Raw genomic sequence first — 72,089 nt, 5'->3', positions numbered from 1 at the left:
ATAAAATATATATATATTACACATACATACATGTTAATACTTATTGTCGATTTCACACACAGGAGTCAAAGCTCTGGACAATGATTGTGAAGGAGACTTTAGCTGGAGTAACTGAGGTGTGAAGATCCACCCTTACCTGGGCAGTACCATTCCATGGCCTGGATTCCAAACAGAATAAAAGAGAGAATGCCAGCTGAGCATCGTTGTTTGTTTTTCTCTGCTTCATACTGTGACTACAATGTGACCAACTTCCTCTTGCTCTTATGCTTTCCTTGCAAAAACAAAAACAACAACAAAAACATATTTTAAAAAACCCCAGTGCATTCAGAGTGTAAAGCAAAGGAAACCATCCTTTTCTTGTGTGTGTATGTGTGTGTGTGGTGTGGTGGGAGAATGTAAACATGTATGTTAGGGTCAGAGGTCAGCTCTTCAAGAGTTATATACCTTGATATTTTTGGGGCAGAGCCCCTGGGATTTGAGGACCACTGACTGTGCTAAGCTGGTGGGCCAGTGAGCCCGTGGGATCCAATTGTGTCTGCCTTCCTGGTATTTGGGTTACAAGAGGCATCACCACATCTGGCCCTTTAAGTGGGTGCTGAGGACTGAACATGGGTGGTCTTTGTTCTTGCATAGCGGGAAGCTTGCTGCTTGAGCTATCCCCCTCCCCTGGTTAAACTGCTTTAGTCTGACATTTGCCGCATTAACGAGACAACTAACACCCTGTATATATTGAAGCTATTTACAAATGATACTTTAAAATTAATTAATTTTAAGATACCTAGTAACTGGGTGTATATCTCAAAGTTTCCCATCCTTCTTAGGAGCATATTCACCCAAGGAAGCACATGCCTGCATCTTGTTTCCCTAAAATGCAAGCTAACGGCAGCATAAGGGCACTGGTCTAGGAGCCCCACAGTACTGAAAACCCTTCCCTTCGTTTGAGGACCAGCCAGTTTTCTTTTCTGGTAGTGCAGCCAGATCTTAAAGCTCGCAGCTTTGTGTATTAGAAGCTACTGGTGGGTGAAATCCCTTTCTGCTTGTCCTTCCTTCCTTTAGACAGAAAACAAAACGAGGTGTCCGAGCAAGCCGAACAGAGCCCAGATAAGCGTAAGAAAGCCTGTCTTATCATCGTTATGGAAGACTGACTGTGAAGTAACTGGGGTGGACCATCCTACCCTGAGTTTCTAGTCTGCAGCCAAAAGTCTTCCACTGAGAAGAGTCATCTCAGATTTTCAAGTCTATCTGGCATCTGCTCTGGCGTGTGGGGCTGAACCTAAGACTGTCAGCATTTTACAGTGTGGACACCACCTACACAGAGAGGCACTGGCAAAGCTTCACCCATATGTCTGGGAGTTTGAGGCCCTTTAGAACTGGGAATTCATGAAAGAGTTTTAAAATATTTATTCCATGATTCTTTAGCACAGAAAGATAATACCAGGTTTGTCTTCCAGTGAAGAAGAGGCTAAGTAAGCCGGTTAGTTGGAGAAGGGATACCCTTGTACAATCAGTATACCTTTTCCGAACACAAAGAAGGTTTTCAGAAACATCATTACAATTACAAATACACTACAGGGAATTTTCTTATACCTATTTCTTATCCCATTTACATTTCTCCAATGTTAAAACTGTGTGATTCTGGAAAGCAGTGGTACAGTGATGGACATTAAGAAATGACATTACCATGATATGTTCAATTCAGCTGCAGGGTTTACTGGAATTGTTCCTATTTCACCATCAGTCTTTCTTTTGGTCCAGGGTCTAAGCGGCCATCCCACTTTGCTATTAGTCACATGGTCCTGCTCTCTCCCCATCTTTGATAATTGTTCTCTCTCTTTTAAGGCTAGCAGGAAAGTTTTTGAAATGTGTGGATCTGTTACTTTGTGCAGCCCCTTTTTGATTTGGATCTGCCTGATGTTTCTATCACAGTTAGAGTGAGGCAAAGCATTTTAAGGGGTGAATTGCGCTCCTCTTGCTGAGCCCTTATAATGCAATTCTAACCCTCAACCTGATAGTTTGAGGAGGTTGAATATTGTGTTGAGTGAATCTGGATGAGTTGGAAATCTGTGAATGCAGTCAGTACCTTTACAAGAAGACTCTCAGGAGCAAGCTTCCTACCTCCTCACATGTCACCATGTAAGGACATGACAGACAGCTGGCCATGTGCAGGCTAAGCAGGAACCACAACCTCACCAGCCACCAGATCAGCTGGTTCTTGACCTTGACATCCCAGGATACAGAACTGGGAAAAGGAAATGCCTTCATTTTAATCCTCCCAGTCTATGGTAATGTGTTATGACAGGAACGCCAAGGAAATGGCAGTGTGCCCTTTCAGTGCATCCTATCAAGGACGATTGCTTGCCACTTGCAAGCCCACATCAGGTCTGTGAGGCTCTTCCTCAGGAAGGTGATGGCCACAGGGCGCCTTCACTTTTGTTGCTACTTCTTTTCAATAGCATGTTATAGGAAAATATTTGTGACCATGCAAATGCTCCGTTTAGCATAAGTTTTTGCACTAACTTTGCACCTCATCAAAGCTTCTTGGTGTCAACCAGTGTCACAGGGATGTCTACCTAACGGTGACATCTTATTTCTATTTCTTCTACATTTCCCATGTCCCTGTTTCTGTGAGGAAGGATAAATTCATAAAAATATTTCTTAGCTGTCTGTGTTATGAGAGAAGTGGGTCAGGAGAGCAGCCTCCTTTCTCTTCTCTGAGGGGTTGGTGCTGGGCGGGAGATGTCCAGCTGGCTGCAGCTGTGAGGGAGGGGGCCATGTGCTGTTCCTGTAGACCCTAGCTGCCACTCTATTCTGGCTCCTGGTGTTTCCTTCTGGGGATTGTCTCCCCCCTAACTAGCTACTTACTTTCTCTTTGGGCCTCAGCTCCTGCCATCCTTAGTTCCTTCACAACAGGAGCCTTTCTCCCAAGCCCGCCTTTACCGCCCCAAACAGATGTGTTTCTTTCCAAGCCTCCCATGATGCGAGTGAGGATCACAGTATTTTCTCTACATTTCTGAGCTAATATACAACATCTAGGATATAGGATCTTCTCAAGAGGGGTCTGACAGAGGGAAATGAGTATAAAATGGAGTATTTGTCACAAACTCCATCCTGTTTATAATTTAAAGGTGTCTGGCACACCATGGTTCATATATTAAAATTTATTCTTTTGAGAAAGTTTGCAGATGTGTAAATCTTGACAAGTGTATATAGTTTCATTATCCATAGCAATTTGCAATATATAAAATTTTTGTCACTCCAAAACATCCATTGTACCCTTTTTTAGTCACCTACCCCAACTCTTGCAGTTATTGCCTTCTTTCTGTGCCTTTAGTTTTGCCCTTTGCAGAATGTGATATGAATGACATTAGAAAATACGTAGCCTTTAGAGTTGGACTCCTTTCACTTACCATGATGCTACAGCTGACATTCCTGCACACTGCCCTTGTTGTTAACACCTTCGTCCATTGTGTCACTGGCTAGTTTGTCTATCAGTCATGGGAAGTGGATTGTTTCCACTTTTGAGGATCATAAATAAAGTCATAACTAGCATTTATTCTGTCTGTGTCTGTGTCTGTCTGTCTGTCTGTCTGTCTGTCTGTCGGTCTGTGTCTCCAAAAGTAACAAAAGGAGAAGGAGTCAGACAGAGAAAGCACAGAGAGAAAGAAACACACAGAGAGAATGTTTTCTTTTCTTTAAATATCAATGTCAGCTTTTTTATTAAAGTGATATACTATCAAATTAGAAAATAGAATTTCAAACTGACATGTTTCAAAATGGCTTCAACCCTGAATACAATAGCTTCAATAATGTAAATGGAAAGACTTAGGATGAGTAGAAGAGACCACCTCATGCCCTGAGGTGCCATACCCTACTGTAGTAAAGTTGATCCATCATTTAAAATTTTTATTTATTCATTCACTTTACATTCCAATCAAGCTCCCTCCCACCCTCCTCTCCTCTTGGTCCCTCCTTCCCTCCCTGCCTCTTCCCCTGCATTCTCCCTCCCCAACCACTCAGAAAGGGGAACCTCCCAACCTATCCATCCCAGCGTGTCAAGTCACATTAGGACTGAGAACATCCTCTACCCAAGGTGGCCTGACAAGGAAGCCCTGCCAGGGGGAAGTGATCAAAAAGCATGCAAGAAAAACCCTTGTCAGAGACAGCCCGCCCTCTCCTTACTAAGGGACCCACATATAGACCAAGCTGTCCTTTGGGTACATATGTGTAGGGGGCCTAGGTCCAGTCCATACATGCTCCTTGGTTGGTGTTTCAGTCTCCACAAGCCCCTCTGGGCCTAGATTGGTTGGCTCTGTTGGTTTCAAGGAGCTTCTGTTCTCTCCAGGTCCTTCTATCCTTCCTACCACTTTTCTACAAGGTTCTCAGAGCTCCACCTAATGTTTGGGTGTGAATCTCAGCATGTTTGAGTCAACTACTGGCTGGAGCCTCTCAGAGGACAGCTATGCTAGGCTCGCATATGCAAGGATAGCAGAGTGTCATTCACAGTCTCAGGGGTTGGCCCTCTCCCATGGTCTTAGGTTGGTCAGGCATTGGTTGGACATTTCCTCTATCTCTGCTCTTTCTTTATCCCTGCATGCATTGTAGGAAAGGTAAATTCTGGGTTTAAGTTTTTGTGGGTGGGTTGGTGTTCCCCTCACTCTACTCTCTAGTTAGAGAAAGGCCTTGTCAGCCTCCATGTCTGGCTGCTAGTGGGGGTTTCAGCTGGAGTCACCCCCATTTCTCCCCACATCAGATCCCCACCCACATTTCCCTCATCACTCCCTCTCCTATCCTGTTTCTTCTCTTCAAGAACTTCCTCTGTCTATTCTATTTCCCCTTTTCCATGAGATTCATCCATCCTCCCTTGGTTATTGAACATATACCTAGGTATGGAATTGCCAGTTTGAATGGCAGCTTTAGAAGTTATCCAACAATGTTCCTGAGTAGGGAGACTTTTTTTTTCTAACCAGCAGTGTAGAGGGTTGTTCATCCTCATACTTCGGGATCAATCACTTTGATGACATTAAATTTCTTTTCATGTGACTCCTTGCCATCTGGATGCTTCTCTGCTGAGGAGTTCATCAACAATTCTTCTCATTTTTTATTGGACGGCTTCTCTCTACAAGCTATATTAATATTCTGGATGGAACAAACATTTTGAATGTGGGTCAAGTCCAATTTATTATTTTCCCTGTTGTGGCTGGCGCTAACACGTGTTTGCTTTGCTTGAGTCACTTTTTTCAAGACCCCCTGTCAGAGTTCTCTTTATGTCAGTCTGTTTTCAGCAGAAAGCATGAGCTGGCTTTCCTTCCCAAGGCTGTACCTTGAACACACCGCTTAGTCTTCACTTCAACTGGGAACAAGCCAAGATAATAGCCAGATGAACATGAAGCTGACCGAGCTGCCACCATGTTGTTAGCAGTAGCAGGAAGAAGACGCAAAGGGAGTTAAGGGGCTGTAGCCAGGCAGCTGGCTAGACAGAGTGCGTCTGTGGGATCCTCACCAGCAAGAAAGCATTAGATGCATGAGTAGAGAGAATTCAGAGGAGGGGGGAGTGCTTTACTACAAACACCAACAGACCCCAAAACAGGAAGGGGGAACATTTGGGGAGCAGATATAAAAATGATCAGTATTCAATACATGTAATGGTGTGCCCAGCTACTGAGAAAAAAAGAAAAAGAAAAAGAAAAAAAGATCAGGTGTGTTCATTCAGGGATGGTGTTATTACTACTTTTTATGTAAAGTGATTTTCTTCGAAAGTGCTGTTTGGCCTCAGTCCCCCTATGATCTTGGTTATTAAAAAGGGAGAGAAGAGAAAGCATACACAGAGCCCAAGGACTGTCTGTCAGGAGGCCTTTCCCATGTGCTGGGCCCCATGTCTGCAACACTGCATGACCTGTTTCTTTGGAGCGCACACTCCTGACGAGAGTGGAGCCTGTAAGGAGGTCCTGCGATGACACCTGCACCATAGGACAGATAGCAAAGGATCCTGTAGTGCAGTAAAATTGGCCATTGGAGTGACATCTTCACCATGCCAGGCTTCTCTGTGTAATCACGGAACAATCCAGAGAGAAACAGAGCTCTCAATGCTGTGAAGGAAGGACTCTGCGGGGCTCCTCACCAGCCTGCCTTGCAGTGCATTCTCAAAGAGAAATGCCCGTCTTTGGCAGCCCTCGACTGTGTTATTATAGAGCTCCTGACTCTGGCAACAGTTGTAGTTCTCAGGACGGGCCCTCTCACCACAGCCCTCTGTCACAACCTGCCGCTAGGGTCATTTTTCACTACCCAACTTGCAAGCAAATTGTGCATCCTTGTTCAAGTAGGATGGAATAAGAACTTATCAGACAGGACTTACCAGCTGGAACCAGAAAAAAAATATGTCCATCTGGCCTGGGCAATGTGCCCTCCTGGAAAATTACTGAACAGTGCCAACTTTTGTAAAAATACATTCCTTAAAATGCCAGCAGAAGGCAGAGACTTATGGAGAAATGAAGAAATTATGCAGCCTGTGCAAAGCCCCATCTATCACCAGCCTTGGGTAATGGGAATAAATGCCCACCCAGCCTCAGAGCCAAGAACATTAATAATTAGTTCATGGGAGCTGCCACTCAGGAATGTTCTGGCTGTGGCTCAGATTCCAGGCACAAGAGAACGTGATTCAAATGCATGGAGCCCACAGAGCAAGGAGGCGTTTTGTCGAGTGTGGGTGGGCAGTCAGAACCCTCCTTCCTTCTACAGGAAGGCAGTGAGAAGTGACTTGGGGTCTGGAGAGCTTGCTGAGTTAAGCCTTTCTTTTGTTCTCCTGAGGAGTAAAGACAGCCTCTCAATGATCACTGTAGGCCTTCCTTGCCTCTACCCCAGGCCACTACCTGCCATGGTTTCTGGAAAGCCCCTTAAGTGCTCACCCAGGTTTCTCCTCATGCCCTTCTTACCCTGCGATACGGGCTGAAGCATGTCCCCTGAAAAATGTATGTGTTCTGTCTCCAATGTTTCAGACCATAACTGAGTTTGGGAATAGATTCTGTAAGGAAGTAAGTGGGTTAAAATGATAGCAACAAAAATGGCAACTAATTTGTATCTTTTTAGGAAAAAGATATCTGGACAGACAGAGGGCAAAGGCTACGGGAGGACAGAAGACACCTGCTGTCTCAGCTCAGAAGAGAAGCCTCAGAGAAAAACATTCCACTCAATACCATCTTCTTGGAATTCCAGCTTGCAGAACTGTTATAAATCAATTTTTGTTGTTTAAGCTCCTCCGCCCACGTTTGTGGACTTTTATTATGGTGTCCTAACAAACTGAGACACACTGATACACTGAAAAATCTCTGTGCTCACTCCTCAGGCACTGGACTGGACTGCCCTGCAGATGTCTTTGTAATGAACTGCTGATCCCAGGAATGCAGTTATTATCATAATATGATCCGTGGACACTGTGTCCTGTCCTGGTCTGTGTAGTTTTGAATTAACCTTTCTGGGTTTTGCGTTCCTATGCAGTGCTAAGGTTTGCATTTACGGTTTTGAATATGTTAAGCCAGTGAGCTACACACTCAGTCTCTTTCCATCCATCCTCCTCCCTGACTTTGTTGTTTGCTTCTGATTTTTTTTTAAAATTTTGACTTTTAATTGAGATTGTTTCACCAAGATACCAGGCTGACCTAAAACTCAAGATTCTCCATGTCCCTGGAACCTGACCTCCCGGGTTTGTCCCACTTTCTGATCCCATGCTTTTCTCCCTAACAACACTTCATCAAGTCAAATGCAGCTCCCTTTCTCCACCAGGCCTTCCTTATTTTCCAAACCGATGGTCCATGATTATCAAACTTTGGGAGGACTGGCTTTTGTATTGCTTGCTTTGTCTGTTGCTAGCTCCTTACTCATATCTGTTATATCACTAAGAGAAAAACAAAGAGAACGGGTAGGGGGAAGAATGCATGATGCCCGGCCCACGGATGTTTACCTTTTAAGAGGTGACATGGGGTAATAATCTTAGCCAGGCTTCTGTGGCTTCTCCACGGGAGACATTTCTACCTCCATTATGGGATTTCTGTGTGGATTAGCGAGGGTCACATGTGCAAATCATATGCCATTGCCTTATCTAGAAAAACAAAGTAACAGGTAAGACTCAGAAGCCACAGGGTGACACTGCCATCTTTGCAGGAAGATCTCTCTACCCGAGGAGCCCATGAAATGTCTGACATCACATTTGGGTGAAAAATAATGCTTCCATCTCTCCCTAAATTATAAGAACTAAGAAGCAAGGTGGCAAGAGGAGATTCTCAGGCACTCAGGCTCTCACGTCTGATAAGGAAGTGCTACCTCTTACATAACTGCTTCACTGTGTGTGGTCAAAGGAGTGACCACATTACAGACTGAATTAGTGGACAGACTAGTACCTGGCTGGCTGGCATATAGCACAAGGTTGAGGACACAACACATAGGGAGGTGGGGTCATTTCAACAGAAACACGACAGGTGCTTGCTGTTAGTGTACCTAGGGTGCACTTCTCACCTTCAGATACCCTCACCCCCACGTGGCCTCAGACAGACAGGTAGACTGCTGTGAGCCAGAGAGCAAGCAGTTACAGAAACAACTGTTCCTTGTTATTATTGGAATCTGTATCTGCAAAATCACCTATTTGCTAAAATACAGTTGTAAACCACAAACCAGTGTTTATGGCCTTCACAGCCATTTTCAGAGAGATATACACCCAGCAGAAAAAGCCTTAGCCACACAACATTAACTTTCCAAGCTCAGTGACACCAAGATAGATGTTCTTTCTTCCTGTCTCCAGTTGCATGCTTCTCAGGAGTCCTTCTCATGGCTTGTGCCACTTGCCACTTTCTTTGCTTTTTGTTGTCAATTCACTGTTTGAAACATTCTTTGCATAGAGCTGAAGTGTTTTCTAATATTACCAGCCCTAGTAGTGAAAAGGCTGTGTATGTCTTATGGAGAAAACACAGGTGTAAGGGGAACTCCACTTATGCCTGAGTTATATACTGCAACTGACTAAAGTTCAATGTAAATGACTCAATAATGTGTATCAAATAAGCTGTTTGAAACACACACACACACACACACACACACACATGACATCTTCTGGTGAAGATGTATGATTGGAAAGGCTGTTAGGAACATAACTCTGAGTTTGACTTATCAGGAATAGTTCAGTGTCACCTGATTCATCCTTCTCAGTGACTTTATTCAGTATTGCTACAGCAGACAGCATCAGGTATAAAATATACTTCAAGTTTAGAAGTAGCGAGACTAGAGAGAGGCAGGCAAAGGAGGGTCTTAAATAGCAGGGCTGGTCATTACCTTGCCGAGGGAGGGTCCCTAGCCATGGAAAAGAACTTGTTTTTCGCCTTTACACTCTGATGGCCGTGAGAAGAATAGGTTTAAGGTGAGCTTCAGCAACGGGGAGGATGCAGTAAAACAGCTGCAGAGATCTGAACTGCACCAGCCACTGGATGTGCCTTATAGATACACATCTGCTTGTGGAAATAAGACTCAGTATGGCCCAGCCTGAGAAGATGGACAGCTCACCGAGAAGAGATGGGATAAGCCATCCACAGCTGCGCTGCGGGTGTGCTGCAGGTGTGCTCCAGGTGCGCTGCAGGTGTGCTGCAGTAGCAATCATCTGATAAAGAGTGCCCTGGGTTATATGAACAGGAACACTGCCAGTGTGAATTGAAGAGAATGATGAGGAAGGAAGGAAGAAAGGGAGGGAGGGAAGGAGGGAGGGAGGGAGGAAGACCAGCAAGGCTACCAAGAGTTCTTGACTGTGACATGCTGTAAACATGGCCTACTTTCAGAAGGAAGGGGAAGGATGCCAGCAGTGACTAACATTTTATAGTGGCCCCCATCTTGGTTCTTATAAGATAGATAGGTTCTAACTAGAGCCTCGGGGTGGAGCCAGGAGGATGGGAGATCCTCTGGAGCTATGAGTATGATACTGCCACTGCAGTAGGTCTGGGAGACAGGACACAGAGCCAGAGAAGGTCACACTTAAGACTGGAGACTCATGATCTAATGGAATTTGTGTTTTGAACTTGCTTGGGACTCGTTATGTATCACTTCCTTCTAGTAGCTGCTTTGGTATGGGGGGGGGGTTATCCAAACCTGTCCCACCACTGTGTTTCAGACTCCGGTCACTCATTTGGCTTTCCGAGCCCACAGCTGAAGAGCTCAAACCCTTTGGCTCTGCCTCGTCCATATCTGGTTTAGACAATGGTTAGCTGTGACTTGAGCCCTTCAGAGTTGATGCTGGAATGAGTTACAGTCTTGGCGGAGACTGAGATAGAGTAAACATATTTTGCATGTGAGAACAACATAGACTCCTGGGCAACAGATGTGAAATGCTACATACACTGCCATGTTTCTCAAAAATTCTTATGCTGAGGTTCTAATCCCCAGTGAGACAGTATCTGGTTCCTGGACCTCTGAGAAATAATTAGATTTAGTGAATGCAAGAGGCTGAGTGGTCAGTGCCTCTTCCTTATGTGCTTATAGGAAGAGACACCACAGAGCTTGCCTCACCTCGTCCTTACCCATAAAGGTAACCATGTGTAATCCAGGAAGACCCCCCACCTTCCCTATGACTCTCTGCCCCCTGAATCCGCACATCTGAAATTAAAGCTGATGCTTTGATCTTGGATTTCTAGTCCCTGTGACTGTGAGGCAGTGCTATTTTCATTTGAGTCATGCAGCCTGTGGCATTTTGCATGGCATCTGTGCAGACTAAGAGTGTGCTGGCTCTGACGTTCTGAATGGCACCTTTGGAGGCAAAGCAAAGAGACAGTGTACGAGCTTGCGTGCATGCATGCATGTGTGGGTGTGTGTACAGGTAGCAGTCAACCTAGGTGTTGAATACATGGGTATATTTTCATTAGAAAACTCCTTAGAAGAAGAAGACGCTTTCTAAATCAAATGCCGCCCTTCATCTGATTAAACACACATACATATGGAGCTCACATTCTGCACTATTCAGATTATAGTAGAGTCTCCTGCATTGGTGGGAAGGAGACTTGGGTCAAAGTTTCAGTTTTGCAGTCAACTAGCTAACTGTGTTTCAGCTTTCTGAATGGTTTAATGCAGATAATTGCATTGTGCTTGCCCCGCGCAGATCACAGGGTCATTGCAGGAGATGAATAGGCCATGCATGTAAAGAGATGCTTAAAGCTTATAAAAATGCAAATCATGGTCCCAGTAGAAACAGAAACGGCCTCAGAATTGCTGGGAATCCGAGCCTGAAATAATTTTTGGAAGGAGGAAAGTCACTTAGGACTTCCTACATGTCACATCTCTCTTCATGGCTTAAGAGCACGAGGCAACCTAGGAAAGGTTACATGAGGAAAATAATCTCTATAGCGTGGTGACAGTCATTTTGAGGGGGGCTCCTGTTTCTCCTCGCATCTGGGAACGAGCATTCTTGCACATCAACTGGGTCCTGCCTTAATTAAAATTCTGTAAACAAAATCACCAACCGCAATCACCGCTACCACAGTAAGAGTAAACCCACAGACTGGAATCAAAGTGGCCAGAGAATCTATGGATGAGGCTGCAGGTATCCGTGCTCCCATTAGAGCTTGCTATGACTGCGAACAGTTAGGAAAGTCCCCATAACATAAAATCCAGTCTCCCTAGGAGAAGACAGAGACGCAGTTAGGGGATGCATGGGAAGATAGCAGTTAGAGTGATAACTAAAGTGGGCAGATAGCACCAGAGATGTCAGTCAGTTCTCCGACAAGTGCTAACAATGTGTCAAGACTTCAGAGGAGGCAGAAAGGAGGAAGCTGAACTAATCATGGAAATTCCTCCTGAAAACAAGCTCCCAGTTGTCCTGGGCATTGATGGCAGATCATGAGTGTATAAGAGAAAAATATATGATTTTATTAGTGCAAACGGAGGTGCAGGAAGCCCTAAGCAAGCTTGCTGTTTGGCACTGTGCAGGCAGGACAATGCCCATCTTGAATCAGTATATAGGTCTAGTCTGGAGTCATTGGCGTAAGGGTCACACAAGCTAGGGGCATTACTTGCACCTCGTAAGGAACATGGCATTTCAAATGCATGAGTCAAAGAGATTTAAGTTTAAAAATTGAGGAGAATGAGACAGTGACTCGGTTCGTAATGTGCTGGCTGTACAAGCATAAGAATGGTGTTCAAAATGACTTCGGTGGCCACACCCGTTGCTAAGTATTAATGACTTGCACTATAAAGATGCCATGCACCCAATAGTCGCTGGAACATTTCTATACATGCTAGTGGATGCACACGCTGATTTGGTTAGCTCAGACCTGTTCTTGCCCCTGATTTATAAGATTTAAAAATTCACTGGGGAAAGACTACAATGTAATGACTCTTACTCTGGTGACAGTCAGAACTGTGTCACCCAAAGCTCTGAGGGGAAAGGCTTCTCTGCAGGGCTCTGCATAGCAGCTCACCTGGGGACAGACAGGGTAACAACAAACTGCAGAGGCAGTCACATGCCCACTTGCACATTAGGAATGGGCTGTTGTGAATAATTTTGCAGGAAGGAGGGGGTGGAGGGGCAGGAAGTTTCAAGGCCAAAGTTCAGAGAGGAGTGCTGTGCAATCCTGTCTTCTGGGTACAACACAATCCTTGGGGTCATAAACACACAGTTGCTGTGGCTGCCTGCTTAAGACCTGTACCCCAACACACACGTGTAAGTAGGAGGGGGTGAGGAGTGGAAACAGGGTAATGGGGAATATAATTATAATACTTTATAGACATGTAGGAAATTGTCAAAATTAAAGCAGAATTAGATGTGAGCTGAAAGACAGGAAGTTGCTAGGCACTAAAGAAAGCAGGCAGAATTGGGAAGTTGAGGCCAGCTTTTGCGGTTGAGATTCTTCTGTTTGGTCACCTTTGTGTGGGGACGCTTTGCTCTTTGCTCTAGTTCAAGTGAGCCTGGGAAAACAGCCCTGCCCTTAGGCTTTTGCTGTGGACACAAAGCAACCCACCTGCCCCTTGCAGCCTTATTCTTGCACCGTCAGCCCTTACAGGCAGCAGTGAGAACCCTACCCAAGCAAAGTTCTCTCTGGGAGGAGCTGCAGAACTCAAGCTGCTGTGTCCTATGACTCCAGGGCTGCGTTGCTCTGAGGGCAAGCTGGGGTTCCTTTGCAGAGGCCTTTTTGCTTCCCCAGAGCATCAGACAGTGGATTCTGAGGCCCACGTCTTTCTTCTATCAAACACCTGCCTTTATTATCCAAATGCTCTTGAGAAGGGGAAAATAACAAAATTTACCACAAATCAGAGCCCTTGGCTGCAGTTCAAATCAGGAGGTACTCAGGCAATGAGTGACATGTAGGTAAACGCAGGAGTGGAAAGCCTTGGAATATTAACCTTGGATGATATAATGTGATGACATAATTCTAAATGAACAGTCCAGTGAGATTTGGTAAAGAAAGAGCATTGATTTCAACAAATGGTAAGGAAACAACTGAGTGTTCATCATAGAACAGGCTTTCATTCTGACCTCACACTTGACCCATAGACTAATTTGGAATTTATGATAGAAGTAAATGTAAAAACTAAGCAATGGCATTTCTCGAAAGAAAAACGAGAGATTATTTCCTATCTTGGAATTGCCCAAAGGATTTTGTAAAAGGTATTAAGCATAAAAAACATTGTAAGTTGAACTTCATGAAATGAAAAACTTTTTGACAGAGGCAATACTTAAAGCATGAATAGGCAACCCTCAAAGTGTGGGAAAGATACAGGACTTACCATAGAACATTTACAAATCAACAGAAATGGAAGTAATCTTTTAAAATGTGCTCCCAGGCTTAAGTGGGCACTTTGGAGAGGGATACTGGAACGGCCAATAAGCCTATGAAAGGGGCTACCCAAGGAAACAGAAGCTGGAGCCCCACTGGATTAACTGAGAGCTGGAGACGCACACTGGTCATTGGCTGAGTGTGTAAGATGAGTGAGGTTTCCAAGAGCACCTTCTCAGATGAACAGCCAAACAGGAAATAAGAAGAGATTTTTATGGGAGTTTTAATAAAATCAGAGGTCAGGAAATGTTAAAAGACCCTGCAAAGAATAAAAACCAGTGAAAAACAAAGACCTAGTGGCCTCAAATCTTTGATTAAGGCATCAAGAAAACTGAATTCTGACCAGGATGCTGTGAGTGCTAAAGAGTAAAACAACACACTATATCCTCAGGCAATCAAGGATTAAATAACTATATTTAATTATTAAAAATGTGTTTTTACACTTAAATGTTGAACATCCTTAGCCATCAGGGAAATGCAACCCAAAACGACTTTGAGATTCCATATAATACTGTCGGAGTGACTAAGATCAATAACACAAGTTTCAGCTCACGATGGAATTGGGGGCCATTTGTAAGGGAAAGTGTGGAAACCCAGTGCAGTGCAAATATGTAGAGCAAGGGGAATACTCCTCCATTGCCCGTGAGAGTGAAAACTTGTACAATCACTATGGAAATCAGTATGGCAGTTCTATAGAAAGTTTGGAATCAATCTACTTCAAGACCCAGCTATACCAATGTTGGACATATACCCAAAGGATCCTCCATATCACCACAAGGATACTTGCACAACTATATTCATTGTGGCTTTATTCATAACAGCAAGAAACTGGAAACAACCTAGATGTCCCTCAACTTTGAATGGATAAAGAAAAATGTAGTACACTTACACAATGGAGTATTGCTCAGCTGTTAAGAAATGACGTCATGAAATTTGCAGGCAAATGGATGGAACTTGAAACCAATCATCCTGAGTGAGGCAACCTAGACCCAGAAAGACAAATGGTATATATGGTATATATTCATTTATAAGTGGATATTAGCTGTTAAAACTATGGCAATCAAGCTACAGTCCCTAGACCGAAAGAGATTATACAAAGAGGAGGGCTGTAGGTACGACACATGGTCTCCCTGGGAATAAGAAATAAAATAGATTTTGTGGGTGGAATGGGAGCAAATGGGGATGGAAGCAGGAGGGATCAGGTCGGGGGTGTGTGGAAAAGTGGACGGAGAAGGAGAATTTGTGGAGAGACAGCTGGAATTGGTGGCCATTTGTGAGGGACAGTGTAGAAACTTCCTGGAATCTGTGGAGATGATCTTAGTGAGGACTTCTAGGGGTGGAGGACAGAGAGTCTGAACTGGCCATCTTTTGTAGTAACACAGTGGTTCTGGTGGTGGAACTGGGTTGCATTCGGTTCTGTTGTTGTCCAAGAGGGTTCCATGGAGATCCCTAAACAACCTAGGCTTGTGTTAGGATAGAGGTTCTCCCTCCTAAAACTGACAATGGGGACCCATTGTTGACAGCCCCACGCAGATTACTGAATGTAGAGAGATTGAGCTAGTGCCTCAATGGAGCCTTCATCCCTACATTGTAGTCTCTTTGTGCTGGAAGATGTTCTGAAGGCTACAGAAAGAGAAACATGGACAACAACACAGCCACAAACCCCTCAACCTAGAATCTGTCCTGCCTGTGAGATGTGCTCAGGCAGAATTTGTGGAAGTGGCCAACCAATGTCTGGTTTAACTTAAGGCCCATACAATGAGAGAGATCCTATGCCCTACATGGGCCAAGCATGTCCTACATGCCTGAATGGCAAGGAGCTAGAGACTGGCTAGCCAAGAGGCCTAGGGTAGAACTAAAAATTACTGGAAAAAAATTAATGAAATGATTCTCAGTGATATTCTGCTATACTCATAGGTTGGTGGCTTGTCCAGTTGTCATCAGAGAGGCTTCCTCCAGGGACAGACATTATATGGAGAGAGAGAGTCTAAATTTAGGTCCACATTGGGTCCCTTTTCTCAGAGAGCCAGCATGGGTCTGCACTACATCCTCTGCATATATGCTATGGCTATTAGCTTGGTGTTTTTGTAGGGCTCCTAGCAGTGGGAACGGGGGTGTATCTAGCTCTTTTGCCTTCTCTTGGGACCCTTTTCCTCCAATGGGTTGCCTTTTTCAGTCTCAGTATTAGGGTTTTTACTTTGTCTTATGCTTGGCTGTTGTCTCTTGGAGGCCTGCTCTTTGCTGAAGGGAAATGGTGGAAGGGGTGTGCATCTGGGGAAGAGGGAAAATGGGGAAGAGCTTGTAGGAGTGGAGGGAGGGGAAACTGCTCAGGATATATTGAATGAGAGAAGAATCCATTTCAAACATGTGTTTTTAAAGTAATATTTTCCTGGAACAGTATAAAATTCGAAAGGAGTAGCAGGGTGAAGCAGAGGTCCATGGGACCGGGTAGGAGCCCCACACTTTCCTCCTCTCCTCCTCTCTGTTACTGGCCCTTAGGCTCCTACGGAGCTGAAAACACATTGAAATCCTTGGATGGGAGGGACTGTTGAGTTGTGTTTGCCACCCTGACATGCACTCATGTACTGTGTAACCACAGTGATGCTGTTACAGCCTCAACCCTCTTGAAACCCCTCATTTCTCAGCTGGTGACTGCTAAAACAGCAGTCAGGATGCCCCAGCTGGTTGTCATAGTTACTTTTCTATTGCGGTGTAAAGGTACCATGACCAAGGATGTTTATAAAAGACAGTGTTTAATTCAGGGCCCACAGATCCAGAGGGTTAGAGTCTGTGCTCATCATGGCCACGAGCATGGAGGCAGATAGGCAGGCACAACACTGGAGCAGTAGTTAAGAGCTGACATCTCCTACCACAGGAGTCAGGGAAAGAGCTAGGTGTCGACGGCATAGGCCTTTAGAATCCCAGAACCTACTCTCAGTACCACACCTCGCCCAAGGAGGCCACACCTCCTAATTGTTCCCAAACAGTTCCATCAACTAGGTACCAAGCATTTCAATTCAAGAGCCTACGGAGGCCGGGGTCATTCAAACCACCACCCTGGCCCTCTTCATTGCTTCATTGCTAGCATACCTCCTTTCATGGTTCACAGGGGACCCAAAGCCCAGTGTTGATGCTTCTACTTCCCAAATCCAGCGTGAACATCACAACCTGCTCTTGGCTCCTGGCACACAGTGTTGAACCAACACTATCAAATCTACTCCAGCTCTTTCCTTTCTTCCCTCCCTCCATCCCTTTCTTTCTTTTTTTTTTTTATTAATTTATTCTTGTTACGTCTCAATGGTTATCCCATCCCTTGTATCCTCCCATTCTTCCCTCCCTCCCATTTTCCCCTTATTCCCCTCCCCTATGACTGTTCCTGAGGGGGATTACCTCCCCCTGTATATGCTCATAGGGTATCAAGTCTCTTCTTGGTAACCTGCTGTCCTTCCTCTGAGTGCCACCAGATCTCCAACTCCAGGGGACATGGTCAAATGTGAGGCACCAGAGTACGTGAGAAAGTCATATCCCACTCTCCAGTCAACTGTGGAGAATGTTCTGACCATTGTCTAGATCTGGGTAGGGGTTTAAACTTTACCGCCTGTATTGTCCTTGGATGATGCCTTAGTTTGAGCAGGACCCCTGGGCCCAAATCTGCCTACCATAATGTTCTACTTGTAGGTTTCTAGGACCCTCTGGATCCTTCTACTTTGCTATTCTCCCATGCTTCTCTCATCCAGAGTCTCAATGGGATGTCCTCCCTCTTCTTTCAATTTCTTTCCTTTTCCCTAGCGTTTTCATGGATTTGTTTTGATTTCCTTTCCACCTACTGCCCACTATTCCCACACACACCATTCTCTCCACTTCAGATAAAAAAAAAAGGTATTTACAACCACAAGTCTTTTTTATCTCCCTGGGAATCGATTGCACTGTAATTTTCTAAGAGTCTAATAATGGGCAGAGATTTCAGGGGAAAAGACTACCAGCAAGAACACGACTGAGTGCACACCTAGTGGCTGTGCCTGCTGCCTGCTTTAGAAGACGCAGCCCCGTGCTTCCACAAATAACACGGTGAATTGCTAAGGAACACCTTGCTTGCACCATCTCAAGGAGAGTTTCAAGTGTTAATTAATGAGTGATTAGTTCAGCCTCATAAGTTGTCACTCTGATAAGATGGAAATTGGAGCAAGAACCACAGCTAGTGTGCTATTGCTATTTTAGCAGGACCTCTTTCATCCAATAATGAGGAAGCATAAAGTGTAGTTTAATGGACATAATTCGATGGTAGAATATTGTTCACCTGGTATAAGCCATTCGTCCCTGTTTATCCATCCCACATTACACGAAAAATGGCTCTTCAGTGAGACCTATAGAGGATGTTTGATTTTTCTTTCTTGTACTCTAAGCTACCTTTACAAAGAAAAGTAACAGGTTAACTGATGTGCACACTGTGGCCTGAGCTGATCCACACTGCCCTAGTCAAGCTGAGTGACTTGGGTGATATGTGCATCTTGAAAGCACTTTAAAAGCTAGCTCTGCAGTAAAACCATTCGCTTTGTCTCTCACATGTATCCCTTTCATGTCTAGGAATTGTGGCGAATAAATATTTTAAACAAATTACAATTGAATTACAGGTGTTGATTCAAAATAAAGAATGAGATTGGAATATCTCCATGCAAAATCAAATGGGCCTACGGAAGCTGTAGACAATTTTTTAAATATTATTAATTTCTCTATGCAGTCATTCTCATTTTACTTATTGCCTTAGAGTTAAGAGTCTCAAAACTGCCTTCACGGACTCTCAGTGAACTTCCTCATTCTGCCACCCAGCCCCGACCGGCTCCTGCCTCATTCACCTGCGGATGCGCTTCCATTGCCATCTTAGCCAACACAAAACCCTACTCAAGCTTCTCTTTAGTTTACCTTCCAATCTCTAGGTTAACTATGCATGATCCTTTTGGAATTGCTTCTCAGGAAAAAAAATTGATAATTCAGTTTAAGACCTTTCTATTTTCTTGTTTTGAAGAACGTGAGGGTTTAGATAATTATTCTATCTGTCCCTTGAGGACTTATGTTATTCCTTCTTTTGCACTGTGTATCTTCCAAGTCAGGAAGAATTTATAGTATTCTGCACCCCAACTTAAAAGGAGGACAACATAACAAAGATGAAAATTAAAATCAATTAATAAAGAAATGACGGTGTTGGTTACATGGCTCAATGGGTAAAGCTACATGCTATCAAACCTGGTGACTTATATTCAATCCGCAGGACACACAAGATGGAGGGAGAAGGGAGAGAACTGACTCCTGCAGGTTGTACACACACACACACACACACACACACACACACACACACACACACACACACTTCTTGCTCTCTTGCACACAAATATATTTTTTAATAGGAAATGTTCCAGGCTCTTCTGCTTGCTCTACTGAACGGGCTCTTTATGTAACTGTGGACAACTTTCCTAGTCTTTCAAAACCTCACTTTACTTATCTGTAAATTGAAGATAATTATACCTCCCAGGGTCGCTATTAAAATCAAATAGGGATAATTGATGTGAAATGCTTTGAAAAATAAGAGTTCTATGCTAAGCCAAGATTAGCAGTGCAGCGGAGTATGACAAAGCCTAAGGGCTGGCCTTTCCCCTTTATAGCTACCCCCTATAAAACTTTTTTTCAGCTCCCACTTGTATCTCTAATTAGGTCAGTGACCATTAGTGATTCAGTTCCCAGTGTCTCAAACCAAAGCCTGTACCTTCCTGCAGAAACTGAACCTCCATTTGGTATATAATGTGGCTAATTGTGTCACCGTCTTATCCACCCACTCCTGACTTGGATGACAGTGTCCCAGCACTGAGAGCTTCATGTTGGTTTACAGCTAGCTTCCATTCTAAAACAACTGGGTTAGAAGTTTAGAAGGTTGGATTGGTTTCTTTGGATGACTACAGGACTGCCTCACGTCTCTGTCCACACTGGGAGACCAACAACAATAATAACAGAAGGAAGAAGGGGGAGGGGGAGGAGGAGAAGCAGGACAATTGGCTGGAGATCAGACATTTGCAAGTTAAGTGTCTGGATTTGGGGAAATGGTACATGCAGTCTACATGTGGAATGCTTCCCTCCCCTCCTGTGTAGACTCCACATTGCTTGCTTTGTCTTTCTACAACCTGGTGGGAATCACGTGGGAGGCTATTTTGGAGGCTGAGTGGGTTTTGAGCCACAGACGGTGGGAGGCACACACACATGACATCTGTCTCCTTTCTCTGCTTCCTCACAAAACTGTAGTACTTCTGACAGATTTCTCCCAGGGATGGAAGCAAATTGGAGTGCTTTCTAAACTGCCAAGTGTGGCCTGAATTCAGCGACACAAGTGGGTAACAGATTACCATGAGGGGGGGACAAGAGAGTTGACAGCTCTGGGAATCTACGAGAGGTGGGGACTTTCTTTTATTTAGAACTTCAGACAGAATGCCTATCCAACAAGCTCCGTGTGAAATGCTTCCCATTTGAAAGTCTTAAAACACCACATGGAAAAAGAAAGCAGAGAAACCAAACCTTTAGGAAAAGGTTTAGAAAGGGCTAACTCAGTCTTTGACATCAAAGCAACTTGATCAGTATCTACCTTAAAGAACCCAAAGCAGAGGACGCTGAAGCATCCAGGGTGGTTTTCTTTGAGTTCCAGACAGATCACTTAAAGAAAGGAGATTTTTTTCTTTTTAACAAGGTGGTAAGAGATGGGACCAGTTCTGGGACGGCCAGACTGAAATACAAATAAGATGCATCGAAACGTCCTTAGTTAAAGTAGAGACAAACAAGTTTATGTTACTAAGGACACAACTAATGGCTGAGTTGCAAAGAAAAGGGATTTTCGTTGGCTCAAATTTCTGGTGTAAGGTCAAAGGACTGCATCAGGTGATGAAGTCTTTGCTAGCAGAGCATCAAGGTGATACTGTGGACCACATGGCAGAAGTAGGGAGTAAGAAAGAGAGAGAGAGAGAGAGAGAGAGAGAGAGAGAGAGAGAGAGAGAGAGATGTGAACGTGTACCCATGCGCACATGTGTGTCAGTTGTCTCTGATTTTTTCTTAAGCCAGCAGGATTTAGTTACTGGAGCTCCAATGTGATATCCAATGTGATAGATGACATTATCTAATTCTGATCTTTCACCATAGCTTAAAATTTCACTTTCTTAATAACCCACAGTGGGGATTATTTCATTATAAAAACCCTCAGAGGAACTAAATCAGTATTTGTGTGTGTTTAAAGCAATGGTTCTCAACCTTCCTAATGCTGTGACCCTTTAATACAGTTCCCATTTTGTGGTGACCCCCCCAAACCATAAAATTATTTTTGTTGCTACTTCGTAACTGTAATATTGCTTTTGTTGTGAACCACAATGTAAATATCTGTGTTTTCTGATGGTTTTAGGTGACCTCGGCAAAGGGGTTGCAACCCACAGGTTGAGAACCACGGGTATAGAGGTGGGAAGTCAACCCCAGGTGTTATTCCTCAGAATGGTCATCCACCGTTTCTTCTCTTCCTGAGACTTGGACTCATCGTTATAGCTCACCTGGGATCTACTCTTTCGTGACTTGCTGGGATAACCCTTTCTCTGTCCCTCCAGCATGTAATAAAAATAAGCATCACTATATCCATCTTCTTATGTGGGTCTGGGGATCAAATCAGAATCCTGATGCTTGTAGGGCAGCTGGGTTTCTCTGTGGAGCCCTGAGCATCCTGAAGTCATTTGTAGACCAGGCTGGCCTTGAACTCACAACGATCCACCTGCTTCTGCCTCCTGAGTGCTGGGATCACAGGAGTGCACCAGCATGCCTTACCCTTTTCTCTTAATGAAACTTTTAGGTACTTTTAAATGCAGAACTGTAGAGATGCAAAGAAAAAAATTACAATAAAAATAGCAACAGTGGGAGATAACTTCCTGGAAAACATTTTTTTAAAAAACCCAAAATTTATTACTTTTGTTTTCATTTGTAGGAAAGAGGTTATAAAAATATTTTTGCATTCTGGAGACACAAGAAGCAAACAGCCCTGTTGAAAATCACAACTCTCCACACTCAAGATGGTTCACTTAACCTGGCTCAAGATCCTCTTAGTCACTGCTGGTAGTGTTTCAGGGAAGGTGACAGCTGTGGACTCTGAAATTCTGGAACCAAGTTGTCCCTGGCTCTGTGTCTTTCCTCTCTTAATCCCTCCCTTAGGTGTATAGTGTCTTGATAAGACAGTTGACAGTGACAGAGGGCAGGACTCCACAGAAGAATGGAAGGAATTCAAGGCAGTGGGTACATTACTAGGCTTTAAAAAGGCCACCTAGACCAAGACAGTGAGTGAGGCAATAGCATCAGCTCACCGAGGAAACACCAACACTTTCTAGGGAGGATTTCTACTGGGTTAGCTCTGTGGTGCTCACGGGCCTCCTCCTCTTGAGACCCAGTCCTGCCCTTTCTCATAGAGCTGCGCCCATTCCGGCTGACTGACCTCTGCACGATAGTGCAGCCCTGAAAGCTACACACTGCTCTGCTCTAACTCTCCCAAACCAAGGACCTAATACCCCAGAATGTTCCAAAGGGACTAGAAATAGAGATGACAACTCTCAGTGCTGCTCTTCAGCGGACATTGTCCTAACAGGGAGCTGGATCAAACTGAGCCGAGTGTCCCTGTTGTCCCAGGACAGAACTGTGCTGAACCTGACAAGATTCTGATGATTGTCTAAACAAAATCTACTCCAAACTTCATAACGCAGAGAGTGTGCGCTTGCACATCTGAATATAGCCTCTGTTCTTTTTTGGCTGTTAAGCAAATAACCTTCATCATTGTTGTCTGCAGTGTGAGTTCACTCATCGTCTGTTTTTGGCTATTAAGAAGTTTTTTTTTATTTCTTTCTGATGTGATATTATAGTAAATGACTTTAGAGGTTTATATTTACTTTGTGTAAAATTTAAAGGTTGATGGCTGTGAATTAGTCCATAAATGATAACAAGGCTATGAAATTGAAACATGAGACTATCTAGAGATGTTAATTTCACAAACTCATTCATTGGATTTTTATCGAGTGTCAACTTATTTGTGGATTTTCTGAGGCAGCACCACCTAAGAGAAATATAATGTAAACCATCCAAATAATCATAAAGTTCCCAACAGCCACATTCATTAAAGTTTAAAATAAAATATTATTATGACTTATAGTAAGTATATAAAGAAATTAATGAGAGTTTTGTTATGAGAAGTCACTAAAATCCAGTTTGCTTTAATTATGGAGGTCATTTCCATTTGGATTAGCTGCACTTTAAGTTCTCAGGAAATAGTTGTTTTTACTTTTTTAGAGACATAAACATACAGTATTATCATCACTTAAGGCAGTAAAAAGGAATGTGTGTATAAGAATATGGACTAAACTTTGGTCTGTGGAGAATATGGCAGCTTCTATGCAGGAAGGGGGCCTTGGGATAGACCTTGAAGATGAGTGATGAGATGGGGCATGGAAGAGATCTGGGCAGGAAGACTAACTAGGGCAATGTTATAATTTGGGACTGAAATGTCTTCCACAAGCTCATGTTTGAAGACTTACTCTCCAGCTGATGGTGCTGAATGATGCTAATGATGCTGATGATGCAGGATGATGCTGACGATGCGGGACGATGTTGATGGTGCTGGATGATGCTGATGTGGCTGCTGCTGATATTTGGAGGCTGTGAGACCATTGAAAGATGAGGCTTAGCTGTTGCAAGTAGGCCTTTGGAGGCTGTAAGCTGTCCCCATGTCACAGCTTTTTGGTATAAACAACCTCCATCTATGCTCCCACCACCATGAGCTGTGTAAGATGTCTGCCCAGACTTTCCTTCCCTTCAAGTTTTTTTTCTGTCAGGTACTTTGATTGCAGCAGTGGAAAAAAAAAAGCTAACACAAGCAAAACAAGCGTGACTACGCTGGAACCCAATACACAGAAGAGAGAGACTCTGTCTTATTGTGATTTGATCACTTCTTTGTATTTAATGGTCTCCTAGGGAAACTTCACATATTAAATATATAGGAAAAATGCTAGAAAGGGACACATTTTGAGATTTCTTAATTTTTTATGGGAAATAATTTAAAAAAGAGGTCTCAGGGAAAACTCAAGAAATAGTATTATTGACAATTGAGACAGAAAACAATGGGCATGAAAACCAGAGTTTTAAAGAGGAAGGCGATGAGGGAAAGCAGAGCTCTCTGAGTTAGAGTTAATAGAACAGGAAGGCTCAGCAGAGGAGCTGCATGGGGGAGGGAGGTGTCTTCAAAGAAATAGCGAGGAGGAATGCCCTGAGGACAGTGGTAGGCAGGTTTAGGGTTTGGGCCAGTGGGCAGAAAAAAGGAGATCTTAAGAGAAAAAGCCACAGTTTCCAAGGTTTAATTCAGAATTCAGAAAGCAGCCAATCTCACAGTGGGACCGGAGGCATCTACATCGTGGGACAGGCTCTGCGGACTGCTTAGGAACATAGAGAAATCTACAAGAACATTATGATGGGAAGATCTGGGCCCAGGGGTCCTGCTCAAACTATGGCACCAGCCAAGGACAATATGTGAAGTAAACTTCGAACCCCTACCCAGATCTAGCCAATAGACAGGACATTCTTCACAGTTGAGTGGAGAGTGAGGTATGACTTTCACATGAATGCTGGTGCCCCATATTTGACCATGTCCCCTGGAGGGGGAGACCTGGTGGCACTCAGAGGAAGGATAGCAGGCTACCAAGAAGAGACTTGATACCCTATGAGCATATACAGGGGGAGGAGGTCCCCCTCAGTGACAGTCATAGGGGAGGGGAGTAAGGGGAAAGTGGGAGGGAGGGAGGAATGGCAGGATACAAGGAATGGGATAACAATTGAGATGTAATATGAATAAATTAATAAAATATATTTTAAAAAAGAACATATTTCATTAGGGGACAGCTGTTCTTCTTGGCACGTCTTCAAAGGTATCGTACATTTTCCCTACCTATGGCCTCAGACAGGTCTTCCCTACGTTGTAAAACAGGAATTTTCTTCTTGCGGCAAGAAGTTTCCTGGTCTGGGCAAGGGCAGCTCATGCTGTCAACATTAAAATGGTATTGTCAACTTCTGACCAAACCATTTGAAAATTGACCACCACCATGCTATTTGTGTCAGAGGTCATCACTGGGTTGGTGTTCGAGTGTTTCACATAAGGACTCCAAGCTTGGGTATTCGTGCTGCCCACTTCCAGACACACATCAAATCCCATGCAACAGAGGAAGCCAATAGATATCTCAAACAATGTTTAGGAAGCAACTTTGGTTCCATTTCTCCCTGTTGACTGTTCCTATCAAAGCCAGTGATTTCTCTGCTGTTCCCTCATACTTGGTGCAGTATATAAAGCTTCTAAGAGCATAAGCATATGTGTGGAAATTCACCGAGAAATTCTTCAGTGGCACCCAGTGGTTGTGCCCCATTCTGGCACCATCTTCCTAGTGACAGTATTTGATCTCTGATGTCTTCACATCCTTGCACTACAAAATTTCCTCCCATTTCAGGTGCGGTTCACAAACAGTGGACTGGAGCCCATACTGTGACCAGCTGGCTGTAAACTGGGTGTTTTCATAATTCACCCAATTCCCTTCCTTGAGTTAGAATTATTTCTAGCCTGGATAACAAAACTTAGAGAAAACTTTATTCATGTTTACTCAGTTATTAATAAAATTTATAGTAAAGGATATTAATGAGAGGCCTGATGGGGGGACGGATATATAAATCAAGGTATGTGGGAGGAACATACCACTCTCCAACAACCCCTGCACCTTCCACTGCCCAGCTGCTTCTCAAACCCAGTTTTCTGTGGTGGGAGGTGGTTAATAAAAGCTTTATTATGACTGATTAAATTAAATCATTGGCCATTGGTGGTCAGCATGCCTGTCATCACAGTCCCTTGAGGATGATAAGGCCGGGAGTCTTAATTCTCTAATTAGGTCTTAGTCTTTCTAGTGACCAGCCTGATTGTGAAGTTACCTAAGGGTCATTAAGCATCACTTGGCTCATTAGCAAATAAGGGCATTCATTATTCTGGTGTATCCAAAGAAGCTCTGTGCTGGAAAAACAGTAAAATAAGACACACACACAGACACACACACACATACACACACACACACACACATCTCTCTAAGATTATATATGTGTGTATATAAAAGATTGTATATATGTATATAAAATTAGGGGCATATAATATTATATTAATTATATTATATTGTGTGATATCGCATGTATTACAGATGCACACATATGTTTCTCATAGATGGTATGATATTTCTTGAGTCTCTGCCTTGGGGAAGGAACATCTCTCATCCTTAGTTTCTTTATTGCTTTTTTAGCCACTTGCCCTTAGCCTAGATAATAGCTTAGTTTTGTATTTGGTTTTTTAACTCCTTAGAAGATTTAAAAATGGCATATGTTAACTGTTTTATACTAGTTAGGAACCCATTAGGTGTTCAAACCCTAGAGTTGCTTCTATCTCCTGACTGAATAAGGGTTGATACATCCATCACCTTGTTCCTTTTTCTGTTTTCCTTGCCAGTTTTAATTGATTTAAGACCATGAGGTCGGATAAACAGGACTCTGTATTACCTTACGGCAACTTGGCTATGGTGTTCGAAAGTATGTACAGTCAACCGAGCTGTGCTCTGCTCCAGTTCCTTCGGCTTCAGCATGTTAGAACAGCTGACAGCCTACTCTGAACCACATGCACCTCAATCTCCTCCCTGAGGACTTTCTCTAAAACTGCAGAAAACTGTTCTATCCGAGCACAAAGCAAAACCAAAAAGTGCTAAGAGACACTTAAAGAATGTGTATCAGCCATGATACACAGAATCCAAATATAAATATGCCAGCTCCCTTGCTCCTTAGATGGGGTAACCCTGGAGTGTGCACCCAACATTGTTTCCATAGTTGTGCATTGGGAAAAACTTCTGGATCAACAGTGTGCCCTGACTGGCACATCTCTCCCATTTCCCATAGTGTTTCTTGAGAATCATTTTCTCTGTCTCCATCTACTCCCTCTCCTCAGGGTTCAGGGAACGCTGTGAAAGGGGAGGCAGCAAGAGGGAAGACCCAGAGAGGATGCAGGGCACGAAGCAACCAAAGCTTCTGGACAGCACAGCTGCCACGCTTATACAAACTCACGGAGATTGTGGCAACACACACAAGCCTGCACAGCCTGCACAGCTCTGCACCATCTGGGGCCCTGGAGCTGAAAGGAGGAGTAGACACAAGCCCCATCTCCAACCCAGAAGCTTCTTCCAACTGATAACCATTTGCAAATGAAAAATTAATTTTCTTCAAGGGATTCTCACTGTGGAGAGTCTCACTCTTAAGGGCAAGCCCCATGCCCAGCAGTGGATGGTAAACAGAAAATGAACTCCATAGCATCTTTGGCTGTTCTCTGTTTCATAATGTGTGTCAGGACATTTTTCTTTTCTACCTTTCAAGTCATTTGCATATATATTATGGCTTTTGGTTTTGTTTTTATGGGGTTCCTGTGTGTATGAATGTGTGTTTCTCTGGGTCTGTGTGTGTTTCTTTTGTTTTTTCTTGGATTTTCTTTTCTTATTAGCTTGTTTTGTAATATTACAATGTTTGTTTTTGTTTATCTTGTTAATTTAGTTTTATTATTATTTACTATTAAATAGACATCTGTTTGCTTTCTAAAGAGACAAAAATGATGTGAATCCTGATATGAGGGGAAATGAGAAAAAACTGAGAGTGTTAAAGAAGGAGAAACTATAACCCAAATGTATTGTATAAAAATGTATTTTCAATTGAAGAAAAGAAAAAGACAATTGTCCTCTAAATACACTATGGTCAATGGGGCATCTCAAGATCATATTCTGGATGAACCTGAGAGAGTATGCTACCCAGAAATCTCTGGGGTTGTGTATTTTAGGCTATATCATGATTTAAACAAGTCGAAAACCCACAGGACGTTGGTTATAATAGTGACTCACCAATTACAATCCAAGGCAAATGAAGTGACATTTTAAAATTCCTTACTACACTCTGAAGTTGTGAAAACATGTTGCTAAAACATCTGTTTTGTTTATTTACTTCGGTACAACAACCAGCCAGTTAAGGCAGAAACATGTTTGCTGTATAAATCGACTACTCAAGGACGCCAAACTGTCCACATTCCCCTGACTTCATTGAGGGATGCTGAGACACATCTGCCAGATCAGCCACCTCCACAATTAACTGATACGATCATATTGCTGCACTCCCCAGGCTGTTGTGAGGCTAAGTCCTAAATATTGTTGTGAGGCACGTGGCACAAATGGAAGTGCCATGCAAATGTTAAACAACAAACTGCCACAGTCTACTTAAGACTACCCAAGAGAATAGGCTGGGCAATGTTACTTCTTACAATTGCTGTTTTTCTTCTCTTGTTTGTTACTGGTTAAAGAAAGCGATTTTGTCTGTCCTGAAGGGTCATTTTCCGAGGAACTAGCCTTCCTTTCCCCTTACTATCTATATATGTTATAAAACTTACTAAAAGAAATGTTATATTAAAACGTTATATTAATCAGAATACCAAGTCTTACTGGAGAACTTACGGTTTGTTTCCTTGCTAGGTTTTCCCCCCCTTAATGAAGTAGTAATTAAACCTATATTTTGTGATTGTTTTCTAGTCTGTTTTATAACCCCCCTCCCAATTTCATTCACTTAGATGTGCATAGATACTGTGTTAGACATTGAATGATCTTGTTAAAGGCACAACTAGTCACACTGGCTGTATTATGAAGGCAGACTTAAAAAAAAAATAAACAATTTAAAGCAAAAAAAAAAAAAAGAAAGAAATGGCTTATTTCACTCAGTAAGTTTTCTGGTCACTTGGTTTTAATCTAAACATGCACAGTTCTCAGTCACTGTTGAGGTTCTGAAAACAGAGACATAATAAACCAATAAAAGCCTAGAATAACTTCCAAGGGAGATGGCCATGATTTCTATTATATTTTGGAACTCAACTGTCCCCTAAAGGCCCATGTGCTTTGTCTCCAGGGTGCTACTACAGAGAGATGGTGAAAATGTTATGAGGGGGACCTAGTAGCAGATCCCTGAGAGTTTGCCTTTTGAGGAGATGATGAGGCCCAGAGCCTCTCACAGTGTTCTCTCCTTCCCTGTATCATGCAGTGAGCAGCTCTGGAACACTGTGTCATGCTGCATTGAATGCTGCCTCATCACAGACTCAGTGAAGCAGGTCCTGCCACCAACTGGAAACCCTAACCCTGCAAGAAAAGTGGACGTTTTCCCTATAAGTAAACATCCTCAGGTTCTTTTATTAGTAGTGATGAAAAGTGAGCCAACACAGCAATCCTTTCCACCTTGCACTCATTTCTCTGCCATGTGATTTTGCAGTCCTGCTCCTTTCCACCACAGGGAACCTGCCCCTTGACTGTTCACTCAACCACAGCCTTGCTGTGCCCAATAGGATGTTCATTAAAAGATTTGAGCAAAGGATTGACGAGGGTGACCATATTGCAGCTTCCTGGGTGTGGGTGCATCTTCGCCATTCCCTTAAGCACCTGGGCTCTTTTGCTGGTGGATGACAAATGTGGACACGTGCCTATCACTCAGTAGCTCAACAGCAACCCATGTTTAGAGGGGTCCTAGCTGGGAGAAGAACTGCCCAGCTGAGCCCAACACAAACCCCCAGCTTCAGACTCATGAGATAATCATATTCTTATTATTTTAAGAGCCAATATTTTGAAGAGGCCAGCTAAATAGTACTATGATATTATTAAATAACTATACCTCTAACAAGGCCAAATCCACCCAACATTGTAATTTCCTACTCCGTAAGAGTTTTCTCCTCCTTCAAGAATTGCAAGAATGTTGGGGCATCTTCTTCAGCCTTCTGGCCCAATATCTCTGACAGACATATTTGTGAGGCAGGAACTATTGAGGACTTGCTTACCCTGTCTTGGCAGAGTTTGGCCATTGATTCTGCCTGTATCCAAGCTTGCCCTTTTTTAGGCAGAAGTCTGTGGAAGAAACAAGGCTGTTTTGCCCAGTGGCTGGTTTGCCACATTTGAAGCCATCTCCGTAAGGAGGTTTTTTGATGCTCATCATCTTCTTGAGGCAGGCTGAGTGTTGCCAGGAATTAACCTGTCTTGTTGTCAAAGAATCTTTAAAATATTAAAAGCATCTTGAATGCCATATTCTGTAGGTCTCTTTGCCTTTTGAGGAGGTGATGAGGCTCTGAGGCTTTGAAGACTTTAACTATTTTACCTTATCTATCTATAGGATCATATCTATCTGTTAAACCTAGGATGTATATTCTTGTGATAAAAATCGACTGGTAGTTGTTGACATGACCATGATTTGATTGACTAACAGCTTGTTCTGGCAGCAAACCATCTCTGTCATTTTCCCCCCTCATTTTGGAAACTGCTAACCTGCACTTCCGGTTCACTTTATTAATTAAGTTTCAATCCTTCTCAAGTCTCTGATGGGGTTGAAGACTAGATAGTTTAGTCTCACAGTAACCTTAGCTGTTTAGGGGTCACGATGTTTTTAGGTCTAGATATATGTTTTAAGTTGAAAGAGATGAAATTCTCATTCAGAATTTTAGAACCATCAAGATAGGAAAGATGTTTTCTACAAGATTGCCAAATACAAATAGTCAAAACATCATGAATGTAACATTCGCATAATCCCTGATTGTTTTGTGGTTTTTCTTGCTGGATGTAATTTTTAATGCATAATGATATAAATGTATATGCAAATAAAATAAAATAAAATATTTAGAAGAAAAAAATTGCAAGAGCTTTTAAAGACACCTTTCTTCTCTGAACTCCATCTCTCTTATTGTCTTGCTAGGAGTAAGTTCTCTCTGCCATTAGCCAAATATGGAAGCAAACGTGTCAGTCCCATAACCCTTCAAAGGGTTTCTGATCCTTTTCCCCCTTTGAAATAGGAGTTCATTATGACAGTGCCTTCAGCACAAAACTTATTACTCAGTTTGAAGTAAGATTTCTCTGACATTCTCTAAGATGGCGTGGGAGCTGAACAGACACATGGTGGGTGGGAAGACATTGCTTGGCAGAGACATTTGAAATGTATTTATACAACGAGATTCATCTATAGTTTTCAGGGCACTTGACACTTGAATCTGAACTTCAGTAGCTAATTTTCTCTCCAATCGTTTTAATGATCTACTCAGGAACTTCTCTCCTTTCCATGGATGTACGAACTTGTGAAGCATACACAAAGCACATGGGTCCCGAGCTCCTCTCCCACCGCATCTCCAGGGCTGTGATACCTGCGCATCTCCAGGCCTGTGATGCCCGCGCATCTCCAGGGCTGTGATGCCTGCGCATCTCCAGGGTTGTGAAGTCCGCACCATCTCCAGGGCTGTGACGCCTGCGCATCTCCAGGCCTGTGACGCCTGCGCATCTTCAGGGCTGTGATGCCTGTGCATCTCCAGGGCTGTGATGCCTGTGGTACTCTCTTCCAGCTCCTTCTTTTCCTCCAAACCTCTAAAATTACCCCCTGAACGTTTAGAATTAGAGAAGATTTTATTAGTGAAGTCATACTTTTTCTGCTGATTTGTAGAAAAATCCCATGAAGACCTCTTCAAAATTATGCAACATTCCTTTCAAGCAAGCAATAAATAAAGTAAGTATTCAAGCTCTAGCATTCAATATTCCTTGGACAGCAGTGTGTGAATTGGGAAAAATATTATCTTCCTACTTTGTATTGAAGCATAAGACATCTTTATAATCTTGAGATTTCCAGAATTTCCAACCCTGTCTTTTTCATTCAATTTACCAAGGAGGGGTATTGCAGAATGCTTGTAAACATCAGGATTTTTTTTTAAGTTTTATATTTTATGCAAATGTCTAACTCCCAAAATAAGGGAGTTATTTACATATACAGTGTGATTTTTTTTTCTAATCACTAGGTATATTAGGATGAGCTGGGTTGTTTTTTTTTTTAAACAGTGTTTACTAAGGCATAATTATATGGGTAGTGCATTTCTATTCCCCTGTTACCAGACTGCTGGCAATACAATCTGTACAAGAGTTATGAGAACAACTTCAGCTCTTTGGTTGTTCTTTGGTTTGTAAGAAAATTATGATGTTAAGGGGCAGGGTACCTTAGGTGTCTCTAGCGTGGGTACCTGAAGGGAGTTGCAGAGATGGGTGACCCCTTTCTGAGCTACCCCAACATTTAAGGCATATGACATATTACTTGAATTGGAAAAGAAAATGCAGGCAACCCTTAAGCCACAGTGTTTGTTTATAAGCAAGCATGGGGGCACGCAGACATACATAAGCTTATTTCTCATGGCACTGAACAGTCTGAAGATATTAGATGAGTAAGAACCAGAGGCTAATGCCATTCTTGAGTTTAGAGCAAACCAAAGATTACTCACAATAAAGACTCCAAACCCATCCCTGGCATTGTTATTGTGGACAAGAAACAGCAGCTAGACAGGTCCTAGGTCCCAGGGGAAAACCTACCGCTATCACTCAGCTAACTGAGAATAATATTAGCCCCACCTCCTAACAACCTATCCTGTAGCCACAGATTAGCTCTTCTCCCAACCGTTATCAGGCCATCTTCTTTCTGCAGTAGATGGTGGTTACTACAGAGACCCACCACAGTCGAGGTACAGAGACTAAGAGACTGCAGAATGCTCAGCCCTAAACAGAACATCTCGAACACATGCACCTTCCAAGGCTCAGGGAGCATCTTGGATGAATAGACAGGAAGAGTGTAAGAGCCCAGGGGCAGTCTGACTACAAGGAAACAGAGTTTTCCAGACACAGAGGGGCAGTTGCATATATGAACTCACTGCAGTTGTGACATCATGCGTAAGACCTATGCAAGCTACACAACATCCTGCCTTGGAGAGGGAGGCCGGGGGGGGGGGGGCAGGAAGTTCCATCTCAGCTAAGGAGCTACTAGCTTGTGATAGCTGCTGGGAGAGGGGAAGAGTGCGTTTCCTTTAAGAGTGTGGCCTCCGGTGGGTTGACCAGCCTTCAACAAAGACCACACGCCCAAGAATGTATGAACAGTGCAAACTGGACTTGATGGGAGAAAAAAAGAAGAGGATAAAAAGTTGGGTGGGTAGTGAGGGTGTGGATCTGAGAGTCACTGAAGGAAAAGGGTAAGTGTGATCAAAACACTTTGTACAAAATTCTCAAAGAACTAATGAAAAAAGCAATTTTAATAAAAGACTCCACAGACTGGAATACTCAACCCTTCCAAGCTAACTGGTAATGAATAACCTTATTTTTTTAATTTTTAATTTGCCTTCATTTAATTGCAAATGCTTGGTATTATGCATAGAGGAAACAAGAGACAGTGTGGCCTATAAATTATTCACTTCAGCTTCTAATTTTGATTCTAAAGCCAAATAATAAAATGGAAATAAGGGAAAACACTCCAAAATGAGTCATAAGTTCTATGAAGGTCTGAAAAATTATCTTCAATTCTTGGATCATATTAGAATATACACAAGCTAATGAATCATCTATTAGTGCACTTTGCCAAGTTCTAACAGATGGTGCCTCCACTGGAGAACACATTTACTCATCCCTGTGGAAACCAGTTTAGATGTAGAGCACCCGACAGAAGCCAGAGCCTAGCCAGGCAGCTAGGTCCATACCTCTGTGCCTAGGGTCTTTTCATGAAGCTCCATCCACCTCTATACAGTACAAAGGTAAGGTTAGACAGAAATAAGACAGATGACTACTGCAGGAACACCCTCAAATGACCCAGAGTTAGGAAAGCAAAGCAATTGTACTGAAAGAGTCTGAGGGTCTGTCCCTTCCAAGGAAGGAAAAGCTGTGGCTGTGTACGTTGAATCCATTCATGAGAAAGGGATAGATATTCTGAAAGTGGAGAGAAGGAAGGGAAATTAGGCTAGACATACACAGCATGGTGACAGACTACCTTGGTCCATGTGGACCTCAGCACCATCTTTCTAACAGATGCTGTAGTCTCTGCATTCATCCCCATTGTTATTTGTTTTGCATTCATGGTTCTCACATCAATGCCCTTCGAAGGCCTGCCCAAGGGCCCTCAAGGTTAAGGTCCAATGGGTCACACTCAGCCAAAGTACAAAGGCTTACCTCAGTGCTTCTTAATCTTTCTAATGCTGTAACACTTTTATACCATTCTATGTGCTATGGGGGCACTCCCCAACCATAAAATTGTTTTTGTTACTACTTCATAACTGTGACTTTGCTCCTGTTATGATCACAGTGTAAATATTTTTGGAGATAGAGGCTTTTCAATGAGGTTGTGACTCACAGGTTGAAAACTGCTGGCTCTTTCTCATGTTTGAACAACCTGGGTCTTTGGAAGATGATGCTGAGGCAGGGATCTTGACTAAAAGTGCACCTGGCTCAGCTCTCTGGTCTCCTCTGATCTCATTTCTCTGCTCCTTTCCTGAGTTCCTCCTGAGAGCATTTTAAAAACAAGTTTCTAACAGATTCTTATTGGACACTAGCTCCTAGGAATTTGCTTTAATATTCTTTACCATGGACAGTGCTATCTTACAGACAGCACTCAACATCCTAGGGATGTAGACACAGAGGCAGCACTCCAGCCTCTGTTTTATCAGGAAAAGTAACGTACCAGGAATAAAACTGAGCCTCACGTTCCCAAGGACAGGAACACTCAGTGGCATTGTTACTTTCAGAGCTCTGACTAGGGAGAGCGATGAACTGGTTGGTTAGGCAGAAATAATCACCCCCGCTCAAGTCAACGGAAGCTGGTAGTTCTGTCACTGGAATGTTTCAGTCAGAGATAAGCTGGAAGCTAATCCTGTGTCTGAGAGAAAGGTATCACCATGTGCTGCGGGCATAGGATATTCACCCTGAAAACTGGAAAGCATAAGGTGAATTAACTCACGCAATGACACATACGGAGACACTTGTGCAGAGTGGGGGGCTTCTCCTTCTTCCCTCCTTCCATGTTTTTTTTTTTGAGGCAGGGGCATGATATGTTGCCATAGCTGGCCTAGAGCTTGTTAGGGAAGGATAAGTCTATTTATTACTTTCCACTTGGTGTAACATTCTAACATTCATCCCAGTCCTGACTTACACTCTCCAAGAATGTAAACAGACTTTACATGAGCAAACAGTTCTCTCTCTCTCTCTCTCTCTCTCTCTCTCTCTCTCTCTCTCTCTCTCTCTCTCTCTCTCGTTGTCTAGCATGGCCCTGAACTTCTGCATTCACACGGTTTCCTTCATCTTCCCAAGTGGTTGTGACTGCAGACACATGCAAGTCTAACAGACTTTGTCTGAATTCAGCAGGACTTCTCAGAACATGCATCCTGCAAACATCTGAATGGATATTTCCAAACTTGGTGGTCATACAGTTACTTCTTTCTTGGGTGGGATTGGCAACAGAGTGTGTGTGTGTGTGTGTGTGTGTGTGTGTGTGTGTGTGTGTGTGTGTGTAATTGTGAGAAGAAGGAAAGAAAAAAAAAAGAAGAAATGAGGAAAGATGAAAAGACCAGAGGAGGGAGGAGGGAGGAACTCAGTGTGAAAACAAGCTTGTGACACTTTCTGGCTTCTTTCCAGGGTGCGACACTGCCGTATCTGGGTTCTGACTCTGCCTCACCCACATACCTAAATTATGAAGATGTCTTACTCAGCTGGGAAATAAATCATCTTCTAGAATTTGTATAATTTTAGGAATGAGAACAATGTTTTTGGCATAAAAGGGTTAAGGGAATCAATGAGTTGAAGATTGTGGTGAATATTCATTTTGACTATCTTACTTGTAACATGCATTACAAGAAAAATTATTTTTGTATTTATTTACTCATGAATTCATTACCTTTGATTAGTCCATTGAATTTTATGCTGAACCAAATTGTCCAAACAATCCTTTTGATGACTAGTGATTGGCACATGCTTCACAATTTAGATCAAGTTAAAAGTGTATTCCTGGAAAACTGAAATAGTACCTGTTGGGTATAGTAGTCCAAGTTGCCAATTGTTGATTTTCTGAACTTTTAGTACATCATTCTAAGCCTCCCTGGTTTTTAAATTTTCTGCTTAGAAATCTGATAGGCCATCTGTATATGGAATTTGGTATTTCTCTGTGAGGCCTTCAATATCCTTTCTTGGTTATGTATCTATAAAGTTTTGAATAGTGAGGATGTTAGTAGCTCTTTTCTTGGTGCGTTTGGTAATCTAATACCTCCTGTACCAGATGGATTCCCCCCCACACACCTTTCTCTTAATTTGGGAAATGTTCTACTATGACCTTTTTATTGAAAATGTTTTCTATGTCTTTGCACCTACTTTTTCTCTTTGTTCTATTCTTACTTTTTATAGATTGCATCTTCTCATAGCTTCCTACAGAGTTTTAAATATTATCTTTGTACATTCTTATTAACTTATTTTGTCATTGTGTGATTGTTCTAATTTGATTTTAGCCTGAATAATCTATCTTTTCATTGATTTGTTTTTTATTTGACATATTGCAATTTTCATTTCTTCTATTTTCTTTAAGTTTTGTTCAATATTTCTATCTCTTTATTGAACTCTATTTTCTGTCTTCTTCTGGCTTCCTTGTTTGTATTCTCTTGGAATTCATGCAAGTAGGTTATTTGTATCCTCTTTGATTTATTTGAAAACACTTATCATTTTTCAAAAGGTTGTTTATCTGGGATTTTGTCTAATTTTTCCACTGGCTGCAATTATTAGAGGATTAACAGTATTGAATAATCATGTTGTTTGGTTTTACGTGTTCCTTGTGTTTTACCTTAGGACTTATGCACCTGGGGTTAGGTCACTGATGGATTACTTTTAATCTCTCTATTCTTTTAGTTGAAGTGTTTGTTGTAGTAGACTTGAGGTCATTTTCCTGGCTAGGAGTATGTTTAGAACATCAGAGTTGATCCTAGTACCCACTAAGAGTAAAGGACTCTCTCTTCCAATGGCTCTGACCCAACATTCTTGTTTATGCCCTCCAGACTCTAGACTGTACTTCTATGTATTCTGCTATCTTCCTTCTATTTATTAGAGTATTTTGTAAGACAGTCTCAAATTCCCAAGACTGACTATAAACTCCCCATGTATCTGAAGATGATTTAAGCTCTTGATCCTTGGATCCCCATCTCTCAAATGGATGATAACAGGTATGCACTAGCTCAGGAGAATAATATTAATTTTTATTGATCTTATTAAATAGGGTGGCAACCAGGCTAGAAAGTGGTGACATAAATGTTCGTTTTGGGAATCAGATGACTTAGAGTGATGGGCAGAGCAAAGGGGAGACAGAAAGTAGTTTTTAGCTACTATAGGCACCTCTATTGTCCCCTCAAAATCAGGTCATTTAGGATATTGTGACCCTTCATCTCTATGGGAACAAACCCATGAAAAATTAAGTGATTTCTTTTTATAAACATCAGAAAGGGAGAACATATCAGGGTCTTTATCAGAATTGGCTGTCAGGTTAATTAGCTCTAGAAAGTGAAAATGTTACCAGAGGTGCTAGAGTTAGAGCTAACAAGGTAGGCTTCTCCATCTGTTATTAATCAGGCAGTGAAAAAGCAATGTGATACTGAGAATTTGAGAAAGAGAATTTATTCTGTGTGGGTAAGACATACTAGAAAGAACAATAAGGATAAATATAGGGATCCAATAACTCCTCCTAACCCCCCTCCCAAGTCCATCACTGGGGCAGTAACATAAGATTTAGATTTAACCAGAAGACACAATATATGCATAATTAGGCATTTGGGCAGGGGCCAAGATGTGGTCCCATTTCCTGTCTTGGCTTCAGTTTCTCCTTCAAGGTGCTCTGACAACCTGTCAGACCTGTGTGAAATCTCTTCCTGGGAAACTAGTGTGCTCTCAAGCCAGCACCTGGCTTCTGCCTTTTCCTTCTCCAAGCATGAGGTTCCCAGAGGAATAATTCCACTTCCATGGTGACCGTTGCTTCAACTGTCTCACACTCGGAGATAACGATAGAAAGATGTCTCTTTACAATATCTTTAGTCCTCCCAGTTGTCTACATAAGTTGCTTGTGGTTTTAAATGTTTCCCTATCTATCTACCTATCTATCTATTTACTTTACATCTTGATCACAGCCCTCCCTCCTCCACTCACAGGTCCCCCCACACATACCACTCCCCTTTTTCTCCCCTCTCCTTCTCCTCAGAGAAGGGGGAGGTCACCCATGGGAGGCGGATAAAGATAAGCACCAACAGGCCCTGGCACATCAAATCATCACAGGACTAGGTATCCTAGTTGGGAGAACAAGATCCAAAGGGAGGCAACAGAGTCATAGAGGGCTCCCATTCCAGTTGTTGGGGAACCCACATGAAGACCAAGCTGCCCATCCGGCTATACATGGGCAGAGGACCTAAGAGCAGTCCATGCATCCTCTCCCATTGGTGGTGCAGTCTCTGTCAGCCTCCGTGGGCCCAGGTTAGCTGACTCCGTAGGTCTTCTTGTTCTTGATACTTCCAGCTCCCTCCATTGTTTTTCCAACTCTTCCATAGGACTCCCCAAGTACTGTCTAACGTTTAGTTGTGTCTCTGCATTTTTCCCATCAGCTGCTGGGTGAAACCTCTCAGAGGAGTTATGCTAGGTTCCTGTCTGCAAGCATAGCAGAGTAACATTAATAGTGTCAGGGATTGGTTCTCCCCCATGGGATGGGTCTCAAGTAGGGCCAATCTCTGGTTGTCCATTCCCTCAATCTTTGCTCCATCTTTGTCCCTGAACATCTTGTAGGCAGGACAAATTTTGGGTTGAAGATTTTTGTGGATGGGTTGGTCTTATCCCTCCACTGGAAGGTGGCCTCTTTAGGATCTGTATCTCCACCCCACCCCACCCCCTTTCAGCTACTAGGAGTCTTAGTTAAGTTGATCCTCATGGACTTCCTAGGGTTTCCTTTTTCCTTTCTGATTTTGTTAACTTGGATATTTTATCTCTGCCTTTTAGCTAGTTTGGCTAAGCGTTGGTCTATGTTGTTGATTTTTCTCAATACAGACACTTGATTTTTTGACAAAGAAGCCAAAACCACACATGGAAAAGAGAGAGCTGGTTTAACTGAATGTGTGCATGTAGAAGAATGCAAGTAGATATATATTTATCACCCTAAACAAATCTCAAATCCAAATGGATAAAAGACCTCACATAAAACCAGATTCAATACATCTGATAGAAGAGGAAGTGGGGAACAGCCTTGAACCCATGGACACAGGAGACAACTTCCTGAATAGAACACCAACAGCTCAGGCACTAAGAACAACAATTAATAAATGGGACCTCATGAAATTGTGTGTGTGTGTTTTTTTTATGTCATATCAACAGAAGAAATCTCTCCCAGTGACTAATTAATATAAGAACTTAGCTGTATATTGTTCTAATATCAAGGTTGGCTTTTCCAATAGTCATCTCCTTACAGTGAGAGAAATAACCTTCCACTCTTCCAAATGAGAAATCCTTCTTGGCTTCTGTCTCCCTCCATCACTTACAAGCAAATTCAAATTAGGTCTTCCACCATGGTCCTTGTTTTATACTTCAAGTGCCTTATCCAAAGATGAATTCCAACATTTGTTAACTAAGTAGCTCCTGTTAGCTGTCTAGGCCCTATGAGTTCGGGCTGCAAAATAAAATTTCCTAAGGGACTTTCAGTTGATTGAAAGAAATGCATGGAGAAGTTCAGGGCTCCAGGTATAAATAAACTCATCAGGGTGTACTGTAATTGTTTTCAGTACAGTTTAATCAGAATTCTCCTTGTTTAGCTCAAGCAACAGTCCGGGGATTTTATTACTTAGTTATTGGAACAGAATGCCAAATGAGGAAGCATTCAACACAAAAATTGCCTCATCTGATTATTTTTGCATGGGAAAAATCATGAAGTCACTACAAAATAGATATTTTATTTCACTATCTGTTTATGGAAATTTTGGTTCCCTCACACTAGGAAAGAATTTCTGGGAGCCTGAATTATTTGTCTGAAATTCCATGTTTTCTTGGCCTTGGTACGGCTTCCCTGTGGGAAGAGTGTATTTCTAATATTTCTTTCTATATTGGATTTGGTCATGTGGTGACTGTAATCAGTGACACACAGGAAGAAGGACTGTGACTCTTCTGACCAGTATATCTTATCTTGTCATCTTCTGTTTGAGTCCACCAGAATAATCAGATACGATTAATTTTTCAGACTTTTATTATATGTAATTTATCTCACTTAGCATGTTATAACTGTACATGTTTATGGAGTTTATATATCCCTACATGTATATAATGGTAATGCTCACATCAAGATCGTTAGCATAGCTAAACCTCCAACACTGATCATTTCTTTGTGCCAAGAACATTTAAAGTCCTCTATTCTACTTAAGCCAGGGTTGGTGGCGTGGACCTGTAATGCCAACACTGGGAGGCTTAGATCACAGCCTCAAGATCAGTCTGGTCTGTGTAACAAGACTGCATCTTCTAAAAAAATAATAATAATAAAGAAGAAAAAAGAAGTTTATGGCTCTCAATGTTATCTACCATGCTTAGAAGCTTGGAAGCTACTCCACCTACTCATCTGCACCCTTAACCCGCCATCCAGCCGCTCTTCAGGATCTTTTAACTATTGTTCTACTCTATGTGTACGGGATCAACATTTTTATCTTCTGCATATAAGGGAATACATGTGTGTTTGCCACTCTGTGACTAGTGATGCGTTAACAAGGGTCCCAGGATAAAAACACGAGGCACACACTGAAGCCGATGCAAAGCCTACAGTCTACCTCACCCCAGGCATGCTAACGGACACACAACAAACTCATGAGTAATTAATCAATTAGTTAATTAAGTACTGAGTTTTAAGTTTCTGGGTGTGCAGAAAAGTGGCAGCATGACTTAACATGGGATTTTTTTTTCCTTGTGGGCCAGCTTAGCCAAAATAGTCTGACCTTTGAGGAGAGGAACATTTCCATGAGGGATTTTTATTTTTCAATTACACTGTTCTGACCTTGGCTCTTTACTCTTTTTCCTGAAATTGTTTTGCCTCATGAGCAGTCTGGCGAACAATGAGAACCATACCAGATAAGTATGTTGAGATTCAAACATTAAGTCATGGGCAAAAAGGATTTTTAAAAATATAATGGTCATTTTAAAATGGGTTATATAAAAAGTCAACTCAAACAATTTAACTGACAATAACATTATTGAGAGAAATTATGTCAGAATAAAATTGACACGATGACTACTTCACATGATAAAACTTCTAGAAAAAAAATTATGTAGGAAATGTTGGAAACTGTAATTATTGCAAAAAATTAGGCTCAATAGGAATAGCCAGCAGAAAATAAAGCAAACAATGGCAGATTGAATAAAAATTGAACAAATAATCAACTCTTCTGAAGAAAATATTGACACGGTGAAAATAGCCTTTGGAACATCGGACTTGATGTAAACAAGGACCACACAAAAAATTATTCTCAATTGCATAAAGTGAAATTACAGAAATCTTAAGACTCTGGCCCATTACGACAAAATCGTTGTGAGTCCCACATCCCTAAGGCCATCATATATAAGATAAAGGTCTGAACCCACATCTGGTCAGCTGAGTGAGCTACGCTCAAGGCCCCTGAAGGACACGCGAGAGCATGGATGCTCAGTCATGTTGCCTTTAGGTAAAGCAGACCCTGGTTGCCAGCATCCTGCTGTTGTGTATACCTGACATCCAGGCCACTTCCCTATACCAGGCTATTTCATAAAGCCGTGCAGCACAGAGTTGTAAAGGTGAATTCTACTGTGCTTTCGCTCTTTGGCTCTCTCTGTCTTCCAGTTAGCCATACTTTCACAAATTCTTGCTTTATTATTATATTTTATGTGTTTGTCTTATATATGCATGCGTGTGTGTGCATGCATGCATGTGTGTGTGTATGTGTGTGTGTGTATGTGTGTGTGTGCATGCATGCATATGTGTGTGTGTGTGTGTGTGTGTGTGTGTGTGTGTGTGTGTGTGTAGGCAAGTGGCAGAAGTCCCTTCTCTCATTTACGATGAGTCGGTTCTAGGGATCGAGCTAAGGTCACCAGACTCTTCCTGCTGAGCCATCCTGCCAGACCAAATACTTGCCATTAAAGAAAAAAGTCAAGAAGACAGAGGTAACTTCCTGAAACCATGTTATCTATATAAACCAAGGGTTTTCAGAACACTTAAACTACTATAAATAAGTCGCTGTTGCATGGCCTGCTGTGTTTGCGTGTGTGTTTATAAAATCACATATAAGATCACACAGATTGTTCAATTGTTCAGTGTGTGTGTGTGTGTGTGTGTGTGTGTGTGTGCAGTGTGAATAAGTGTGCATTTATGTGTACCTACCTTTGCATAAGTATGTAGGTGATTGTGAGGGTGTATGGAGTTGCATTATGCAGATATAAGCATGTGTTAGAGTGTGCATATTTAGATGTGGGTGTGATTGGACTTCCTGGCTTCCAGAACTGTGAGTTCTCACTCCTTCCCCTTACTTTATTAAATTGTTTAAAAATTTCATGCTCACAGTTAGGTAAGAGTAGTCTTGATTTTTTTTTTCCGAAAGAGCATGCACAACACCTTCCAGTACTATGAAAGCTTGCCATAGAGAGAAAGCTTCCTGGCCCAGGTTTTTCAATGTCTTATGAACAACGCGTGTGGTGCCTTCAGCAATAGGGTGTTATCAGTAAGCTCTGGTGGACAAACAAGAGCAATGGAAATCGCCTTCATGGTTTTGGGTCTGTCTGAGACACCTGCAAACCAAAGCTCTAGAGGAGATATCCCATGCCTGGCACTGGGCTTTTTATTTAGCAACCAATGACTTCCAGGGGAAGCCTTATCTTCTGTGTAGACAAGGACAATAAAACTTTATATGAATATATGTGTGTATATATTTGCATTTATGAAGCATATAAACCAGTAGATTTCTGCATGGCTTTTTAAACACCCTTAGAGCTGGTTATCCTCCTCCCCACTTAAGTGCTCCACTGCCCTATATTTCCATCTCTCTTGACACTTAAATCTCTGTCTCAGCCAGGCACAGTGATGTACAGCATTCAGGGAGGCAGAGGCAGGCGGATCTCTATGAGTTCGAGGCCAGCCTGGTCTACAAAGTGATCCCTGAACAGCCAAGGCTACACAGAGAAATCGTGTCTCAAAAATAATAATAATGATAATATAATAAAATAAACAAACAAAATCCCCAAACAAAACAAAACAAAACAAAAAATCTATTTCCATTATTTCCCCGTCATACTGATATATTCTATGTATTCTGCTATGCTCCTCCCAAAGAGTTTCTTCTGAATGCTCATTAATGACCCCTATTTAGTGGCTGGATTCTGCAGGGACTTCACATTAAACACGCAAATCTAAAGGTGTGATACTAAGATTCACAGTGTGAAACATGGCATTTGTCTTTCTGGTTCTGGGTGACGTCACTCAGTACAATGTTTGTTTTCCAGCTCGGTCAGTCTATCTGCAAATGTTAGACTTTCATTTTTCTTCATTGCTAAATGAAAACTCCGAACTGTAAGAAAATGAATTATCCTCAAAACCCCAATCCAAATCTTGAGAGAATTCCCCACAGCAGCATGAACGGCCTGAGAGAATGTCTCCGCAGCTCACGTTCACCGCATCGTCATGTGGACTGTATCTCTTTTGATGACATTGTAGCTGGTAGAATTGGAGATTAGGTGATGCAGTTGTCACTTGTCACTGTAGACTTGGAGAAGAGTGGTGATCATAAGCACACCACAGACTGAGTGTTGTTCTGCCTTGAAATACCCTCTCCCAGATACATTAGCTCTTAATTTTAAATTCAGCTTTACTCAAGTTTTCAGCAGGATGCAGACCTTTGCCAGAATATAACCTGAATGTTCTTTAGCCCAGAAATAACCAAATAAGTCACTGTCAAAAACTTGGGGAAAATTATATATATATACACACACACACATACATATATATACACACATATATGTATATATACATACACACACATATACATACACACATATATATATCACAATAGAATAAAATGGGAAGGGACATTTTGTTTTTAAAACAAAACAGAATGTCTATTAAATAGTGAGCAAATAATACGTGGTTTTTTAATATTAAATTGCAGTGTGATGTTTCCTCTTTACCTGTGCATGTAGAAAGCATATTTGTGTATGTATATTCATATGTGTGTGGGTACATATGACAGCGGCCGCCCAGGTCGATGGAGGAGACGTAAGAAGAAGCCAGACCATAAGGCATTAAGCATATCAACATCATCTGCACTTTCAGTGTCAATGACGTGAAACATCAGAGCTGCCTGGGAAGCTGAGATAATGACACCAGGGTCAACTGGGAAAACATGTGTGTGAGAACAGTTCTGAAATCTAGGGCAGTTCTGAAATAAAAGTCAAGAATGGAAGTGGAGACCTGAAGTGGTGTCAGGAATCTTTCTTGGCCATGCTTACCTGAGTACTGTCTGAGGCAGGGCTCTCAGGCCAGCCCCAGAGCTCACTGGCACAGCTGGTCTCCGCGGCCGTCCTAGCGGTGGATCCCATCTCCACCTTCTGAGTCTCGAGTTCCTGGCTAGCTGCCATGCCTGCTTAGCGTTTACCTTAGTACTGGGGTGTGAACTCCACTCTTTCGTGTCAAGCACTGTAACTGCTGAGCCATCTCCCCAGCTCCTGCAGAGTTTTCTCAAGAATAAAAGAAGTCAGGACCCATTCATGCTGCAATATAGTGAACTTAGAAAGTATTGTACTAAGTTAAAAAGAGTTGTAAAAGGCTGTATGATACCACTTTAGGAAATATGCAGGGCATGATATGAATGCACATAGGAAAGTAAGACGGAAGGAGTGAAAGTTGGAGGCTGCCATGGGCTACTTAGTAAGACCCTGTCTCAAAAAAGGAAGTAAATAAATGAGCAACTAAGTAAATACATACATACATACATACATACATACATACATACATACATACACACACACAGAGATACATACATACACATGCATATACACATACACACATACATACATATACATATACACAGAGATACATACATACACATGCATAGACACATACAAACATACATATAACATATACATGCAGATATATACATAAACTCTTATACACATATGCATACACACATAAGCATACACACATACATACATACCTATACATATACACACAGATACATATATAAACACTTATACACACATATATACAAAAACATTCACAATATAGACACATACATACATATACACACATACATAGCATATTACAACAGATACATACATACATACATATACACAGATACACAGATACACACATATACACATACATACATAACACATTACACACAGATACACACATACACACATATACACACATACATATATAAACAGAAGCTAGCACAGTTAGAAGCAAAGCAGTGATTAGTAGTCACTAGACTAGAGAGGATAAATGGCAGTGGTTGGTTATTTCTCCTCGGATAACGAGGATCCACTGCAGTTAGAATTGCACAGCAGCATTTGTTGTGATGTTTCATGAATATGCTAAAATCCTTATATTATACACATTATAAGGCAACATTATGCTATGCGAATTATACCCATAAGCCAATGAATAAAAACTTCAGAAAATATCAACAAAACCTAAAATCTATAAAGATATCTTGTGAGCAAGCAGGAAATGTTGACTATAGATTAGATATTAGGTGATATTAAGGAAGCCGTGTAGGTGAGACAATTTCATTATGGATGACAAGGGAATGTCTTTTTAGGAAATTCATGCTGAGGTTTTGGAAATAAAGCATCACAGTGGCTATAATTTTCACATATAGCTCATCAAAAACACAAATAAAATAGATACAGATCCATAAATAAGACATGGTGAACTACACTGAAAACTTCTAAGGCTGGAGTTTGACAGTGCTGTAGAGTCTCATTGCATTGCCCTTGGTGGCGGGAATGGATCTTTATGGCGTACTGCTTGTTCTTCCAGATTTTGGTGTCTTCCAGGACTTTTATGAAAAGGTTTGGAAGGGCAGCATAATGCTTAGGACAGCAGCTGCCCAGGTCGATGGAGGAGACGTAAGAAGAAGCCAGACCATAAGGCATTAAGCATATCAACATCATCTGCACTTTCAGTGTCAATGGCGTGAAACATCAGAGCTGCCTGGGAAGCTGAGATAATGACACCAGGGTCAACTGGGAAAACGTGTGTGAGAACAGTTCTGAAATCTAGGGCAGTTCTGAAATAAAAGTCAAGAATGGAAGTGCAGACAACCTTGTCAACCAGTCAGTCATTTCCTAAGTGTGTAGTTTGGAGGTAGGGCACTAGTCTAACATGTGTCAGGTCCTGGGCTCAATCCCCAGCACCGCATATAATTTTGAAAATAGTAGTGATCCATTGTAAAACTCTTATCAGCTGTTAATCAGCTTATATGGGCTAAAATGAGATCAGAACCTAAGGCGAAGACATGTGGAAATTGCTCATATTCAGAGAGGACACTAAATATTACTCAGAATAGGACAGATTACAGAAGTTGCTCTAGAGAAGATGGCTAACTGTTCATAAAAATCAAAATGTAGGTAGTTTACTTCTTATTCCAATAACATTCTACATAGTGATAAATCTTGAATAATAATAACAAAATGAGCTGTAAGACCTCCATCAACAGCTAATGAAGGGTTCTATTATGTGTTTCTATAGCTGGGCAGGAAAGCAGGACCAAAAATAGCAACGTGTTTGCCATGTCCCTCACAGGAACATTGCCAGCAAAACATTTTTATATCTGAAGCTTAGTGGTACTGCTCTGCCCATTGCATTGCTCATTCTGGAAACTGTAGGCATCATGGAAAACTAATTGGTTTTAGTACCAACCAATGAGAAAGGGTTCGGGTACTACTTGTTCTGAAAGTCAGGGAGGACATCCCTGTGGCTGGTGACAGGAAGAGTAAACTGGAGTTGGAGATGTCTGTTGATAAAATTCAAGGTTGGAATTCTGTGTGAGAGAGTATACAGTGTTTTCCAGGACAGGAACTAATGACATGTTGGCACCTTGTACCCTTCAATGACATCCTACAAGCTGACATAGTTCAAGAAATTATAGTGCTTTCCATTTTAGAGTTGCCTTGTGAATGTGAAAGTGGTCCTTAAGAGCAACAGTGAAGCTCACATGGAAGCGAACACCTCTAAACAGGTGTGCCATCCTCCTAGCATGCCCACTCTGACAACTACCATCAATGTTCTCCTATGCTTAGTCCATATCTTTGTAACTATCAAGGCTTCATATAAAGGCCGGAACCTTGTATTTTCATGTGTAGGTGAAATTTATTTGGCTTCTCCATGCCTGAAGAGGGATACATCCAGAGTCCTCCAAAGATGTTCCATTTGAATTAATTTGCTTCAATCCCCAGGCATAACCAGTCCCATTCTCTGTTCTGTCTCAAGCCCTGCTTGTCTGGTTTTGCCTGAGCCAAGTTTGCTCTCTCGCAGGCTTACCTCATGGTGGTGGTGGTGGTGGTGGTGGTGGTGGTGGTGGTGGTGGTGTGTGTGTGTGTGTGTGTCCAATGTCCCACTAAAAACAAAAGGCCAGTTGGTATGTTGCAACAGGGATAGTCTTAAAGACCTCTTAAAGAGGTTTATTTTCTTTCTTCTTCACTCCCCCTAACTCCATTCTCTGTAAAAGGGAGGGAGAGGGATTAAGATAAACTTGTGGATTTATTTTTAAATCACAAATAAGAGTTTTGCTGCAAATGGAAGCCATGTCTCAGCAGCCTTCCTTCCGCTGGCCCACTGCACACTAAGTCATGATAAAGGCCCCAGCTTGCGCTAGGCAAAGTAGAAGAACCCAGAGGGTCCTAGAAGCCTACAAGTAGAACATTATGATAGGCAGATTTGGGCACAGGGGTCCCGCTCAAACTAAGGCACCAGCCAAGGACAATACAGGCGGTAAACCTTAAGCCCCTACCCAGATCTAGCCAATGGACAGAACACTCTCCACAGTAGAGTGGAGAGTGGGATATTACTGTCTCACATACTCTGGTGCCTCACCTTTGACCATGTCCCCTGGACGGGGAGACCTGGTGGCACTCAGAGGAAGGACAGCAGGTTAACAAGAAGAGACTTGATACCCTATGAGCATATAGAGGGGGAGGAAATCCCCCTCAGGAACAGTCACAGTGGAGGGGAATAAGGGGAAATTGGGAGGGAGGGAAGAATGGGAGGATACAAGGGATGGGATAACCATTGAGATGTAACAAGAATAAATTAATAAAGGAGGAAAAAAAAAAAGAGTTTTGCTGCAAATTCTTAGGAGGCGCAATAACGATAGTTTTACCTTGAGATGTATTTGTTTCTTTATCACTTTATTCCCATCCACACACCCAGGGCTTTTTACAAGTAAATTCATTAATTGTTCATTTGTATGTGAATGCCAGTGTACACAGGCCATGCTGTGTGTGTGGAGATCAACAGACAACTTTCAGGAGTTAGTTCTCAACTTCCACCTTGGTGAGGTAGGGCCTCTTGTTTCTGGCACAGTACAGTGCACCTGAGACTAGCTGGCCCGTGGGCTTCTGGTGGACCCTTGTGCCTCCACTTCCTGTCTCTCTGTGGGAATGGTGGGGTTGGAGATGCACATCAGCAGATCCAGCCTTTTGTGTGGGTTCTGGGTTGTTGAAGTTGTGTGGTTCAGCTCCACCCAGGGCTTTTGAAATAGAAACGGATGGTGTGTCCCAGAATTGATTTTGCCCCTTTTATTTACTAATACAAGCCAAGTCTTTTCTTTCTCTGGTCTCCTTTAGAACTGGATGTGACACTGTGGACTGCTCTTTTGGAAAACAGGACTATCAAAACAGAAATGTCTGACTCCCAAGAATTGTCTTTAGAAAAGCTGAGAAATTATTCATGTTTTTCTTTCTCTGCTGTTTAAACTGCTCATTATGATAGCTGGAGCATGAATTGGACCAGCTTGTCATGCAGGACAAGGCAAAGACAACTGAATCCTTGATAAATTCTACAGCTAGTCCTGAGATGCTTTCCTTCCAAAATCGCTTTATAGAGGATCGGAATAAGTTATGTTTGTGATAATGTCATATATAATATTGTATCATAGCATACATAGCATATTATATTGTGTAGTATGACAATAACAATAATATTAACTTTTGCTCCAACCACCATCAACATGAATAACTTGTTACTCTCTGAGCAATTTTCTTGGCACACTGGTTCCATTTTCTAAGAGGGAGCCTATTTCGTTTTCCTTTTTCATTCTGTCATGCTTTGCGCCAGTCTCACGCCCAAGCTGGTACCCACACACGAGGAGCAAAGGTTACCATTGACCTTCAACAGGTCCCACACTGTGAACTGATTGCACAAGAGTACCCATTATCCCTAGGAATTTTGGAATCAGATTGGTGATAAAAAATTGTATGTTAAAAAAATAGGTGAAATTATAGCTGCATTAAAATTGAAGCTATAAGGAAGTTGGAACTCCATTTGCCTCCAACATCCTCTATCTTTCTTTCTCATGAACCTATATGTGATTAGTAAAAGATGGGTATAAGGTGGGAACCAATTGCTGCCACCAGAAATACGAACCAATGTACATAAAAGCAATACTGCCATAAAATTCATATAAAATATTTGTGAAGGCCAAAGAGATGAAAAACATATAACTGCTTTGCCTATTATTCAGGTCATAAAGCATCCCTTACTGATGTATCTGAGGACCCCCATAATTGCATCTCATTACCCTTCCTAACACAGAGCTGCTCATTATTTTTCAGCTTCCAGATATTTATCGGTACTGAGGTATGCATGCATTCCACAGAGGCATGTGGTATTAACCAGCAAAGCTACAAATCAGCAGACTTTAAGACTCAGCAGTTTTATTTTTAGGCCCACGCAATTTTTGCATCTTAAAAAAAAAAACCTTACATAGATGGCTTAATTCTCTTTCACATCTTTCTGCAATGTGCATTTCTTCTCCAGGTTCCGTGTATAAAATTTGTCTATATTGTTAAGTGACATTTCTGTACGCTGGGGTTTTTTCTATAACATTAATATCCCACAGTTGAATAGCCTCACTTCTATTGAAGGAATTATTCTATTTCCAAATGTTTACTCCCTTTTAATTCTGTTTTCTTTTTCATTTTTAAACATTCTCTTCTGAACATTTTAACCATCCTTCAGTATTTATGGAAGATTGGTCCCAGCATCCCCCACAGTTAACAAAGTGTGCAGGTGCTCAAGTCCTTTATGTGAAACAGCATGGCATTTGCATATGTCCTACGCACATCCTCCCCTACGCTTTTCATCTCTGGATTACTTTTACTGCCTAATACAATGTAAACGCCACGTGAATAAGCACTGCTATACTGGATCGTTTAAGAACTAGTGAGAGGTGGGAAAGTCCTCACATGTTTACTAAAGACATTGCTCTTTTCTTTCCCAAAGTACTTTCAGTCTTGTGACATGTTGAAGTCACAGATAGTCTCCACACTGGTCAGTCGTCTACCTTATTGATGACATGTTTTTAGATATGTTCACAGAAACAGAATTGCTACCTCCTCAGATCGTTGCACTTTCAGCTTCAGCTGATCCTGTCTTATTTGTTTACTGAATGCTGATGTAAAATCTGTAAGCAGGAGGCAAGCATGGGGCTTCTCAACCTTATACAAATAGCCAAAGGAGGCTTAGAAAGTGTTGTTGCACTTCCCGGGTTATCAGGAAGATAGGCTGCCTTTCTACGGTGTGTTCTTTGTGGCTCCTTTTTTTTTTTTAATTTTCCTTTCATTTGCTTTAATATTTAGTGGTTGTCTTATTGATTTTTCAGAAGCTGTTTATATATTCTGGGCAGTAGCTATTCCTTGTTACTTGAGCTTCAAATATGTTCTTTTTTTAAAAAGTAGCAAATACAAGTTTGTTTTAAAATATTTTGCACAAATATATAAGAAGGATCCTAAATGTTACCAAGGCGAGGGTGACTAGGATATCACAAATTCACATTCAATGTGGTTGAAATAAGCGTTATCATTAGCTTGTGTTGGCCAGAGGTCCTGAACTGGGCCTTAATGGTTTTTGTCCCTTACTGTCTTCAGATAGCATCCTACTCTTCCTGTTGATCTTTAGGAGAACAAAGTGAGGCACCAAATCTGTTCTTAATATTTCTGGGCATGTTTTCTGTCTGCAAGGAGAGAATGCTCATTTGCTCCTGTCTATCAAACTCCATTTTTATTGTGTAGCAAACATTTTTGAAGATTTTTAAAAATACATTTTAATAAAAATATAATTATGCCACTTCCTCCTTTCCCTTTCGTCACTTTAGCATGTACTATGCTCCCCTAACTACTCCCGTGTCCCTCTCCCTCTCAAACTGAGAGCTTCTATTCCTTTGATTATTAGATTGTTTTACACACACACACACACACACACACACACACAGACAGACAGACACGCACACACAAATTCAACCTCCTGAGTCTGGTTGTTGTTGTTGGTGGTGGTGGTGGTGGTGGTGGTGGTGTGTGCACAGTCTCACGGCTGACTACTTTGTTTCAGGTAACCATTAGTGGGCTCATCCCTTGGAGAGGCTGGAACTCTCCAGCAGTCCTTGTTGCCTGTGGTTCTGTGTCTAGGGATGGGATGCATCCCCCACAGACAAAGATTCTGGCCCCTGTGCGTTAGCATGTCTATTGATATTGTCATTGCCAGGTCATGTTTGTGCAGCTATTTCTAGGAGACAGTCTCAGCACACTTTTTAGTATTCTGGCTTTTATAATCTTTCTGCCTGCTTCCAAGATGTTTCCTGAGTCACAGATGCAGGGGCTGGGCTGCAAATGGATACAGCTTGAAGCCTCACTTTTCATTAAGGTTATTGATGGGCAGAAAGGATGGATTCTGGTATACCTCCATTTTCTTGTTTTGTCCTAAGGATTCATTTTCTACTTTGAGATTGTACATTTATTATTTTTTCTTCTAAAATGCATGTGTCTAAAATGCCATACTTTAGATCATAAGAAGTTTATTATTCAATTCTAAAGTTTAAAAATATAAATTATAATCTATTTTGTTTTGGGGAGAGATGTGGAATATACCATGCGTGTGGATATTAGACTTTGTATGTGGCTTAAGATTCAGTGTTCTCGTTGTGCTACAATGCATCCAACCTCTTAGTGTAGTGCTCAGTGGCTTTAAGCATGTCTGACATGCAGTGGTTATGCCCAAGGATTGCTGCATTTTTTTTGTCTTCCAACACTGAAGCTGCACATTAAACTATGACTTCCAGTGCCCCTTAAGGTGTCTGAAACCTCTATTTCTTCTTTCTCTGTGAATTTGCCTACCTGAAACCATTTATAAAACTGGATCATGTTCAAGTTGTCCTTTGAAACTGGTTGATTTCACTGTAACCACCCGTGAGGCTCACCCACGTTGTACCATGGATCAGAGTCATCGTCTCTTTTAGGACAGAATGGTATTCCACTGTATGCAGAGTCTGCATTTTGTTTATCCACCCATCTGCCAATGGATACTTGGATAATCTCTACCTCCTGCCTATGTAATTCCTGCTACTATAAATGCAGGTACACAAATACTTGCGTCTTTCTTTATAACATTTTTTGTTGTAACTAAACATGGAATTGTTAGCTCATATATGGTGATTCTATATTTAATATCTGTACTGTGGCCATACTGTTCTCTAGAGTAGCTGTACCATCACGCACTGTCACAGCAGGGCACATGCTCCAACCTCTCCAGATCTTCTTATGTACTTGTAATTTCTGATTTTTTTTAAAAAAAATATGAGCTTTCCTAATTTGAGGTGATATCTCATTGTGGTTTTGACTTGAATATCCCTTCTACTTGTGACCTTGAGCATCTTTTTAAGTATTTAAGATTATAAAACCCAGAGGAACAGGGAGTTTTCTGTAAGATTGTGTCTCCAAGGAATGTCAGACATGTACTCATAGTGTGTGACCTACTATGACCAACTAAACAAGGACAACAGCAATAAATATGCTAAAAGTGGACAGCAATAGATACACTAAAAGTATGCAGCCTCAACCCTGTACAAATAACTAGAGCAGGTAGGCAAGAGTTGGCACTGCCAGCAAAGGAGTGTGAGGACAGGCCAGCCTCATTAAATATCTGAAAGGACCAGGGCTTGACTGTCACGTCATGAGTAAGCCCTCTAAATTTCTTGAGAACTTACAGAATCAGTATACTTTTCTTTGTCTTATAGTTTAGTTGCTATAAAGAGGGAAAGTAATTTAAGTAAGTTAGCTCTAAGAAATAATAACAAGCATTAATGCATACTATCTCCTGTCACTGTGTCTGAGTGTCACTGACACTGTGTTCCTGACTGCTGCTGTCACTGTGTCTCTGAGTGCCTCTGCCACTGTGTTCCCTCGGTGCTAAATGCTTTGTTACTGGCCTCCTGTTCTTCTTCCTTTGAAGTTCCCTTTTGTGCTTCATTTATACAAAGCAGGTTTATTTTGAGTGAACTCAGAGATCCCTATTCCATCAGTACATCCTTACGTAACACACATTTCACCTGGAGTAGCCATTGCTTTCAGTTCAACATCTGACAGTTCTCAAATGACTCAGGCCTTGAGACATGCCTGGTGTTTACTTAAAGCTAAGGAAAGGGGCACATTACCAAGTGAGTATTCAATTCTTCCACTTATCCTTGAAGGAGAGCATAGTAAACTTTTGGAAGTATTCAGTTTTCCTCAGACAATCATCTTTGTTTCGTTTAGCCACATGGATAATGGGAAAAGTGTTCTTCCAAGTATGTTTGCAGGAAGTTGCAACAATAAAACTAAAGCTGGCCTGATGAGTGGTCCAAGTGGTCCTCTAAGGAGGCAATTACCTCTACAGTCCCCACTTCTTCATGGACAGAGAACAATGGAACTTGAGTGTGACCCTGGGAGGCGGCCACCTTCTGAGACTGCTGTGGAAGTTGCCGGAACCTTCCCTAGGGTTCCTACATCTCCTTCTTTGAGACAGTAATACAGAACTGCAGAGAGCATCAGAGATGGAACCCAGAGCCACACTTCTCAGTTCATCTCAGTTGTGCCAGAAACTCTATCCAAAAGTCACCAGTCTACTCCAGGAGCAATAAAGATGTCACACCGGGTGTCATGAGCACACAGGCTGAGAGTTTATTTGCTGAACCACAGTATGCACCTCAACTCTACTATAACCTAACAGTATTTAAACATTGCTAATATTTCAACTGAAAGAATATAGCTATAAAAACAAGTCCAATCAATGAAATAACCATGGAAACATAATCCTCAACACAGCAATATGAGAAACATAAAAAAAACCAAGGAAGCATAATTCAGTCTCATTCACATTCTATAGTACTGGCTAACAGTGAGAAAGAAAAGGATGAAATCAGCAAGGTATTAAGGAATTTAAAAGAGTAGTCATAATAATGGTTAATGAAATCAAAGAGGACACAAATAAACTCCTAAATGAATCCAAAGATAATAAAAACAAATAAAATAAGGAGACAATATAAGACATGAAATATGATATTGATATAGAGAGAAATACTGAGAACAATCAAATTCAAATTTTAGAATTAAAAATGCAGTAACTTATTCCCTTCCCTGAAAAGAAAAGGGGAGAGGGAGAGAGAGAGGGAGAGTGAGAGAGAGAGAGAGAGAAAGGGGGGGGAGAGAGAGGGAGAGGGAGAGAGAGGGAGAGAGAGAGAGAGAGAGAGAGAGAGAGAGAGAGAGAGAGAGAGGGAGAGAGAGAACATCAACTTAGTAGAAAATCCTCATGAGGGGCAAGATAATGGCTCTGTAGTAAAGCATTTGCCATGCCAGCAAGATGACCTGAGTTCAGATCCGCAGACCCACATACTTAGACGTGATAGTACCAGCCTGTATGCCCAGGGCTCCTACCACAAGATACGGGTTATAAGTACTAGCGTGTTCTGAAGCTCGCAGGCAGGCCAGCTAGTCTGCCATACACAGCAGCAAACAAGGCAGCCTGTCTCAAAGCGGACAACCTGAGGCTGTCCTCTGAACTGCACATCCATGCCATGCCATGACTCCACCTTCAACGTATTTGCACACAAACACACACCACATACAAGAAAGCCTCACCGACAGCATAGACCAAGTAGAAGATGTATTATCTTGGATAGAAGGCATGATGGATGAGCACATTCAGACATCAGCAGTGACAAAAGGCACAAGAAGAAAATATGGATGTGACTGGAGAGATTGCTCAAAGGTTAAGAATGCTTCCTGAGGGCTGGAGAGGTGGCTCAGAGGTTAAGAGCACTGCCTGCTCTTCCAAAGGTCCTGAGTTTAATTCTTAGCAACCACATGGTGGCTCACAACCATCTATAATGACAATTAGTGCCCTCCTCTGGCCTGCAGGTACACATGCAGGCAGAACACTGTAAACATAAATAAACCTTTATAAGAAAAAAAAAAAAAAAGAATGCTTCCTGATTTCCAGAAGAGTTAGCTTCAGTTCCAATAACCCATGTCAGATATTTCATACAGACAATAACTCCTGCTCAGGGGATCGAATAGCCTCTTCTGGCCTCCATGGGCTCATGCACTCATGTTCACATATCCCATGCGGACACACATGCGGATACAAAGTCAAATATTTTTTTAAATAAAGAAATGTGAGCAAATGATAGGAATCCCTGGAAACATGGTTAAAAGACAAAATCAGTGAATCATGGTGGCAGAAGAAGAATGAGAATTTCAGACTAAAGACATAAGCAACGTATTCAGTAGGATTAGCAAAGTCTTCCTGAAACCTAGAGAAAGATGTGGCCATCCAGAAGCAGGATAATATCAGAAGAGAATATCCTACATCATGTTGTAGCTAAAACACTAGCCACAGGGCATAAAGGAAAGCATTAAAAGCTTAAAGAGAGAAGCATCAATTAAATCAAACATAACTACAGCAAATTCCTCAACCCAAGCCCTAACATCCAGGAGTCCATGGGATGATGAGTTCTCAAGGCTGAAGAAAGATAATCGCCAGCACACTTTACTATATCCAGAAAATTGCTTGTCGGAATGGAGGGAGAAATAAGAACTTGTAAAGATAAAAAGCCAGTCTGAATGAACTAACGAACATAAAAGCAGTGCAACTGAAGATGCTTAAAGGAATCCCATGGTCTGGTTGGAAAGACGCACTGAAGGAAAAAATAAACTACAGTGCAAGGGTAGTTAAAGGGTAGGAGTAGCTAAAACACCTTGAATATAACGTTTAGGTAATTCCTGATTGTTTCGCTATAGTTTTTTTATGTGTAATAATATAAATGTATATGCTAAAAAATAAAATAAAATCTTTAAAAAAAGAATAGGAGTAGGAGAAATAAAATACTACATGAACAACAAAAAGACAAGATTGGTCACATAACTTTCAATTATAACTTCGGTGATTAATGTGTGAAATACCTGAACAAAAGACAGGAGGTTGTACGAAAAGTGGAATCCATCGGTTTGTTTGTTTGTTTGTTTTGTTTTGTTTTTGGGTTACAAAAACCAAATCTCACATCAAAGAGAAATGTGGCCTTAAAGTGAAATGTTAGAAAAGGTTTCCCAAGCAAATGCAGCAATAAGTCAAACAGATATTGTGGCCCTAATATCTGGCAAACAACTTAAAACTAAAGCAGTCAGAAGAATAAATAAAGAAAAATGAGGATAAATATGGATAAATAAGGAATGATTTAAGGAGAGAAACATATGCAACAAAGACTGGACCACCTGATTTCATAAGCAAACACTGCTGCATGGAGAAACTCAGATTAACTCTAACACAATAACAGTTGGTAATTTAATTTCCCGTTCTTCCAAATAGATGGGCAATTCTGATGTAAATAAAAATTAGAATTAAATCATACCATAGATCAGCTGTGTCAGGTAGCTACAGAAAATTCTGTTCAAACATTGTGGCATGCATATTCCTCTCTGCAGCTCAATAAGCTGTTTCTAAAATAGATCCTAGAATAGGCCACAAAGAAAAAAGTTTTAGCAAATACAAGAACATTGATTTATTTTTTTTGTATTCTACCTGATAACAAAGGAATGAAACTAAAATTCAACAGCAGAAGAAACTACAGTAGAGATACATCATCGTGGAAACTGAACAACATACTACAGAATGATAAATTTGTTAATAAAGAAATTAAGAAAAAAATTAAAAATGGTAGAACTGAGTAAAAATCAAAACATAACATATGCAAACCTATGTGACACAATAAAAGCATCAGTAAGAAGGAAGTAAGTCCAACATCTATAGTATCTACAATAAGAAATCAGAGGTATCAGCCAGGCAGTGGTGGTGCACGCCTTTAATCCCACCCAGCACTTGGGAGGCAGAGGCAGGCAGGTCGCTGTGAGTTCCAGGCCAGCCTGGTCTACAAAGCAAGTCCAGGACAGCCAAGGTAACATAGAGAAACTCTGTCTTGAAAAGAAAGAAAGAAAGAAAGAAAGAAAGAAAGAAAGAAAGAAAGAGAGAAACAAAGAAACAAAGAAACAAAGAAACAAAGAAAAGAATAAATAAATCAGAGATATCTAAATGAATAACATAATTATGTATGCACTTTAGGACAATCCAAACCGGAAGTCAGTAAAAAGAAAGAAATAATCAAGATCAGAGAAGAAATTAATAAAATGGAAACAGTAACAAACATGATATATATATATAATCAATAAAAACAAAATTTGATTATTTGAAAAGTTATATAATATTGACAAATCTTTAGCCAAACTATCTGAAGGAAAAAAAGGGAAAATCCCAATTAATTAACACTAAAGAAGAATAGGAAGAAATTAGAATTGATAACAACAAAATTCATAAGATCATTAGGACATATCTTGAAACTTGTATTCCATGTAATTGGAAAATATAAAGAAACATGATTTTCTAGAATAATATGACAAAGAAATTAAACCAAGATGAGATAAACAACTTGAATGGAACTATAAGATTGAGTGATAATTAAAGCAACGATAACTTCCAATTAGGAAAAGTTGGGGTCCAGATGGATTTACTAGTAAGTTCTACCAGATCGCTAATGAATATTTTACACTAATGTTTCTCAAACTTCTACAAAATAGAAAAAGAAGAGACACTGCTAAGCTCTTTCTACATAGACATTATTACCATGATACCAAACCAGATAAAGACAAAACAACAAAATAAACAAAGCTATAGAACAATCTCTCTGATGAATATTTTCAAATAGAATTCAAGAGCACATTAAAAAAAGTCACTCCATGAATAAGTTGGTTTCAAAAGAGTGGTTAAACATAGAAATCAATAAATGTAATGCCATGAATCACATGATACCCTCAACACACACAATAGATATAAATCCAGGATTCCTTCATAATTAAAGCCCTGAAAAAACCAAGAATAGAAGAAACTTTTCTCAACACAGTAAGGGTGGCACGGTATATACACAGAGCCCACATTAAATGGGGGGGGGGGGCAGGGGTAGGATGAAAGCTTTTCCATGGAAATCACAAACAAGACAACAGTTTCTATGTTCTTACTCTACAGCAATTGTGGTCTTAACTAGAGAAATAAGACAAGATATGAAAATAAAAGGGATACAAGTAGGTAAGAAATAAATAAAAGTATCCTCATTTGGAGATAATATGATTCTACACATCAGAGGTCCTAAAGACCTCACCAAATAAATACTTAGATCAGTTAAACACTTTTACAAGATGGCAAGATACAAAATTAACATATGAAAATTAGTTACCTTCATGCATACCAATAACAAACATGCTGAAAAGGAAATCAGAGACTTAACCCATTCATAGTTACTTTTTAAAATACCTAGGAATGAATCTAATCAAGGAAATGAAAGACCTCTACAATGAAAACTTCAAAATACTTAAAAATGAAACAAACATTCAAACAAAAAGCCCCTCGAGGCTAGAAAGATGATATACTGGAAGAATTAATATTGTGAAAATGGCTGTGTTACCAACAACAATTTACAGACTCAGTGAAATTGTTACCAAATTTCAGTAGTGTTATTCACTGACTTGAAAAAAAGAAAAGAAAAGAAAACAAGAAATCATATGGGAAAACATAAGACCCAGAGAGCCAAATCACCTGGGGGCAAAAGAACAATTCTAGAAATATCACCATACCTGATTTCAAATTTTACTATAGAGTTGTTGCAATAAAAACCCACAGTACTAACACAAAACAGACCCAAAGAATAATGAAACTGAGAAAAGCACCCAGAAATAAACCTACAAAGCTACAGACATCTGCTTTTGACAAAGCTGTCAAAAATACACGTCGGTTAACTCACTCATTATGATCATTTCTAGCTCAATCCTTTTGTCCATAAATTTCTGGAATTCCTTGTTTTTAATAGCTGAGTAGTATTCCATGGTGTAAATGTATCATAGTTTCTTTACCCATTCTTCTACTGAGGGACACTTAGGCTGTTTCTATGTTCTGGCTATTATGAATAAGGCTGCTATGAACATGGTTGAGCAAATTTTCTTGTTGTGTGCTGGGGCATCTTCTGGGTATATTACAAGGAGTGGAATAGCTGGGTCTTGAGGAAGCCCTATTCCTAGTTTTCTGAGATAGCATCAGGTAGATTTCCAAAGTGGCTTACTCACTTACATCTGCATACTAGCCCAAGGGGCATATCCCATGAAAGCCTTCACTTACCAGGAAACTGGGACAGAGGGGAGGAAAGCCTATTGGGACTCTAGATGAGAGAAGCATGGGAGAATAGCAAAGTAGAAGGATCCAGAGGGTCCTAGAAACCTACAAGTAGAACATTATGATAGGCAGATTTGGGTCCAGGGGTCCCGCTCAAACTAAGGCACCAGCCAAGGACAATACAGGCCATAAACTTCAACCCCCTACCCAGATCTAGCCAATGGACAAGACATTCTCCACAACTGAGTGGAGAGTGGGGTATGACTTTTACACATACTCTGGTGCCTCATATTTAACCACGTCCCCTGGATGGGGAGACCTGGTGGCGCTCAGAGGAAGGATAGCAGGTTACCAAGAAGAGACTTGATATCCTATGAGCATATAAAGGGGGAGGAAATCCCCCTCAGTCACAGTCATAGGGGAGGGGAATAAGGGGAAAATGGGAGGGAGGGAGGGAGGAATGGGAGGACACAAGGGATGGGATAACCATTGAGATGTAACAAGAATAAATTAATTAAAAAATACACATTGGAGAAAGACATCCTCTTCAACAAATGGTGCTGGCACAGATGAATATTTGCATTTCAAGAATAAACTAGGCCTGGAGAGATAGCCCACTTGATACAGTGCTTGCTGTCCAAGCATGAGGAACCGAGTTTGGGTCCTCAGCATTTACATAAAAAGCCAGGTTCAATGAAACAGGTCTGTAACCCAGCATCCGGAAGGCAAACTGAGTCAGGAAAAGACCTTATTTAAGACGATTAGCTGGAGGATAACTGAGGAAAATACCCTGTCCTGATCTTTAGCCTCCACACAGACACACACATGAGTATATGCATCCTCACAAACATGATTACACACACACACACACACACACACACACACACACACACACACACACACACACACAAACACCAAGTTAAAATAAAATCTAAAAATATGTTGTTTAGGGCAGATGAAAGAAACCCCATACATACTGCTGGTGCTGCTGGGTATGTAAGTTACTCTAACAACTGTGGCATCAGGGTGGAGGTTCTACCATGCCATCCACCTACACTCTTCCTCAGCATTTACCCAAAGGACTCTAAATCAATTTAGTGCACTGCAGTTCACTGCAGCACCGTTCCCAGTGCCTAAGGTACAGAACCACCTAGTACCCACAACAGAGTGACAGAAGAGGAAAACACTGTATGCACGCCAAGGGAATGTTTTCCAGGCACAAACAAGCAAGATTTAGCATTGACAGGAAAATGGATACTACTGGAGATTATTACATTAAGATAGTCTCAGAAAAAACAAAAAGTCACATTAAAGCAACCTATATGCCAGATATATGTAAAACCCCGTGTGAACAGGGGATCTTGAAATAGGAACAAAACTGGGAGGGCACAAAGGAACCAATGAGCAGTGTGGAGACATGAAAAGTGGGTAAATAACAGGGCATAGGAAGGAATATGCTCGAAGCACTTTATGCACTAGCATGTATACAGATGTAACTCATTATTAAAAAGAAAAACTCACTATCTGTAGATAGTAAAATGCTCCTTCGAAATTTAACACCTCACATGTCATATACCAAAATTCAGCAAATATTCATTCAATACCACTAAGTTGAGTAAGCTTAAAGTACCCTGGACTCCAGTAAGTCTGTGTGGTTCACAATAAGGCAATAGAGAAATGGAGCACACTGGGAGCCTCACTCATGGGGCTGTTTAAAATAAGAAATAATACAGCCATTGGAAAACAGTTTAGCAGTTATTAAATAAGTAAGTAGCAAAATATCACATGACCCAGCCATTCCACTGTGAGGCATATTCCAAAAGCCTTAAAAGCAGATCGACGTGGATTTAGAAAACGTGTTCATGTGTATTCAAAGCACCTTATTTATAAAAGCCAAGATAAGATGATTGTATAATAAATTTAATGTATTCATACAATGGAATGTCATTTCACGTAAAAGGAGTGAGTTGCTGGTACAATGACACAGGACAGGTAAGCCTTGAGCGCATTGTGCTAAGTGGATAAAGGCAATCACAAAACCTACACACTGTATAAGTCTACACGTGTGAAAATGCAAGAGTATTTAAATCTGTAGACATAGCAAGTAAGTTAGTCAATGTTTAAAGTGAAGAGAATGCAGAGTGGGCAGTAACTGTCCACGTGTAGAGAGTTTATTTCAGAAGTAATAAAAACATTCTAAACTTAGATTGTAGAGGCAAGTTGCAAAGCTCTGAAAATATAAGAGCTAAATTATACACAGGGTAAGTTGTGTAATATGTAAATTATGTATCAATAAAAGCATTAAGGAAGAAAGAACAAAGCAGGCAATTTGGCCAGAGCTAAGGAGGACAGAAACATTGTTCTCAAAGTACCTGTGGGCAAGAATCACAAATGGATCATTCCAGGCCAATAAACTGGAATATTAGCTCCCAACCAATGGTGGTTTTGTCCTCCAGAGGACAGTTAGCAATACTGGAGTCATCTTTGTTAACACAATAGAGAGGGATGCAACTAGCATCTAGTGGGTAGAGGCCAAAGATGTTAAAGATCTCGTAATGCACAAGGCAGCTCCAAACAACCAAGAATTACTCAGTCCAAAGGATCAGGGATGCTGAAATGGCAGTACCCTTCTTTATCTGAAGGGAGCTAGGAGAGTGACAGAACCTAACTGCATCAGGCTGCTCTTTGCATCCCTCCTCAACCAAAGAATCCTGGCTGAAGCAGAGGCAGACACATCTCACTAAAGGGCACTACTTATATAGGAAACTTCAGAGGCTGTGTTCTGACTCTCAGTGCGTCTGCCCACCAAGAGTCTGCGGTGGTCGGAACCCACTGTTGTTTGATTAGCTTTCAAGTACTGATGGATGAAAGGTAAATCTGAGGCAGCATATCATTAACTCACCCTTACCGGCATGCCTTGTGTTTAGTGTGTCTTTTACAAATTCACAGGTCTCAAGTTATCAGGCCTTTACTTCCAACGTCTAGAAAATAGACTTGTCTTTGTTTATAAATAATCAGAACCGATTGGCTCTGTGTTATTTCTGAACCCAGTTTTCCAGGATCATAAGACATTCACCAAGTCGGACGGAGAGTGGAACCTTAGACAAATTGTGGACAAGCAGCATTTATTGGTGGAAATTCTACTCGGAAGCCAATCAAAATTTGCAGCAGCTTGAGTACTGCTAGTATTAATAGATATATGTTACAACCAGCCATGTTACAGACAAGGCAAACAAATTAATCATGACATTTAGAAAAATGATGCTGTGATAAGACTGCGTGCGGGAGCAGGAGGCATACTCAGAGAGCTCTTCCAGACCTGAACACATGCACTTGTATTCAGTTTATCCTTCAAATGACAGGATTTGCCAGGGGCCAGGGGTTTGTTTCATTGTCTTTTGCTGGTTTCAGAATCTCGTTTTATTTATGCACAAAAGTATTGGAATAAAGTGGAGGCTCCCCAAATTAATGGAGCTTATGAAATCAGTAAGGATTTGTAGGCTGAATTTTGGGCACAGACTACCCGGACTTCTGGTCCTTCATGATTCTCATGTGCCTCTTAGTTTACAAACAACAGTGCACATTTATTGTGGAGACTCTACAGCAACATCCAGGCCTCAGCATGGTAAGGCAGTAGGTACCCACTGAATATAAATCATGAAGGGGAAAAAAAAAAAGAAAGAAAGAAATCTACCAGGGAAGATGAGGCCCTGGCAAGAAGGGCTCTAAGGGGAGGGAGGATTTGAGAGTGGTGGATGCTGTTGCTATGGCAACCCCATCCTTTCACAGCGTGTGTTCTCAAGGGCTGTCTGTGCTGCGAGGTGAGCCACACAACTGATGGAGTGCACGTCACTCATAACATCAATCTGTAGGTGAGGGCTTGTGGATTCAGAAGGATAATTAAATAAATGTAAGCCTGACTATTAAGAACTAACATTTCTTTCTGATCTTGAGTGCTTGGCTCACATACACAGAAGGCAAAACTAATGGAGCCGCACTCTGTGTTTTGTTTTTCTGTGCAGAGGTTTCTCTGAGTTTGTTACTGTGATGCTCATCCCCACTCGAAGCTCTCGCCTTACGAAGGTTCAGTATATTTTTATCCGGAGGAAAACCAAGAATGACACAAAATGTTTAGGTTGACTCGGGCAAAGCCCGTGCTTGTTCTTAAAGTCAGCTAAAGAGAACTGACTTCTGCTTCACTCTAAAATAGCCCCTGCACAGCATGCTCTGTCTGTCTTCCTTGCAGGATGAGATGGCAGGCAGGGTTGGGGTTGGAATCTAAATATCCGTCATGTAATATAAGCTACTAGGGGCTTTACTTTTATGCTGGTGGCTCAGCCGTCCACCGTGACGAGCTGGCGCTGTCTGGAATGTGACATAACAACTTTTGAATAACTATGTCTACCACTTATTGACATCTCTAGTATGCAGGAGATTCTCTAAGGATGCCAAATGAAAGAATTATTTTAAAGGGCTTCTCAAACCTGTTTATTATGCTAACAACCCTTTAGAACAATTGTTTTGTATTTCACTTTTCTTCCACCTTGGAACATAGTTCCCTTTCATCTTCAGAACTGCTGATGTAGAAAACACTATCGTAGAACATAATGACATTTTGATGGTTTTAAAAGAGTTTACTAGCAACAACATAAGCATTCTATCTCCAGCCTATGCTAATATTGTAATTATTCTTAAATCTGTCAAATGTTCTCTGTATTTCTCTCTAACTTTTGAAACCACCAGTTCTGTACAAGTATTAGTTATCTGAAAAACATTTAAAGTGCATAATTGATTTTGTTTTAGTGAAGATAGCATATTGACAGATACATATTTAGTATTTTAATTATTCATTCATCTACAGATGGGCATGTGGACTGCTCCTATATCCTGGCTATGTGACTAGTGCTACAGGTAGCATGGGCCACCTGGTCATTCTTCCACACACATGCTATTTTATTTTCTTTCAGCTGTATATTCAGGAATAGATTTCTGGGTGATAATTTTAAGTTCTGATCTTAATTACTTTTGAGACTTCCACTTGTCCTTCATAAAAATTTACAGTCTTCCCCAACAACAACTCCACTTTTCTCCACACTATATTCAACATTTGTTACTGATTGACTTTTAAATTTATTACTATCACCGTCCTAACAGATATGAGGTACATCTCATCTTGGTTATTGATTTGCATTTTACAGATATCTCATAATATTAAATATTTTATATACACTTGGCTTTTTATATGTCTTTTTTGGAGAAATGTTTTCTCAGATTTCTTGAATATTTTGAGTGATATTTTTCTTGCTGTTCAGTTCTTCATATATTTGAGTATTAACCCCAGTGGAAAGATGGCAAATACTTCCTCCTGTATTTGTAGGGTTGTCTCTTCACTCTGTTGATTGTTTCCTTTGCTGTTTGTACTTTGTAATTTGATAAAGCCTCCTGTCAGTCTCGGCTTTTGTTACCTCTGCTTTAAGAATCATATCCAAATGTCACAATTAGGTTTCTAGTGCTGTGACAAAACATCACGACCAAGAGCAACTTGGAGAGGAAAGGGTTTATTCCATTTTATACATTGTAGACCATCATGTAGGATGTGAGGGCATGAACTCTGTGAAATCTTAGGCGTAGGCCAAGGGACAGTGCTGCTCCCTGTCTTGTCCCTCCTGCCTTGCTCAGTCTGCTTTTCCATATACCCCAGATTACATGTCTGGGGGTGACACCATCTGTGTTGGGCTGGGTCCTCCACCATCCACCACTAATTAAGAAAATGTAGTACAGACTTGCCTAGAGCCTGATATTAATAAGGTAATTTCTCAGCTGAGTCTCTCTCTCTTCCTAAATAACTCTAATTTGTATTAAGAAGACAATAAACTAGCCAAGATACCAAATTAAAAAAAAAACCTAAATACTAAGAACAGTCTACCTTTGTGTTATAGTCTCATGATCTAGTACACTTTGTCTTTCATTCAAGCCTTTAATGGGTTTTGAGTTGAGTTTTGTATAACGTTTGAGATAGTGTGAAGTTTTGTTTTCTGTTGTAGGCTATTTATTGTTTTTTTGAGACAAGGTATCTTTTGACTGCTCTATAACTCATTAGATAGTCTAAAACAGCCTTGAATACTTGGTTCCCTGGCCTCCTCCACACCAACATGAGCTTTACAATTTTAGATCACCCACACCCAGTCTCCTTATAGACATAATTTTTAAAGAGAAGTTGTGTGTTCTTAGTATCTTTGTCAAGGTCAACTGACTACAGACACACGGATTTATCCTGAAGTTCTCTGGTCTGTTGGTGTACCTGCATTGCATTTCCTGGGCATGTCTATTTGCTTGTTTTTCTCTCAATTTCATTAGTACAAAACATTGAGCAAAAAGGATGCAGTATCAGCCGTGTAAATGCACTTGGTGCCAGAGCACTCATTCTGCCTTTCACGATGACGTATAATTCTCCAATACTCTGACCCACAGAGAATAAATAAAAGGCTCCTGTGTGTGTTTGAGGGAGTCAGAGGGTGCTATTGTTGTGAGACACAGTAAAACAAAGGAACCGGCCACTATGTTCCTCAGAAACATGCTTGGCCTTTCAATTCAAAAAAGAGAATTAGTTTTGCTCTTTTCCTCTCTATGCAAACACACAGGGAGTTGAGGACCCATATCATTTGGATGGAGCTAGAAAATGTGCCTTAACAGAATCAAAGCTGCTCAGTGGGGGCTTCTACTATGGCAAGGTCACTTTTCTAGATCCTGAGGAGAAAGACTAAGACCAGCTCTGGCTATCAAGGGTTTATGACTCAAATGTTTCCAATGTTATTCTTCATCTCAGCTTTCAGGAGTTTCAGTTTTATGGATACACATGATTAAACAGATTTATCATTAAATATGCTTTATGAAGCTTCTTTTTCTGTATTACAGAGTTGAATGTTTAGAGATTATTTAAAGTGACACCATTCAGATGTCTCCTCAATAAGGTTAGAAAGAAACAAACACATCTCCTTAAAAGGGATAGTATCAAAAACTCATCTTGACCGTAGTAGTTACACAGTTTTAAGGGCTTTATATATGAATTTAGATAATTTTAACTCCAAGAAAACCCTAGGTATGAAGTGAAATGTCACAGTCTCAGACCAATGAGCATCCTAGACATACTCTGAAGAGACACAGGAAATATGTATATAGTGATGGTTTAGGCATAGCACCTGACAGTTGTAAGGTACTGTGAGACACCTGTGGTTATTTTCACAAGACAAAGACCCATGATATAGTGTGTGCAGGGTCACACAGCAGGCCAGTAGTAGAATAAAACAAGAATTCATCACAGAAAATGAAGTAAAATATAGGTACAAATTTTCTGCTCTGGGGTGAGATGGATCCTGGACATCAAAAGGAGAGTGCAGGAGATTCCAGCAGGCTTCAGCTAGGACAGGAGACAAGCAGGCAGCCCTGCCGTGGAGAGAATCATAGTCAGGGTGGAGAGAGAGAGAGAGAGAGAGAGAGAGAGAGAGAGAGAGAGAGAGAGAGAGAGAGAGACAGAGAGAGAGAGAGAGAGACAGAGAGAGAGACAGAGACAGAGAGAGACAGAGAGACAGAGAGACAGAAAGACACAGACACAGAGAGACAGAGACAGAGACAAGACAGGGAGAGACAGACAGACAGAGAGAGACAGACACACACAGAGAGAGACAGAGACAGAGACACACAGAGAGAGACAGAGAATCATACCTGCTTCCCTGTCTGGCACCTACTGTGGACAGAAATAATGATCAGCCATATATTTTTTTAAGACACAGTCCTACTATAGGGGTATCCCTAGATTTCTTGGAACTTACTATATAGACAAGGCTGACCTGAAACTCAAGTAGATAACTGTCTCTGCTTTGTGAGTGCATATGATTAAACAGTGTGATGAGCTATCATTTTGTTTATCTTTGAGATTATAATAAAATTGATATGTTTCTCCCTTCTTTTTCTTCTTTTCAAACCCTCTCCCATACCTCTCCTAATTCTCCTTTAAATTCATGGCCTCTTTTTTCATTAATTGTTATTGCATATAACAGAATGTAATATATATTATATCTAATATGTATGTCAAATTGTCAAAGAAAAAATATAATCAATAAAAAGGGAAAGAATCCCTGAATTTATCCAACTCAGAATCTTATTTTATTTCAGAGATTAAAATGTAATCTTCCCACTAACTGTTATTGTATGCATCTATACATTTGTGTATATATATGTATGTATACATATATATCTACTCCTAAATATAGCGTATTGTGCACATAATGTTATTTTTATGTATATGTTGCTGTTATTTTTAAAGTGTGACCTAATAAATACTTATTATTAGGCTATAGTTATTATGGCAGTATTTTGTAACCTGCAATCAATTAATAAGAAACACAGACAGGAATAGTCTTGTTTCACCTTCCCCTCCCCCTGACACAGCCACTATGGCGTCATAGCAGGCAAACAGTGGTTTTACTATAAATACTAGAGAATATCAAACAAAAATCCCAATTTTCAGCTATGAGTTACTTCTTTTGGAGTTGTTGGACAGTGAGATCAATTAAAACTACCACTACTATTGTCTATGGTCATTGATTTTGTTTACACCCCAGAACCTGAAGGTAAAACCATACTGCTTTAATTACCACATGCTTGAGTCATAGAACATGACAAAATCAAACTCTTAGGGACCTGGAATCTTTATCACCATTGGCTAGTTTTCATAGTGCTGGAAGGTGCTATGTAAAGTACAAGGGCAGAAAAGGAAGCACCAACGAGCTATGAATCCTCCATCTCCAAATAACAGCATGCCTGGAAAGACATGCCCACTGGTGAAATAATGACACACATATTTTGGAAGTCGCCAATAACTCTCTGATTAAATTTAAGTCTGAGCATGAAGGATAAGACCTTTTATGTGGCTAAGCGCCTATGTGTAAAGAAGTCATAGGATCTAATGGAGAATTTACTATAATTATGTGGCTAACTGAACATAGTGTTATCATTATATTAATAAACCAGTGAATTTCTCATTCATCTGAGAAGCTTCTAATTAAAGTAAATGTTGATTAACACAGAAAACAACAGTTGTCCTAGGTGTATAGAATTCTCAACCCTGGAAGAAATAGATAGACAGATAGATAGATAGATAGATAGATAGATAGATAGATAGATATTTGATCACATTATAAAACCCAAGATTATGTTATTTATGGGAAAAACTTGGTTTTAGTTGTGGTGTGGTTCAACCTTAGCATACATCTTTAATATAAGAACTTTCTGATTAAATATTATAAACAGGGTTAAATAAAGTCAACTATAGGTCAAGAAATGGAATAAGCAAACAGTTGACAGGAAGGAAAAATAAGATTATTAATAAATTTTTTTTAAAAAGAGGGAGAGGAAGTCAAGAGGACAGATAGAGAGGTGTGCAGAAAGTTAAAGGGAGGAACATTCAGTTTGAGCTGTTGTTTGAGAAAGCATATGAGAGAGGCATTACTTCTGGGACATCAGCTGAGGAGGAAGAACAGGGGGGTGATTGCTCTAACTCCCTGAGCTAATTTTCACCCTAGCATCTGACTATTGAGTCTTCGTTGGGAAAATTAAATAATTGGGATTTGTTAAAGACAACATTTGATGTTTCAATGCATGGCCTGGACAAACAGACAGAGATATCATACCAAGGCAGACAAAGTGAGAAGTCATCATATTTGATAAGGCAACTGGAAGTCCTCAAAGAAAGAGTTAAATAATAATAAACGGAAAAATCTTTCCTACATTAAGAATGAGAAATATCATAGTACAGGGTGTTTGTACCCTGTATAGAGCTAATTTAGATGGCTTGAAGGTTAAAGTAGAAAATTAAAAGATAAATGACTTAACTGAGATTGACATAATACAGATTATAATTACTATCAGTCTGGTAATTTATGTTGTATTTTTAATAGCCATAGTGTTTTTTGTGCCAAATATGAAAAGTGGATTGATAAAACGCAAGCCTTAGGAAGACTTGTAAATGGAAATAAGAACAATAATTAGACACAGACAGAGGAATTTAGACAAGAATCTACCTCACTACCACATGATGAAACTGAAGAGGGATAGCCCAAGGTTGTCAGAAAACCAACTTTAGATTACCCAGTTACTATAGAAGAACTACCAGAAGATGATAGGCACCCACAAGGTTATGAATACATTAAATTGAATCCTATACAAATATTAGATTTGAGGAGATTTAATGAAGCAATCATTTCATATGATACATATTCACCTTATGTGAAACAGATATTAAATTCTTGAGCAACTCAAAACATAATTATCCTCCAAGACTGGAAATATCTGATAAAAGTAATATTGGAAACTGGTCCTCAGTTACAATGGCAAACATCATACACAGAGGAAGCTAGGGCCATGAACAATGAAACAGGGCTAGAGGTATTAGCAGCTTTAAATACTTGGAACAAAGTTGAAGAATCAGGAAGGAGGTCAGAGTCATTTACTAAAATTATACAAGGCCCTGAAGAATCCTTCACTGATTTTTTTTTTTTTTTTTTTTTTTTTGGCAAAGATTGACTTCAGCTGTAAATAGAATAGTATCAGATTTAGAAGGCAGACAAATATTAATTGAATCTTTGGCTTTTGAAAATGCTTATTCAGAATGCAAAAGAGACCTTTAGTGATAAGATCAGCACCAATAGATGAATGGATTAAAAATACAGCTGATATTGCATCTCATGTTTATGATGCTACTCTGACAGGAGAAACAATTGCTAAAGGTTTTAAGAAAAAACAAAATGTCATATTTTTATTGTGGTAAACTAGGCCATTTGAAAATGGATTTTAGGCAAGGCATTCCTAGAAATAACGTTTCTTTTCTAGAGCTATCCACAAAGTAAGTTTCAGCCTCCTGGAGTATGCAGAATGTGTGGCAAAGGCTGGCATCAGACTAATGAATGAAGATCAAAGAAGAAGAGGCAAGATAACACGGGGCCTCCCCCAGGCCTGGATATCTGTTCCTTGTCATCATCCAAGAAATTGGTGCATAGAACAATGAAAATATTTAATGCATTTTATTAAAGACAACACTACTCTGGATGTAGTCAAGGACAGAATAGCTTCAGTAGATTAACAAAAAACTTAGAAGAGACCAGAATACAAGTACTTTGGCAAACTGCTATAAATGATCAGAGACCAAAACTAAAAATACAAATAAATGGCCTTGAAAAAGAAGGTTTAGTGGACACAGAAGCACGTGTAACAATAATTTCACCAAAATCTTGGCGTTCAGATTGGTTGTAAAAATATTATAAAGGTTTTTTCTATTACCCATTCTAGCTGCCAAATAGTTACAGAGAGACCTATTATATTTATTAATAACCTTTAAAGCACTACAGGTGGATAGATATTGATCTATTTTAACCTATCTACATTAGACTGGCTATTCCCGGCCATGTGCACCATGTAACTTGCCATCTTAATCTCTCCTCAGGTGTTTCTGCTCCATCTGTCTGTCCTCATGATGGATTCCTCATGGTGACTCTTTTTCTCTCTCTTCTCTCCCCTACTTCTTCTTGGTCCCTACTTTGGGACACCCTTACTGGGATGTCCTCTCTGTCCAAGCTATAGGCTGATTATCTTCTTTATTAACCAACCAGAGATGATGGAGAACATTTTTTACATAACACTGAGACAGAAGACTCTCCATAGAAATGACAATGCCCACATCTGGACTGCAACCAGATCTTGGGGCACAGAAATCAACATCTGAATACACAGTGCAAAAAATCATCTTCCAATAATTACAATGAATCAAATGAATATATCTGGCTAATAAAGAGTACACACACACACACACACACACACACACACACACACACACACACACACACTTATAGATAATTGCAGAAGACGGGACAGAAGGAGTACAATAGCCTAAAGCAGTAGATGAGTATAAGGAAACATTTTCTGGACACTGCAGGACAGCTATACATATGAACCCAGAGTGATTGCAACAGCATGTACAAAACATGTTGACCAAATGCTAACAAAGAGAAAGAAAATGGACATACTATGCTACACAAAATGAGGGGCTATTGTTAGTTATGAGAGAGAGAGAGAGAGAGAGAGAGAGAGAGAGAGAGAGAGAGAGAGAGAGAGAGAGAGAGTGTGTTTTATCTAAGAACATAGACCATACATTCAATAATATTTGGACAGCACAACATTTATCTTGCAAGGCATAACTTTGATGTGCAGGAAAAGGAGGCTCAATTATAAAAGTGTTGGGAGAGTAAGAATGAATATGATCTAAACATATTGTAGGAAACCTTCAAAGAAGTAACAAAAATGAAAGAATGAAAAACAAAAAAAATAAGCCTTCAGTCTACTGATAGCTGAATGCGATTTGAGATTTAAATTGTTGCTGAGGGCAATAATGTGGTGTGAGAATGAGCACATCACCATGTATAAAATTTGGCTGTTGAATCTGAAGTTCACGCTGTGTGAGGCAGACAGAAAAGAGCATCCAAAGAAGCAACACTGAGTTGGACCGTGGAGGATGGCAGAATTCACTGGGATAGAATTTTG

Source organism: Acomys minous (assembly GCF_964271855.1).
Source record: "Acomys minous genome assembly, chromosome: 3".
Lineage (NCBI taxonomy): Eukaryota > Metazoa > Chordata > Mammalia > Rodentia > Muridae > Acomys > Acomys minous.
This window is presented reverse-complemented; position numbering follows the sequence as displayed.